This window comes from Pipistrellus kuhlii, unplaced genomic scaffold (assembly GCF_014108245.1).
Source record: "Pipistrellus kuhlii isolate mPipKuh1 unplaced genomic scaffold, mPipKuh1.p scaffold_m20_p_3, whole genome shotgun sequence".
Lineage (NCBI taxonomy): Eukaryota > Metazoa > Chordata > Mammalia > Chiroptera > Vespertilionidae > Pipistrellus > Pipistrellus kuhlii.
The window spans coordinates 76,204,804-76,258,497 of record NW_023425529.1 but is presented as its reverse complement, the minus strand read 5'-3'; the positions used below and the strand labels follow the sequence as shown (position 1 = coordinate 76,258,497).

General features: G+C 36.8%; 1 protein-coding gene across 2 annotated transcripts; it reads left to right on the top strand.

Moving 5' to 3' along the window:
- The first annotated feature begins 22,276 nt into the window (after positions 1-22,276).
- KERA (keratocan) lies at positions 22,277-31,004 on the top strand. Of its 2 annotated transcripts, XR_004991521.1 has the most exons (4): positions 22,277-22,508; positions 23,776-24,669; positions 28,751-29,085; positions 30,993-31,004. XR_004991521.1 is itself a non-coding variant. In XM_036458627.1 (3 exons), exons 2-3 carry the CDS (start codon positions 23,784-23,786, stop codon positions 28,921-28,923), a joined length of 1,059 nt encoding a protein of 352 aa, XP_036314520.1. In that variant the 5' UTR covers positions 22,277-22,508; positions 23,776-23,783; the 3' UTR covers positions 28,924-29,520. The 2 variants fall into 2 exon arrangements, 1 of the variants encoding a protein (XP_036314520.1); XM_036458627.1 differs by lacking the exon at positions 30,993-31,004 and having other exon boundaries at positions 28,751-29,520.
- The last annotated feature ends 22,690 nt before the right edge of the window (positions 31,005-53,694 follow it).

The following is a 53,694-nucleotide window of genomic DNA, read 5'->3' as shown; positions in this document are numbered from 1 at the left end:
ACACAGGTAACCCAGGCAGTTGCAAAAGCATGGCTAAACATATGCCACCCTACAAAGAAAGAAAAGTTGGTCTTTGACTCATTCTGGGTTGTTGTTCCTTTCACCATCTCTACAGTCATGGTTTTGAGATGGTCTACTCCATCTAAAGCAGTCTTACCCCTCATGAAAGCTGCCCAGGGAGTCACCTCAGGAAGAAAATAACCTCCTAGAATCTTCTCTGTTCTTATTGTTTTAAGATTAAAAAAAAAAAAAAAAGGTTACTCAGTTTTATAGATAAAAGTTGGTTCCTCTCTTTACTTAAATCAAAAGCCTAGTCCATACTACCATTTCCTTTCAAACGACCTCACCCCTCCAGAGCTTCTTCACCCCCATAATACATTTCCTCTATTTTCCCTGGTCAGTTGGTTTTATTGTGACTTGACATACGTCAATAATATTATCTCCCCTAGGAATATAAAATCTCTGAAGGGGACACAGAGATAAATATGGTCCTCCCAATGCAGCAATCTAAAGTCCATCAACTCCTGGAGTGAAGCCCATTGGTATTTCTTTGGTAGTCTCTCTCTAAAATTATAAAGTATTTATTCTTATTTGTTTATGACATATTTACTTGTTTGTTTTCTCTTTCTTATTTATGCAAATCAACTTGGAATATTTCTAATGATCTCACTCTGTATAAATGACAGTAGTCCCAGTTGATCTTGGTTATAACTCAGAAAAACTAAATTGACCCAAGATGGATTGCCTCCTTTAGATTCTTATAAAATGTCACCTTGCTCATATTCCCTTAACTGATTCTTGAAGTCTCTTCACAAAGCCAACTCACTTCTGTACTTGTCATCAATTAACATGTATATTTTATTTATTTACATTCTCCTTTTCTTGTTTTATCTCTAATAGAGTATATGTTCTATGGAGGCAGATATTTTAGTCTTTGATTTCCAATACTCTTTCGCCAGGGCCTAGAAAAATTTGGGGTGTGTGTGTGTGTGTGTGTGTGTGTGTGTTACCTAGTGAATATTTGTTATTGGGTTCATGAACATTATGGGACTAAAGTGTTAGGGTATAGTTTATCTCTCTTACTCAGGAGTTTGAGTGTCCTAATAAATCCTTCCCTCCCCTCCTTCTCTCTCATTATCTGTCTGTTTCTGTTTCTCTCTTTTCCACAGGCCACTGTTGCTTGTTAGTTTGCCTTTATGCTAGTTGACAGATTTATTGAATGATAAAATTTTATCTGACAGACATATGACTAGGGATCACCATTTTCACCTTTCTAATAATATAAAATAAGCAAATTAAGATTTGGGTGTGGGTTTGGAGAAGGCTCAGGCTGCCTTTAGTGTTGCTGACCTCTTAGATTTGACTCTAATCTAGGAAAAAGGGTGGGCCAGAATTGTTATGGAGTAACATTGGGGAGACAGTGTCTCAGAGAAATTTGTATTTGTATGACCTTGACTTCTGTGCATTTATTCTCCAGATAACTAGGATAGAAAAGCAGAATGGAAGTCAGGAAAGGATAGACATAGTGAGCTCTTGGCCAACAATCAATTTTTCCCCCTTAAAAATGGAAAATTGAAAAGTCAGGAGAAAAAAAATGTCAGGAAACTAAAATAAACAGATATAACTTGATATAATTTGATGGAGGCTATATTCCTTATTCCAGATGGAATCCATTAGGTTTTCTGACTTTTTTTTTTTTAATGCTAGGACAATATATCCGAAATAATAAAGTAAGTTCATTATTAGTATAAGTTAAATATGCACAAAATTCTGATGACACAATTTTTCCCTTTATTTTGGATAATCCTCCATAATATTTTCCTTCTCTTTCTACAAGAACCACAGTAGGATCAGTAAATTGTGACATTTATGCCAATTTTATCAAGATATGTATCCCTTTCCTGAAAGCTAAACAATAATCAAGGAGGAGAAAAATGTAACACTTAAAATCTTTAAAAAAAACAAAACACCTTGCTTTTCAGAGATTAGCCTGTTTTTGCTTTTTGTTTTTACTAGAAAGTAAACTTTGTGATTAGATAAAAAACATATGAGAAATATGTTTAGATGCTAACAAAGACCCATGGTTTCTTACACAGTCTTTCTGATCGGAGGGGTATTTATTATCATTAGTTTATTCCTTCTGAAGTGAAATCTTTGCTTTTTTAGCACTACCTCCCCCTTTTCCACCAAGCTCTCTCCCTACTCTCCATGGAGCTGATCCTTGTAGAATCTCCTTAGAAGGGAAAAATATCACTTAAAGAAATGTGATAATTTCTATTAACACCATGTGAAACCGTGCACTTAAGTTGTAAAACATGATGTAATCTTAATTGTTATCAGGTATTATAAATATTACAGATTTTTAATCAAGATGAACATTATTGACAAGGATAAATATTGAGCATTGTCTTATGAAAAAGCCTACCACAGACAAGAAATTTGAAGCCTTATCATCACACAGCACAAAATGTTAAAGAAGAATAATTTGTCTTTTATAACAAATTCTGATATGTTCAATGCACGCTGTTTTGTATAGTGATCTCTAGCTCCCTCCAACCCTTATTTCATGTCCCAAGAGCTGTTACTTGGCTAAATACAGATTAACCAAATACAGTATCTGGTAAATTGTTGTTTATCACCATAATTCTAATTATGTTCCTTTTAGACCCAGCTTGACCACTCACTACACTTAATTCATCATACTTTCCCACACCTATGTCCAAATGCCTTAGGGGAGATTTAAATGCTACTTTTTCAGTAAAGTCATCATTATCTCCTACCATGAGATCAAATCACCCCCTTTCACTGAACTTCTTCTTTCCCTGTCTTCCTCTTTTCTCTCTCTCTCTACTCCTTCCTTCCTGCTTTCCTTTTTTTTCTTTATCTGATCCCTATGACATTTACCACTGTCACATGCGATATACTCTTTTGCATCTTGTGTTAAGCTTATTCACATACTTCTTATCCTGCCTATTAGAATATTATTTGTATAAAATAAATGTTTTATCTCCATTTATTCAAATAATTACTTAGGAAAATCGTTTCCAAAAAGTGTAAGAAGCTTGAGGGACACCAAGTGGCTTCTCACCTGAAATTGAAGTCTGATAAATGTGTCAAAACATCAGTTGGGAAAAGGTTCAAGTTTGTTTTCTCTACTCCTAGGAAGCAAACTCATGATAACAAAGGAAAACAAAATGAATTATCAGTACAATTAATGCTTTTTCAAATGATGTTTATAGGTTCTAAAGAAATAGATACAATGCCTAGCAACAGGGATCCTGCCAACACTGGAGCTGACCTGTTATCTGAAGTACACCCCACTCATTCCTGAGGGCTTTTACACTAAGTGACCAGATTATTATGATCTCTGAAAACATAATCATCTGACCACTCAGTGTATGTCCTGTATAATAAAAGGCTAATATTCAAATAGTCCCCTTGACCAGGAGTTCCACCAGCAGGCAGGCTAGACAACCACCCATGTCCCCTCCCCCTAGCCAGGCTGGCCAGACCCCAACCATGCACGAATTCATGCAGTAGACCTCTAATATACATATACATATACATATACATATACATATACATATACATATACATATACATATACATATATATATATATGCACTAAGTGGCCCAATTATTATGCATTCATAGATCATAATAATCTGGTCACTCAGTGTACACTGGATTATAATTTGTTCTATCTGCTAAAAAATGGAAAGAAAATGATGCTGTTGTTTTTTTGTTGTTTTTTTATTTGTTTGATTGTTTTCTTATTTGTTTGATTTATTTTGTTTTGTTTTGTTTTGCAACAGTCCCTGCAATAGCATGGCAACCAATTGGCAGAATGCAAATTCAAGGTTTCTATATATATTTTTCTCCCTTCTCATAGGCTATGGAAAGTTCAAAATTCTAAAGGACCATAAGGTTATATTTCAGAGGTGACAGAATGAAATTCTTGAAATTCTATTTGGTTTTCTTCACATTAAGCTTAAATAACTTCTTAACAGCAGATTATAATATAATATAAAAAAAAATGCCAGCTTTGAATATTTGTGCTCTCCCAAGGGAGCACATAGAATAAATAAATTTGAGATTGAGAATATCACAATTTAATTACAAAATACATAGCAAACTTTCCCAGAGTGTTTTATGCTTGAGTAATCTGAATCAGCATTATTCTGGGCCATAATAAAAATGCAGAATCCTGGGCTCCATCTCCAATGTAGTAAGTTAGACTCTCTTAGCAACATGAAATTTTGACAACCTTCCTGGTTGATTCTAAATTTTAAGGACCCCTTAGGTAAGGTTATTGAAAGGAAGAAAGATTCTAGAAGAGATCTTCATTTAAAAATGGACTGGACTATCAAATCTCAGAGGGAAGGTGGGGAGGTGATGGGAGGTGGAAAGAGATCAACCAAAGAACTTGTATGCATATATACATAACCCATGGACACAGACAATAAAATAGTGTGGTGAAGGTCTGCAGGGGGGAGGGAGATCAGAGGGTAAAAGGGGATCAATGGGGGGAAAAGAGAATATATGTAATACTTTCAATAATAAAGATTTATACTGCTCAGGGTAGATAAATAATGAGATATTTTACATTTAAAAGTAAATAATTATGTGCTTTTATTGTTGTTAATCCTCACCCAAGGATATTTTTTCCATTAATTTCCAGGGAGTGGAAGGGAGGGGGAGGAAAGACAGCGAGACAGAGAAATAGAGATATAGAGAGACAGAGAGAGAAACATTGATGTGAGAAAGATACTTAGATTGGTTGCTTCCTGCACCCACCTGTGGAATGGGGGTGGGGGAGATCGAACCTACAACCTAGGTTCCTGCCTTGACTGGGAATGAACCAGTGTCCCTTTGGTGCTAGAGCTGGGGCTGACACTCTAACCACTGAGCTACAATGGCCAGGGCTAAAGATGAGCTTTTTAAAAAAAATTTTTGGATTATTTAGCAAAACATTATTTCTGAAATCTGAATTTAAATCATAAGTTTTATAAGAATGTAAAAGAGTATGGTGTACATTTAAAATTACTTTGGGACACTTTCCTTAATATTCATAGAGAAATTACAGGGTGAGGTTTGGGCAAAGTAAGTTTACAGTTGTGAATTCACAAAAGCAGTCCTTCTTGTATTGTTCTTTATTAATTATCACATTATTTTCTTTTAAAAAAAATATTTTATTGATTTTGTACAGAGAGGAAGGGAGAGAGATAGAGAGTTAGAAACATCAATGAGAGAGAGTCATCGGTCAGCTGCCTCTTGCACACCCCCTACTGGGGATATGCCCGCAACCAAGGTACATGCCCTTGACCGGAATCGAACCCAGGACCCTTCAGTTCCCAAGCCAACACTCTATCCATTGAGCCAAACCGGTCTCAGCGAATTATCACATTATTTTCTATTGGAGCAACTGTAAACCTACTTTTGTCCCATCTTGTATGTTAAAAGGAATGTAATTAGTTGGCCATTAAAGGAATTCAAAAGCCAAAGGATTCACATATTCTTGCATAAAGTTTATGGATCTGAGCTAAAGCCTTAGAAATGAGTGTAGGGAGTGAGTTGTTAGCATAGATGGAGGTTTTGGAGCAGTTGAAAATGAATTCAGCAGTGAAAATATTTATTGTCCTTTGGCTGAAAATATTTGGAATTAAGTTGTTTGGCTTGGAAGAAATATGTGAAATGTATAGTGGGATATGGGGCCAAATGTTTTTAGATTTCTAATATTTCAAATAAAATCTTTAATTCTCTACCAAAAGGGAGAAAAACACTTAGTGGCAGGTATGCCTGGCCAAGCCACCTTAGGTTCCAATAGCTTTGCTTTACTTTATAAGAATTCTTTTCTATAAAATGTGTATGCTTGTTCAATTTTCCCCTCATTTTTCTCTCTCTCTAACAATTCTCTTTAGCCTAATTCCAAGCAGATGTAAGAATAACTTTGACTGTTATGGAAAATATGCAAAGGTGAAAATGATAATGTTGTCATTTTGGATACAGAAAGCGCTTGATCAGACTTCAAAATTTCAGCTAAATATTTGTACAGAAACTATTTTGTAGCTGGGGAGACAAGGAAAAAGCTATTTTGAAAACACAATTTCTATTAGTCCTTTTGTTAAGGTGTTAAGTTTGATTGCAGGGTGTTGGGACCATTTCAAAGGGCTTCAGTTGGTCATTGGATACTGTGCTATCTCACCTGGTCCAGTGGATCCTGTTTCTTCAGGCAGAACTGGAAAGTGTAAGCACTTATAAACTTTTAATTTGATATCGGTCTTTTCCTTCTAGTTCAGTGGGGCAATCCCATTCTTTAGCAACAACAACAACAACAACACACACACACACACATACACACACACACACATACGGATTGAAATATTAAGGTTTCTACTAGTAAAATTTCTAGATTCAATAGCCATAGTTAAAATACTGGTATATAGAAGATATGATTCAATAAAACAATGATATTTTCATTATAAAATAAAACAATGTGGTAGATACCATTTTATGGATCTTCAAAGTATAAAAGTCAAGTATGAAAGAAAACACAACTATTAGAATTGGATTGGAAACAGTTTTGATTGCATAGTGTTTCAGAGAGTATTTAGCCCAAGCTCCTCTGTTTTGTGCTATGCACATACTATTTCATAATAGCCTTAATCACAGATTATAGCACAGCATTTTTGAGAGTTATTTTTAATTCTTTAAAAAATATATTCTTATTGATTTCAGAGAGGAATGGTGGTGGAGAAAGCTATAGAAACATTAATGTTGAGAGAGAATCATTGATTGGCTTCCTCCTGCATGCCCACACTAGGCCACAACATACGCATGTGCCCTGACAGGAATCAAACCGTGACCTGAGGGTTGATAGGTCAATGCTCAACCACTGAGCCATTCTGGCTTGGCTTGAGAGGGTTTTTTTTTTCTTCTCCTAAAAACAAACAAAAAAACTCTTTGGGAGACTGAATAACTGGCAAATAGACAGGGAAGTTGACTTCTTAGACTCTTTTCTATATCACTAGTATCTTTTATAACACTGGGCAAGCTCCATCATACCTATTTGTAAATGATTATTAACTTGAGTTGATATTGATTTTGACTAAAATTTTGTGACATTTCTCTGCTTAAAAACATGTTCCAGAGGCTACATAATCCTCAAAAACTTTCCCCCAAATTGCTTTCTATTCAAATTTTTTACATTGTTTTTCTTCACAAAATACCAGCTTATGTTAAGGCCAACAGTTATTGACTCCAAATTCTGTACTAATTATAAGCAAAGTAAGTTACCAAAAACAATGACCATGTCAAAATCTTTGTCCTCCCTGAACTTTCTGGGGCATTAAATATTGATAGGTAATTGGTACTAACATTAGAATAAGTTAAAAAATTTTTTTTTTACTTGACTCTGAATCACATTGGTTGTTTATTTCTGTTTTCTTTTTTCTTTTATACATTTAACTACTACTTGTTATATTTTTTCATTAGCAGAAAAATATTAAATTATAATATATAAAATTATGAAAACTAGTTTAATCCTAAAAGCTAAAAACTAATAAGATTTTAAGTGCAGAATAAAGTTGATAACTTTTCCTTCATACTACTAGCAAGTGTCTTTTAAAAAAAGTTGGATGAAGAACAAAAGGCTCCAGACTGGGGCTTTTCTAATGCATTCACAATCATTGTACTTCTGCTTCCGTAATTTAGCAGGTAGAAAGGTTAACCATCTTACCATCAGTGCAATTTATTTCTTCATATTCAGTAAATGAAATTCACAGTGGTTTCTGGAATCTCCATTACTGTATACTGGCACCAAACATAAAATAACAAACATATTTTATTTAAGATTTACACACAGAAATGTAGGTTTGTGTTACACTTCTTCAGCACTTTAGCTTTTGGGACATACAATAGCATTGAGCATTTATTTTTTCTTTATAGCTTCTTAGATGACTACTTTCTTGATGCCTCAATTATAAATGAGGCATTTTAATAGGAAAAAAATAGCATCTTATTCAAAATTATGAATATGGAAACTATGGATGTGGTCTCTAGCCAGGAACATGAATGACTATTCCAACAAGAAAAATGGAAAGAACATTATTATAAAACAGCTTAGTTCTTTTTCAAACAATATCTCCTAAAGAAAAATCAGGTTGTCAATTAGAAATGGTAGACAAGATGTGCACATTGCAAGGTTGAATCATAAAAATAAATAGCTGGTTAAAAAATAAAACAATGGGCCTGGCCGGGATGGCTCAGTGTTGAGCATTGACCTAAGAACCAGGAGGTCACAGTTCGATTCCCAGTCAGGGCATATGTCCGGTTGCTGGCTCCATTCCCAGTAGGATATGACCAATAACATTTATATAAATCAGAAATGCATTTATACAAAAATGCAATTTTACAGGAGCAAATTCAAATGTGTACATTAATTACATTGAAAGTATTGCACATGAAGAGATACCTAAAAAAAGATGAATGGTAAAAAAGTGCAAAATATTAATAAAGCATGAGAGAGGTCTTTACAGAAAATGGAGACAAAAATGTGCACTTGAAGTCTTTCTAAATAAGCAAACAGGATGCTGGTTCCTGCTGCCATTAATATCAGAAGGAAGGCAGTGGTGGATTGGCGTGGGGGATGGAGAGAGATTAGCAGGGGAATTTATATGCATATATGGATAGCCAATAGACACAGATAATAGTGTGGTAAAGGCCTGAGGTGGGTAAGTGGTAGATTGGGGTCAATAGGGGAAAAAATTGGGGGGGACGGGGATATGCAATACTTTCAACACTAAAGATAAAATAAAAAAAACACATATTTTACATTGAATGAACCAACTTTTCCCTCCAGTCCAGTTAGACTTTTTTTTTTCTCCTAGCATTCTGACTCTCCTATTCCTTTTCTTTTAAAGATATTTTCATTGACTTCAGAAAGGAAGGGAGAGGAAGAGAGAGAAACATCAATCATGAGAAAGAGTCATTGATCAGCTACCTCCTGTATACCCCCTTCAGGAGATCAAGCCCCCAACCCAGGCATGTGCCCTGACCAGGAATTAAACCATGACCTCTTGGTCAATGCTCAGCCACTGAGCACACCAGTTGGGCTCTCTTATAGCTTTTGATAGTAATGATATTAAAGCTAAATTTTGATGGTTAGCTTTGTTCTACATGTTTTATATATTGAATTATACTTAATTACCAAAACAAGCAATAAGTTGTCATCATTGCTTCTGTTTTCCCAATGAAGATTAGGTGAATCATCCAAAGTCCCAGCTAGTTAGGCTTTTAACTCTAGATCTCTACCTAACCATGGTAATTCAGAGCCCACTGAAACCCTGTGGATAGTTGTTTTTTTGGTGGTAAGCTTTTAATTGCATATTATCTTTAGCCATCCTTAAAAACAAACAAACAAAAAACAACACAATTTTACCTTCTAGTGAGAAAACAACTACAGCAATATTTTTATTTAAAACTCTTTTGCTTTAATGCATTTTAAATTCTGAGGAAAATACAAAAAAGAAAAAAAAAAGTCCCTATTCAGAAGTGATTTTTATCCTAAAAGTTTAAGTAGTAGAAAAATTTAACAAGATAAGGAAAATCCTATTTGTACTGGAGTAATTAATTGAACATCCAATCCCAGAGAATAGTTATGATCAGTGGTACTGAACATTTCTATTGAAATGAAGGATATGAAGAATAAATATGGTACTTATTAATAATATTAAATTATTTCTTATAACCAATTCTCACAGTGGAGGAAAAGTTAATAATTGTATGCTTAAAATTAAAAAAAAAAACATGGGTAGCTTAAAATTATAGTGTTATGGAGTTAAAGGTTGACTAAAAGAGAGCTATGGACCAAATTTAATTCCTCTTGCTCATCACATAAGCATCTATTAAGCACTTAGGATTGGCTAATATCAGGACATGACAGCCTACAACACAGCTATAGAAACAATCACAAATTGTTTGAGTTGGACTCATTTGCTTCGACACAGGGTACAATAATTTTTAATAGCATATACTTATTCCTGTAGGTGGGAGACGGAAAATACTGAAAAACATCATGGAGAAAAAAAGTGCTTTATTTGAGTGTGTGGTCTATGGACAGGTAGGTGGTGAGAGGACCTCTGATAGAGGAAGAATTATGAGCAAGATTTGGAGTAAAGTTTTAACAGTAAGTTTAAAAAACTGCAAAAATCTAGGTAAAGAAAGCTACAGCCTCTCCTATGGAAGCAGGGTGAGGGTCCCAGCCAGAGAATCCTGGCCCTGCCATAAGCAAAAGACAAATTCTAAAGAAAACTCCTGTGAAAAAAAATAAAATTTAATCTTTTAATTAACCAATTAAACGTTCCTGCCCCAAAATCAGTTTGTCCTACCTCCGTTTTCCTCTCGGTAGTGATCTTACTGGGACCTAAGTATCTATTCCCTCCCAACCTTCCAAAAGCCTGCTGGAGTGTGTGGCAGTCTTAGCCAAGAAGATTCTTATTCTAGTTTAGAACGTTTCTGTCATGGCCCCCAGTGAAGGCCTCACTGAGGGCTTTCAGTAATGGTCGTGGCTGCCTGGCCAGATTATTTTCCAAAGACCTCCTTATTTTCTGCTTGCTTTCCCAGTCCAATCTCCGTGCCTTTTCTCTTTTATATGACTCTGCCTATTACCTTAAAAGGAACTTCATTTATTTTATTTTTTATTTTTGGTTCAAACACTTAGAAGTAATATATGGTGTTTATAGCTCAGGGACCTGGTTGACAAAGATATCAATACCAGAAATTCATTACGACATCAGATTGTTGGGAAATATGAGGAAATACAAGATTGGTTATGGCATAGTTTAGGTAAAAGCAGTCAAAATCCTGAAATTACACAGGGATGGAAGTCTGGAAGACAGTGACCCACAAAAATGGGACATGACTATGGCTACCTGAAATAACATGTCTTCTAGAGGCAAGGCTTTGAGAGTCTATGAAGGTATTATCACAGAAAAGTGTGAAGGTCATCAAACAGGATTGAAAGGCAGCGTGGCTATAACCAAAGGTCTATGGGACAGCTAGAAATGAAAGAATACCAAGCCCAACTCCCTAAATTCTCAGCTCATATTTAGGGCTTGAAATATGAGGACTTCATAAAATTATTTTTGAAAGGTAAAGTTTTCATTTCTTTCCATTGCAAAAACAAAACCAAAAAACCCACATCCTCAATTGTAATTAATGCACTATCAAGCCTATCTATTTATAAAATGTTAGAGGGTTGATCTGAAGACAGAGGGCCCCCACAATTGGACTAGGGATTACACAGTAAAGTCCAGATTAGTGCCAGTGCCCGTGATCCCAACCCCACTGAACCTAGGTTGCTTGTTAAGAGAGCTCCACTATCCTTCACTTTTTAACCAATTCCTACTCCTTTGAAGGTGTTGCTATTCCTTCAACTCAAGGCATAGCCTTTATAATATACCAGGAGCTTTATTTACCTGATGGGCCCCAACAAGAGTGGGACCACAGTGGGATGGTGGAGCAGGTGAGCAGGTGGTGCCAGGCCAAGGCGAGTGTAAGTGAGGGCCCAGTCTCCTGCTGTGGGAGCCAGATGGGGGCACCCATCCCTGACTGATTGCCCAGCAGATGGTGACCAGAGGTCGGCAGGCCCTGATTGCTCCATCGAGGCCAGGCCCCAGGCTGGAATGGGGAGCTGGGGGTGGGTGGCACCTGGTCTGGGGTCTGTGGCCTCTCACCTTGGCTAACTAGAGCCAAGGGTGATGGGACAGAGGTGCGATGAGAATGCTGGTTGTCTCCCTCCCTGCTACCCTTCCCTGGAATGCCAGGACTCACGCACCAGGGAAGGCCCTGTGCTCAGGTCTGGGTGTCTGAGTGGAGCCTGCCCTGCACCCATGTGGTCACTTCCTGGTGAGCCAGGCCACAGCAGCTGGGACCACAGGGGCCAGTCAAGCTCCCTGTGGGTTCGTGCAGGAGCCAGTCTACAAGAGAGCACGCTGCCTGCCCGGCTTCTATGCAGTGCCATTGGGGGACTGATAGGTCCATGCTGCACCCTGGCCTGTGGCTTCTGACGGTGCTCACTGCATCTCCATGTGGGACTCATCTGCTGTGACTCAAGCAGAGGGGCACATGAGGACTCCGGGACCCAGGTGCTGCCTAGGTCCCAGAGGTCAGCTAGGACCTGCCCTTTCATGCTAGAATCTCAGGCTTTGATCGCCGACCAGGCCTAAGGACTGCATCTATGCTCGAATTTTGTGCACCAGGCCTCTAGTCAATTAGAAAGTCAAATCTAGAAATGGAAATATACTCTAAAAGAGCTACAGGCATTTGTTAATTTATATGGGCTAAGTATTCAGAAAGATAAATCATGAAAGTACTTGAAAAGGAGGGAGAATGATAGTATTAGGTCAGGCTGAATTTAGTTTTTTTAATATACTTATAGAAATTCTGGAATCATTAAATTAGTTTAAGCCACTGGGAGTCTGTCTGAGAGTTTGCTGAAACACATCACATAATGGAATTCAGTGGAAGTGGACATTAAGTTACTAGTAAATAAAACCCCTGGTATATTATAAAGGCACAACATAAAAACATTCACAGTGAAATTCTTTATCATGTATAAGTGGATTTATCATATATAAGCCATCCATCTACACTCACCAAGAATTGAGATATATATTGGGGATGTGGGTACAGTATATTATAAAAAAAATTGAGTAATGTTTGTGCGTTGCTGGTGAAAGGCCTATAAATGAACATTGAACCCCTGATTTCAATGGAGAAGGACAAATCTGGACAACATTTGTTTTGTTTCAAAATGTGGTTTTGAAACAAAACAAAAAATTAAGTAGTATCTTTTAATTACCAATGAGTAAAATAGATAACATTTCCCATTAATAGGTAAAGGGATCAGCATAAAGTCAGAATTGGTCAATTGTCAAGTAGATTTCTGAGCATGGAAGAGATGCAACATTCTCTACGGAGCTCCCTGATTTGTAAAATGAAAAACTCTTATATCCCTGTCCCCTCCTCTCTGTAAAAACTCAATAAAATATATTTTAAAAAAAATAAATAAATAAAAGTATTATATGCAAATCTACCAAACTACCAAACAGCAAAAGGACCAACTGGACAACCTTCCAGAGGACCACACTATGACACCCACAGGTGCCAGGCCAGCCAACGAGGGTGCAATGCCCATCCAGCCATTGCCCCAGGATTGCTCTGCAGACAGAGGCCCAGGCCACTGTCAGATGGTGTGATCAATCAATCAGAGGGCTCCAAGATCGCCCCAAAGAGGAAGTCCCAGGCAACTAAAAGGCAGGCTGTGGAGAGTGGGTGGAACTTCCGTCTGTGGGGTGATCCGTCACAGAGCCCTGGCTGGATGGGCAGGGCCTACCTCTTTGGGCAATCAATCGTGGAGCTCCTGAACTGTGAAAGGGCACAGGCTGGACTGAGGGACACCCCCCTTATAGTGCACAAAGTTCATGCATTGGGCCTCTAGTAATACACACACACACACACACACACACACACACTTGGGATATCATATATACTTTAACCTAGTTTTCCTAAAGAACAAGAAGTCATTACTAGAGTAAGTGTGCCTGAGGAAGAATATGTAGTTTTCTTCAAAACAAATAAATAATTCCTGGGAACACAGGGCATTTCTGCAGTCCACTACTGAGGGTATTTTTGTGTTAATATGACAAATGGAGAATGTATCTTTATTCAGCTCATATCCTTCCCATATTTATTTCCCAGTTTTGGTGTGTATAGATGACCTCTGAAAGTGATACATTTATCACACTGGTTCTGTTACCCATGAAAGAAAGACCATTCTGATTAAAAAGATCAAGTAGACTATTTCAGAGTTCTCTATCTCTACAAAAAGTAATAAATTGATAGCAATATAGCTTCAATAAAACAGAGATATTAGCAGCACAACCTTAAAAACTAGAAATGTAGGGTTAGTAATTCTCAGAAGATTTACATTTTAATATAGTGTATGGTGATAAAAGAATAGTTTTAAAGAATAAAAATGGATTTTTCCAAAGTTTAATTAGATGGCAACTGCTGTTCCATATGTGGTCCAAATCACCATAGCTCTTAGTGCCTTGTATGAAGCAACTGGCATGAATAATGTCTTTTCCATTATTCCAATAAACAAAATTGCTAGAAGCAGTCTGCTTTCTTTCACCAGACAGGAACAGCAGTAGAATGCTGCTGTGCTGTTTCTGGATTGTGTTAACTCTCTGGCTTTGTACCACATTTTAGTCTGCAGAGATGACTATCTTACAGGACAATTGTGATACAATTGGAGGGTAAACTTGATTAGCTAGATACACTGCTTAGATGCTTGAATGCCAGTGCATTGGAGACAGATTTAATGGAGGACCATAATGCAGCCAAGTCATTGATTTTATTATAAAGGTTTAGGGTTCCAAAGAAAGTTAGGCTACCTCTCCAAAGCAAAGACATATCGCTGAGGCAAATACCCATTCCCACTAAGGACATGGAGAGCCCCTGAATGTTGGTGGTGACAGATTTCTACATGTGAGTCCAATGTTGAGAAGCTCTAAGATTTGAGTTTGTTCTGTAACAATAGGCTCTCCAGATAGTTGAGATCACAGTGATCCCACTACTTATTACTCATCAGATTAAGTGATGTTTAAACAGTGTAAAGCAGATCAGGTTACTGAAAGTGGTATGTGGTAAGCCACAATAAGAGTATGAAACTCCTAGCTTTCCAAATATATTGAGAAGTCAGACAAAGTGGGAGGTTAAACAATAATTTCATGTTTACTACCACATACTTAATGTTTTTATTGATTTTTTTTTAAGAGAGAGAGGAATGGAGAGGGAGATAGAAACATCGACCACCTCTAACACGCCTCCACCTATGAGGAATTAAACCTGCAACCCAGGCATGTGCCTTGACCAGGAATTGAACATGTGACCTCTTGGTGCATAGGATGATGTTTAATCCACTGAGTCACACCAGCCAGGCCCCATATGCTGCTTATATTATTTGATCTATTTAGCCCAATAATCTGAATTGCCCAGCAGTGCTGATTCAGCAAGCACATGATATAAATGGGAATGGGGTAAAAAAGGCTGCCCTACTGCCTTCCTTCAGTCACAGTCATGGCCTCATAAAAACATAAATAGATTAGAAATGACAGGATTTACTATTAGTTTCAGATCAATTTGGGAATCAGTACAGTTTCAGGATGCTTCAGACACAGGCTAAACTATAAATAAAGATTACCTGCTATTTATGCACAATTACAGGAAAGGAAAAAAAAAAACCTCATGTTAGCAGTATTAATAAAAAATTATAGTTATGAAAAGTACACTAAGAAGAGCAAGCATTTAATTTTTGGTCAGTTTACACACATACACACACACACACACACACACACACACACACACACACGAGGGAGAAAAAGAGAGAACACAAACCCAATCATTTAGAATAAAGCTGAGTGGTATAATTTCTCAAAGATCTCCAGATAAGATTATTAGTGCTTTCATCTTAAGTCTCAAAGTTCATCAAAGAAAGCACCATCAGATATGTAAGGAAAGCCTTTAATATGAAATACCTTTATAGGTCATGTCAAACCACGTTGTTGTTTTTTTTTAATCAAAGGAAAAAATTATTCCAGGGAGCAGAAAAAACTCATAATACTACCAAATCTTATAGATTTTCCTCTCATTTATAATGAGATAAGAAAAGTTTGTAATTACAGGAAACTAAAGAATGCTTTCAGATTGAAACAACTGAGAACAAGGTCCCAACTTGTATATAAGTGCCCACCCCCACCACAATTAAGAAAATCTGTTAGAAAGCATCAACATTTTTTAGAAGAAAAGTAAAAGAGATAAGAGAATTAAACAATCTCCCAAGGAAGACACTAGCTAAGACTTACAAAAAGAGAAAATATTTAAAAAAAGTAGATGGATCATATGGATCTGATCTGCCAGACTGAAAGGACACCTTGAGCACCCGGTGGGTGAGAGACATACACCCTCTCGGGGAAGATTGTTGTCAAAGTTCAGAAACTGAAGATGAAAATAAAATTATAATTCTTTTCAGAGGGCCAAAGAAGGTGACTTTGAAAACTAAAAATCACAATTTTTCAACTTTTTAAATTTCAACTCCAGATGTAACAAAACAATCACTTTTTTAAAAAAATAGATTAAAAAAATTAACATAGAGAGACACACAAAACTATCTCATGTCCACAGAAAGTGATTAGAGGCTATGTTCTGCCAACCCTGTGGAGTTAACTGAGAAGCCCTAGGAAGTAACAAGGAATCTAACAGGGTTAATGGATGAAGAAAGCCCAGGACCTCAGCAATCCCATAGGCTCAGTGAGCAAGGTTTGTATCCATGAATGTATTGCAAATGACAGCAGCTTAGCAGAGGCAGTGTGATTTTTGTGTATAGTGTTGATCTACACCGTAGGTGTGCTTAGTTAATGTTTAAAGAATTCTTGTAATAAAGACTCACTATGTAAATTTTTAAATGCCTGTTGCAAATAAATACCTGTTATGTAGGATACAATTGCACTGCACCTACTTTCATCAAGCATACTACCTCTGTATGGGTAGTAAGGGAAGATTCCTATGTGCCTCATTAACTATGATACAATGGAAATGTGCCATGAAAACTAACAACTATCATCTTCCAAATGTGCTTAAGTTGGTTTGCAGAAGCAAACAAACTCTATTGAAGGAGGAAGATTAAAAAAATTCCAGAGGAAATATCTTTCAGGAGAACCCAGATATGTATGATTTTATTTATCAAAACTTTTCTGTTTTAAGTGCTTTAAAAATAATAGCTTAATTATTATTTACAACAACCCTATGAGGTGGGTTTTTTGCTATTATTATTATTATTATTATTATTATTTTTAAATTATAGATTTGGAGACAAAGGCAAAGACAATTAATTGTTCAAAGTCTTACAGCTAGTAAAAAGCAAAGAATCAGTCAAATCCAAGCATATGTGGCTTTTAACCAATACACTTTTCTACCCTACTTGCTGAGTGCCATTTTTTTTTTTCAAAATGGTTTTACAATTTTGTTTAAGATTTTGGAAAATATTAGTGAAATATTGTGTTTGTTTAGAGAACATATCTTACATAATAGCTAAAAATATGGCACAATAAACATAATTTTCACTATTTTAGAAGTAAAGAGTGTTTGTACTGCATGGTAATGTATGCAAAAAATATTTAATCAACATTAAAACTGACTGAAGAGAATCATGGTGAAGGTAGGGAAGGTGTGCTAAATCCTTATCTAGTGAAAAAAATTAATGTTTATAATTTATGTTAAAGAAAGAGAATACAAGCAAGAATATTAAAGTATATCCTAACAAAAATTCCATATAGAATTGAAAATATGTTTTCTTAGGAGGTATGGTGGAGATTGACCTTTTAAATGTATCCTTACATTAAAAATGCATTATTTTGACAAAAAATAAATAATATATTAATGTATGCATTCAACTGGATGTTTTAGGGAGTTCCTTTTATAATTTTTTAAAATATATTTTTATTTATTTCAGAGAGGAAAGAGGGATAGAAACATCAATGATGAGAGGGAATCATTGATCCACTGCCTTTTCATGCCCCACACTGGGGATCAAGCCCACAACTTAGGCATGTGCCCTGACCTGGGATCAAACTATAACCTTCTGGTTCATAGGTTGATGCTCAACCACTGAGCCATGCCAGTTGGGCTATTTTTTAAATCATTTCACAGAATTTAGTTAAACAAGGCTAGAGTTGATATCTTAAGAGAAAATTATTTCTCTTAGCAAAAGTCTAGCCAATTATACCTAAGCAAAGTTCCTGGAAGCACTTAAATAGTCCATCTGTCACTAAAATGCCAACAAATATGAAATTCTACTAGGGTTTCATGTTGTTTATACTCCCCTCATGCATGACCTTCTCTTTTAAAATGTTAACAATTTTCAGCAATGTATCAAGATAAATTCCTCATTCTAAGACGATTTCACAAAATATCCCCTTTTAATAGGAAGAATTGGAAGCAAGATAAGCAAAAAGGAAAACATTATAAAGTGCTAAGAGGAGAAAAAGAGGTTAAAACAATAACAATACAACATCACTTTAATTTCTTCTTAAATTTCTAGAAGGACCTTATGTATATATCACCCTCTTTATCACTCATTATTTCTGGGCCTCATTTTTCTGATATGTAAAAGGAGAGAGTTTGAAAAACTGATTTATAAGTTCTTATTGAGCTTTAACTTTTTTCACTGAAATTTTCCTACACTTTTGCATCATTTCACTTCCATTTTCTTCTTTGATTTTCAAACAACTCTTCCTAGCAGTTAGCAGGGCAGGTGCATTATGACATTATGGGTAGACTCTGGCTCATTCGGGTTAAATATCCTGTGCAAGGCCAAACAACTGGTAAGCTGGAAAAGGGAAACTCTCAGGCATTTTTTTTTTTTTACCATATTTCTAAGGTTCTCCACTATGTTTCTATTTGCCTAAGTATGCTGATGAAAAACTGATGGCTATTAAAGTGATATTTATGCCTTATGCATTTATTTGCTCATTCTTATTCAGTTCATATTTATTGAATAATTGCTGTGTCCAACCTCCATCAACTTCTAAAATATTAATCTGTCACTAGAGAGACAATGGTAAAGCCACATCATTGCACCTTAGGCTTCCTTTCTCCCTTTTAGCAGAGTCAGATAAGACTGGGAAATCTTTCATTAATTCTTAAAAGACAAGATTCACATATGCTCACCATCATCTTAACTTAATTTATTGAACTTTCATTAAAGCAGTTAAAAAAAAATTTGTCTCAATTCTTCATGAGTAAATAACCAAAGAGAGGTAGATAAGATTGGTGTAGGAAAAGTCAAGATATAGATATAGATTCTACTAACTGTGGAAAACATTTTGTGTTTTCAGTCTGGAAACAATGATAACAAATCTGGGAAGCATTGTTGATGGTCATTTTTATTTATATCTTGTCTCTCAGGATCTTTAAAATGTGATTGTTATCACATGCTCACAAAATGAAAGGGAAAAGTTAATAATGATTTCCAGATTTCTGGTTTAGGAGCCTGAATAAGATAATGGTGCCACTCAAGAGTACAAAATAACAAGAGCGCATAAAGGGAGATAGTAAATTTCATTTTAGTTATGTGCCTTTGAGATATGCAACAGGGGATTTCTAGAAAGTAACAATATTACCCACATTGGAGTGCAGAAGTCTCAGATGCTGGTTTGGAGTGAGGTACTCAGGAATAATCATAATAGAGGTAATAGTTAAAACCATAGAATAACACAGGAGATGTGTATAGAGCAAAAAGAGCACAGAACAGAGGACAGAATCTCAAAATGCTCTAAATGATGGAAACACTTTTTAAAAATGTTAGAGGATCCACGCATCTGCTGGTGAGAACATGAGTTCTTTCCAAATCTTAACTATTGTAAATTGCACTGCTATGAACATAGAGGTGCATACATTCTTTCTAATGAGTGTTTCTAATTTCTTAGGATATATTCCTAGAAGAGGGATCACTAGGTCAAATAGAAGATCCATTTTTAATTTTTTGAGGAAAATCCCAACTGTCTTCCACAGTGACTGCACCAGTCTGCATTCCACCAGCAGTGTATGAAGATTCCCTTTTCTCCACATCCTCATCAACATTTGTAATTTGTTATTTGTTGATGATAGCCATTCTGACATGAGTAAGATGATACCTCATTGTCGTTTTGATTTGCATCATTTGAATGATTAGTGACTTTGAGCATTTTTTCATATATATCTCAGCATTTTTCATATATCTTTTGCATATCCACTTTGGAGAACTGTCTACTCAGGTCCTTTGCTCATTTTTTAATTGGATTGTTTATCTTCTTTTGTTAAGTTGTATGAGTTTCCTATAAACTTTGATGGTTAACCCCTTATGTTATGTGTCATTGGCAAATTTGTTCCCCCATGCAGTGGGCTCTCTTGTTATTGTGTTGATGGTTTCTTTCACTATGCAGAAGCTTTTTATTTTGATGTAGTTCCATTTGTGTATTTTATACATCTATTATATATAGTGGAAAAATACAAAGCTATTAAAGAGAAAGAACTCTTACCATTTGTAACAGCATGAGTGGACCTGGAGAGCATTGTGCTAAGTGAAATAAGCCAGTCAGAGAAGGTAAGTTTCACATGATCTCATTCATATGTGGAATCTAATGAACAACATAAACTGATGAACAAAAATATGCCCAGAGACATGGTAGCATCCAACAGACTGTCAAACCTCAGAGGGAAGGCAGGGGAGGGGAGTGGAGGGCAGAGATCAACCAATGAACTCATATGCACATATGTATAACTCATGGACATAGACATTAGGGTAGTGAAGGCCTAGGGTGAGGAGTGGGGCAGGATGGGAGAGGTCAATGGGGGGGGGGAGGAATGGGACATATGTAATACTTTCAACAGTAAAGATTTTTTAAAGATGTTAGAGGAAAAGATAATTTGGGACATAGACAAAGAGAGGTCCACAGAAAAGGGAACTAAAAACTAATAAAATGATGTAAGAGGAGCTAAAATAAAATAAAAGGGAAGGGCCATTCTAAAAGCATTCTAAAATCCACAATGCAAGTAAGGTAAACACTAACAGACTTCAATAGGTTAGTAAATAGAGTATTGCTGATTTTTGTCACAAAGGTTTTAGGGAACTTCAGAGATGAGATGCTATATTTTTGGTGTATAGATCACGAATAGAATGGTGAAGGAAATAAAGATGAAGGCAGCCAGCCAGTATACTACTCTATTTTTCCTACAATGAACATGTAGCAATATTTGTGCAATAATATTTCACAATGATTGAAGTCAGTTTCCCTAAAAATAAAATAAATACGAGTGTAGCTGAGGGGTCTGTGCGGATTCGAAGGCCGTCTGTTGTGTCTATCCCTGGGGTTTAGAAAACAATCAAAGGGAAAGAAAAAACTGCTGTGGAGAGATATAACTGTGAGAGAGCAAATAACATTTGATTTTTTTGTCTTAAAATATGACATGAGTGTTCTTGTAAGTCTAAGAAGATATCATGTTTCAATCAGAACTTTGTCTCTAGAAGCACTTAAACTTGGATGCATTTTCCAGGTGAAACAGTAAGGCTAACACTAAATAAAGAAAGGCTTACATGTCCACACTCATTGGGCCACCCCGTGAGGTAGTCCATTTCCATCTTACAGATGCCGAAGGGAGCTCTAATTGACCTGTGGTGGTTAGGAGGGAGCCCGGAGGAAGCTCAGAAATGGTCCTTTGAACCTAATGCTCTCCACTCTTCCCTGTGTTCTGTCTTTCATAATACGATGTGAACAGTGTTGAATGAGTCGTATAAATTAAGCTTCTTGATTCCAGAAAAAGATAGATTTTGAAAAACAAAATTACTATCAATCAATAAAACAATATCTGAAAGTGAGATTTGAAAAATCTGCATCTTTCCTCAAAAGGCATAGCATTTCCCCCCCTCAAATATAAAAACTGGAAGACGTTACTTAGACATATGTGTTAAAGAAAAAAAGAACACAGTGAAACAATGACTTGTAATAAACTCAAAGTAAAATGTGTTAGGGTGATTAAAATATGCATTTAAAAAGTATTTGGAATAAAGCTCCCAATAGGAATTAGGGACACAAAAATTATTTCTGTAAAACAGAGCCTAACACCACATTTAGTGCCAACATTAGGTATAGTTTCCTGGATTTCATGTTTAAAATTTTTAATATATTTTTATCTCTTTTTTCTTAAACATAATATATCTAAATAGGATCACAGAATCTGTTTTATATGAAAACAAACAGACAAATGAAAACATAATTCCATATAAACAGAGAATATTGGTCTTTATTTTTGTAATCATTTTTTAAAAAAGTTTTTCCAGAAAACAATTGCTTTAAGGTCTCCTTTGCTACACTTGAAACCACAACCGCTGTAACTTGCCTGCTGATAAGTCAGGTCTAGATATTAGTACATTACACTATCACTACAACTGTGACTCAGGGTGAAAATTTCCCTAAATCACTGTTGTAATCTTTGGAGATTAAAATCATAATTTTCTGTGCTGGGCTGGGTAGGTACTGAGGTGCTGTGGTTGTTGGAGGGGTTAAACTGAAGCTACTGGTGCATTTATATTAGGGAGGATTCCTAAAACACCACAGTGGAGTCTGGGTCAATCCCTTACTGTGAATGAGCAGTGGCCAATAGAAAGGGGAGAAGAAGATCCAAGACAGCTGAGGTAAGCGGGTTCTGAAGCCCTGTCAAAGGGGAATCAATAGATCAAAAGGTTCATGGTGACCGGTCAGAGTAAGCTTTATTTTTTATTACAGGAGGCTTGTCAGCATGAAATAAAAACAAATTACTCAAGGCAAAGATTTTTTTTTTCCTTAACTGAGTTTCAGCAAACTTCAAACCCAGACCAGGACTCAACGGTATATTGCCTGGACAGCAAGGTAAACTATTTTACACTTTTAAAACCTTAAAGTTAAGACTTTGAAGTTCTGATCCATCAGAGGCATGGGTACACTTTCAATAAATAAAACAAACCCCTATTCTGAAGGAAAAAGACAATTTCAGTGTCTCTGCTGGAAGATGACCAGGGCAGCATTCTGTAACTGTAAGAACTTTGACAGCTTGTGGAAGTAGCTCTGCACTTGTCATTTTCCTCAATTTAGCTGCAAGATAGAAAGCTTAGCATTTCACAAGAGATGCTGGGTTGATTTATCTTTTTTTTTTTTTAAGGGATCAGTAAAATTTATTCAATCCTTATTATCAAGCAGTTGAACTAAATGTATATTGGTTGAATGTTACTGGTACATATATGTATTTTTTTCCTGTTAAAATATTTTATTGTGCCTATAATTTGTTTATGTACTATGGGAAGGGTTCGTGTTTTTTAGATGATTCATATATCAGTAAGTGTTAACCTATTCTTTGTTAGAAGCCATACTGAAAATTAGGAGCCCTCCCTACATCCTAAACATGTTTTTGGTTTGGTTTTGTTTCTTATCAACATAAAAATGCCATAATTAAGTACATTATTTACCTAATTATGATATAAAGTTCATGATTCAAATTTCTTGGCTGAACGATTTAATTCTGTACTTATAATAGAAGTCTCTCCCCAAAACGCCAAAATAAAACTTACCTGGGAAGTTGAGCAACAGAGTAAAAGATTAATCACACACTTTTCTTCAGACCTTAAAACGTTCCTCAAAACAAACTGCTAAAACGTTCTCTGATTGCTCTTACTTTGGTTCAAGGCCCAGAGCCTGGGAAATCTCAACCAGATGTTCTGCTCATTTAGAAATAAAAGTAAAAGCATATGCCTACTTACTAGGAATAACACAGACTCTCAATGTGAATTATTCAAAGGTCACTTTTTTGTACTATTCTATTCAACTCCAGATTTCAGTTAACTTCCTTGCATTAAGTAGCTTGAAGTGGAAAAGCACTTATAGTTCCTAAAATTTGCTTTTCAGTTTTCATTGTGATTTGGTTAAGACCAGAAAGGTACAAGTTGGTGAATCAGTTTCAGTGTCTGCAAAATGCTTTGCATATAGTGCCTCCTAACTAAGTGGGTATAAATTACTGTATATATCTAAAATGTTGGCACGTGTTTACTTTCTGCTAAAAGAAATAATGCTTTTGATCATTTTAGTGCATGCAGTTCTCTCTGTAGAGATGTCCAGTATCTAACAGTTGTATCCTTTACTATAGGAACTATAATGGCAACCGCAGTCTGTCTCCTCATCTCGGTGGTATTCCTTACAGATTCTGTCTGGACTCGAACTGTGAGACAGGTCTATGAGGTCCATGATCCAGAGGATTTTAATGAGCAAGACTTTGATTGTCCCAGGGAATGTTTCTGTCCCCCCAGTTTTCCTACTGCTTTATACTGCGAAAATCGTGGTCTCAAAGAAATCCCTGCTATTCCTTCAAGGATCTGGTATCTGTATCTTGAAAACAACCTTATAGAAACCATTCCTGAGAAGCCATTTGAGAACGCCACCCAGCTGAGATGGATCAATCTAAACAAGAACAAAATCACCAACGATGGCATTGAAAGAGGAGCCCTAAGCCAACTAAAGAAGCTGCTCTTCTTATTTCTGGAAGATAATGAGCTAGAGGAGGTTCCTTCTCCATTGCCCAGAAGTTTAGAGCAATTACAATTAGCTAGAAACAAGGTGTCCAGAATTCCTCAAGGGACCTTTAGCAATCTGGAGAACCTGACCCTTCTTGACTTGCAACACAACAAACTCTTAGACAACGCCTTTCAGAGAGACACCTTTAAGGGACTTAAGAACCTCATGCAGCTAAACATGGCCAAGAATGCCCTGAGGAATATGCCACCAAGATTGCCAGCCAACACAATGCAGCTGTTTTTAGACAACAATTCCATTGAGGGAATACCAGAAAATTATTTTAATGTGATTCCTAAAGTGGCCTTCTTGAGACTAAACCACAACAAGTTATCAGATTCAGGTCTCCCTTCCGGTGGTTTTGATGTGTCATCCATTCTAGATCTCCAGCTCTCTCACAATAGGCTCACAACTGTCCCCCGAATCAACGCTCACCTACAGCACCTGCACCTGGACCATAACAAAATCACAAGTAAGTAGCCATCAGGGTGCGTCTCTGACTGAAATGTTCATAGTCATTAAATGTATTCGATATATTTTTTAAGAATAGCGACTTGTTCGTTGGTTTTTTTTTCCAACCAATCTGCCCTTAGATTTTTCAAAGTGTATTTTTTAATTTTTAAAGTGTATTTACTTTTATCTCTTAATAGATAGTTTCGATGCACCAAAACGTTTCAATCTTCAAATTGCAGATTGAAAAGTGGACTTCAGTGATCCACAGGGGACTGGTATCTGTTGGAGAAAGTAAATGCCTCCATCTTCTTTACTCCAAAGGAGATTCTGAGGATTTTTTCTTTTCTTTTTTGTCTCACTGAATAGACTTATTTAAGAAAGTGTCCCAGGCACAAACAACCTCATGAACAGTAACAGAAGGAACATGATTTATAGGTTATCAGGAAGGTGCCTTTTCCCTAAAAACTCCAGGGCAGCTGATGCCTGCTGCCCTCATTAGAGTCTCTGCTTTAGATCAGTGGGTTTCTCAAACTTTAGTGCACAGGCCTGTACCTCCACCTAATTGAGTACTTCTAGATGGGACCGGAGACTTTTCATATCTAATAAGTTCCCAGGTGATGCTGAGAATGCTGCATCCCCTGGGAACCATGTCTTGGGGACCAATACTCTAGTTTAAGGCTGTGCTCAATGTAAACGAAAGCAAATGTCCCTGGACTTTGGCAACTCCTCAGAACTAATGGCAATCTCCAAGGTACAATACCTCTCCTTTCCTGAAAATAGTTTTGGATAAGAGAGTGTGAGGTGAGTGCCAAGTGTCCTGGAGGCAGAGGCGCCGTCAAGGAAAGAAGTGGTTGTAGAAAGAAGAGGCTAGAGGCATTGAAGGCAAACTTGGCACTTGCACAGTTATGCCCAAGACCAGGCTGACTGTGGTGCAGAAGCAGATAGTGTCTTCCTGCAGCCACAGGGGCATTGGTATCAGCCAGGCACCTACCCATGCATCCTCAGTCCCAGCACACGCCCGCTGGGAAGGCAATCTTGAGGAGACTTCTGAACAACCTTAGAGACACATGCCTAAAGTGAGAATTGGTTTGTAGAAAAATGACACAGATAATTGTCAGAAAGTTATGCTGTCTGGTTATTACAATCTAAGATTTTCTACATGTATATAATCATATAAACATCCCATTTGTAAGAATAAAAATATTTCTGCTCAGTACTCCTCAGTAATTCAAGATCTGTCTGGTTTTTCTAATAGAATATGTGAGCTGAAAAATCCAGGAAGTAATAAGCAGGTTGCTGCCACAACAGTTATTTTTCCATGGTGATGAGACATGTTGTTTAATCCTGTAGTCAAAAGCAAAAGATGTAACAAAAATGTTAATTGGATCTGTTTCACTGAACCTGATAGTGCAACAGCCAATATGGACCTAAATATGTGCAATTTTTTCCTGATGAAAATTCTGTACTTCTACAAGAGCATTCCTCATCTGACAACAGAGGTCTCATAAATATTGGCTGTAGGAAGATGCTTTAAAGTGATTTCATGTAAGTCCCTTTTTGTGAATTAGGAATTCCCCTGAGAATTTGAGGTTGAGGGTGTTTAGTAGTGAGGCAGCAAAGTTCAACACACAGTTGGGCACATATGCCAGCACTTACATTATTATACAAAGCGGCACAGAGAAGAAAAGGACTCTGTAGTTCCTTCATTAACGTTTTAGAGAGCTTTTACAAAGTGTTCCCTCATGTTTTCCTTCTTATACCTTAGCAGGCCTCAGAGTCACCCGAGGGCTAGTATCTGACTCAAGAAGTCTGGGTTGGGGCCTGATCATTTAGTTCTCAGGCAAGTACTGGTACTGCAGGTCCAGGGACTCCACTTTAAGAACAACAAATTATCCTTAAAAGAGCCTTGTATGCTATAATTAGAAACTTATAACAAAAGAGAAACTGAGGCGCTCAACTAGGAGAAGATAGTTGCTAAAAACAAAGAGTAAATATAATAGCAGGAACCTGAGCCCAGGACTTCTCATTTTAAATATTTCTTTTCCTGCACTCATACAGTATAATCACAGCATATTTTTTAATTTTATTTTATTGATTTTGTAGAGAGAGGAAGGGAGAGAGATAGAGAGTTAGAAACATTGATGAGAGAATCATCGATCAGCTGCCTCTTGCACACCCCCTACTGGGGATGTGCCCGCAACCAAGGTACATGCCCTTGACCGGAATCGAACCCGGGACCCTTCAGTCCCCAAGCCGATGCTCTATCCATTGAGCCAAACCGGTTTCGGCGGACAGCACATTTTTCTTAAATTCTGAAAATATAAAACTTTAGAAAAAATTTCAATAGTTTCATAGCAACAACATCAACAAAGATCAAGTGCTTTATTTGTTTCTTAATGTAGATATAAAGCATGGCCATTTTAATTCTCCAAGAAAATAAATTTAAAATGAGTTTTTCCTGGATATAATTATTGGCTCACCATTATATTACACTGTGTTATAACAATTATTAAAGTACTTAGTTCTTCTGACCATATAATCTACTATAGTTGCTAATAAAATTATTTCCAAGAAATGCACCTTTTATATGAAGATTTCTCAGAATTTACAAGGCAGTGAACTTTTCTTATGCAAAATAATGGCAACACTTATTTCTTCTGAACTCTTTAGGGACTTTAAATTTGGCATAATGTTATGTTAGGTACTTCTAGATGGCCTCTCAGAAACACCATAATTAATTTAATTAACATATTGATTAAATAAAATACAACTAAACTTAGAACACATGTTTCTTATGTTCCATTTGTTTGCACAGGCATTGGTTATGAGCACAGGGTGATAAAGATGAGGAGATAGTACATAGAAGAACCAATCTCTCCAGTAGACAAGGGATGCTGTGCAGTAGGAAAAGGACTAGGTGGGGTCCAGCTCGGACCTCACTTGCTGAAATACCTGGTGTGCATTACCTGACCTGTCTCAACCACTATTCCCACAAGACCCAGGTGGGGAGAATTTTAAATTATCTGATAAAGGCTGTGTGGTATTAGCATGATAATTATGTGGGGGGGAAAATAACTTTATAAACATAAGACTGTCATACAAATGAGTCATTTTTAGTTCAATTCACAAAATAGCATAAGATCATAGCAGAGCAACCTTAGTGTAAGCATAAAATTCTTCAATACAATATAAAAGCCTAGGTGCCAACAGGACAAAAGGAAGGGGCCATTGCCAAGCTAGGTGGGTCTCATCTTCTAAGGAAGAATTTTTGTTCCAACTCATTTCAAAATGGGATTTAAATGCAACATAGGGATTCATGGTTGAGATCGTTTATTATACTTCTCCAAATTCTGCTAGTTTAACAGGGCTTCTCTCCTAAATCTCCTATATCTCAGTATAATCATTGATGCCAGGGGCTCTGACCCAAGGCAGGGGCACAGTTTCTCACATCCTAACCATCTGAAAAGGCTGTTGGGATATTTTCTATCTTGAATTATTTGTTATTTAATTCTTGGCAAATGTTTCCATTCCAATTAAATACACTTAAATATAAAGATTCAAGTTATTTTTATGCGTTATGTATATACACGTACATTAATTGTACTTAAAAAGCTTGTCGTTATATAGTTTTGCTTTGAAATTTGGCATTTTTAAGGTAACTTTCAAGCACTTTAATAGACTGATTTTTCACCTATGCATACATCTATCCATCTACCCATGCACCTACCTATTCTTCCGGTACCAACTCTGAATTGTCTCTAATAACCTAAACTTTACCTGTCTCAGCCTGTAGTAATCTAAGCTTGCCTTATCTCACCTTGTTTTCATTTTAGCTTTTAACAATGTGTCCTTTCTAGTGCTCCGTATAACATATAGCAGAATATGGAGTCATATGACTATAGATATGCTGCCCATTTTTTCAGGAACAACTTTATAAAACAGATATGCATAACCCCCAACTTACCAAAAATCGTTTGTACCTCTGTCACTTTCTAGATCATAAGACTGGCCTTAAAGTCTGTGGTAATAGTTTCTTTGTACTCCTTCCCCCAGTCTTTTGTGTTCTAATTCATTTATTCATGCTCTCTCTGTCTGTCTAGATGTGAACGTCTCTGTAATATGTCCTACCACTTCCACACTGCCTGCAGACCAAGATTCCTTCAGTTATGGACCTCATCTGAGCTACCTTCGTCTGGATGGAAATGAAATCAAACCACCAGTCCCAATGGATTTAATGAATTGTTTTAGGCTCCTGCAGACTCTCATTATTTAAACACATGTTCAACAATCTAAAATTGTTTAATACACTAATATTTCTGACAAGATATTTGGATAACATTCATAGGTGTAAAACAAAAATTCATTTCCAAATGCTCTAGGCCACCATTTTTATCTGTGCAGTTTAGTTTTTCTATTCAAAGAGGCTTCTTTCACAGTAAAATAGACTACCTTTTTTTTTTTTAAAGAGAGAGAGGGAGAGAGAAAAAGAGGAAGAGGGAGAGAGAGAAACATCCCAGAGAAAAACATGCATCAGTTGCCTCCTGTACATGCCCCAACCAAGAATTAAATCTGCAACTTGGGTATATGCCCTGATTGGGAATCTAACCCACAACCTTTAGGTATATGGGACGATCTCCAGCCAATTGAGCCATCTGGCAAATTTTAGTAAATAAAACAGACACAGAGTTAAGTAATTAACTCAAAGATAATTTTTGTCTCTTTCACAATTTATTAATACCATATGCAATTGTATTGTTTTGCCATAAAAAGAACATATTTCTTTGCATATGTTCAAAATTGCTTATTCAGATACTATATTTACAGTAGAAGTATAACAACCTAATAGGAGGTAGGACGATCTGTAGAAAATTTTAAAAATGAGACTTTTCTTTAATCATAATTATAAATAAATAATTAAATCCAGTTAGCTAAGTAGCTTTTATAGGTTGAAGCTTAGTATTTAGCCCAGAAATAGGTATGGAATACATCAAGTACTTCATGAGGGAGTTTTAGTCATTGAATACCAAATATCAGAGCAACAGCCATTTTTAGTTTACTATTATTTTCTATAGCTGCTGTTTCTATAGTACAATATACTTCAGCATTTAAACTCCTACATTTTTTACACTTACTATAACACATTTCTGACAGAATCTTATTTTAACATTTGAAATCCACTTGAATTCCTGTGTTTAGCTCATATATTTGTCAGTATTTTCTTGGATTTTTAAAATAAAAAAGAGCGATTGCTTTCTAACAAAATGGAACTATTTATTTCAGATTTATTTCAGGCACATTACTCACAAGTTTTATTAAAAACACATTTTAATAGAAAGTGTTAGGGTGACAACTGTTTCCATTTTTCTAGCATGAGTGTATGCACATATATCTTCCCACTTTGTTTTTTTCTTTCTTCTAATAAACATAAGAAAAAAATTCATACTTTAAGTACCTGATGTAATACAGCTGTTTTTCATGAGTTAAACAATTAATCCAGGATTTTGTTAAGTAACAAAGTACAGTTCTTTTAGACTTCTGATTTATTGATAGTAAGACATGTGCTATAAACAATAAATATTACATAAAGATTAATATGTGCCTATATACAATAGTATTCTGAAAAATCCTATAAATTTTATATATATCCCTAGATGAAGGAATATATATATAATATATATAATAGATAAATTATATATCTATTATATATATATATATATATATATATATATTGTATATATATAGTGTGTACGTGTGTGTGTGTGAAACACAACATTTAAGAAAGCTCAACATATTGCTTTATTCCAAAGCTTCTCAGAAGCATAATAAGTTATTCTGTTATGTGACTTTCCAAGAGAGAATATAAATTGCAATATTTCCTTCTTTTTTTCACAACTGAACTTATTTGGGGATGGGAGGGAAGAACCACCTAACACACTTTGAACATTGTTTTTAAAATATAAGAAATATAATTAATTGACATAAAATATTACTGTTTTTAAAAACTTAAAAGCACATAAATAAAATTATATATACAATTATGACATAAAATATAGGTAATCAGGTATCATTAGGCTGGGAAAGAAGAATATGTTGAGAGAAACATAATAACTTTAAAAAAACATGGTATGTGAAAAGAGGATAGAATATATTTTAAGAAGTCCAAAATGAAGAGGAGAGCATATAGGTAAAATTTAGTATGAGCCATATATTAGCTCTTACCAAGAAATAATTTCCTAATAGTTGTTAGGAGTCACTCAGCAAAGAAAGCAACTTGAGGTAGAATTTTCTCGAGGTAGAATTACCCACAAGGAATGGAACAAGGAATGAGTGATGACTCAAGAGAAAGAATATAGAAATGATTCTTGACCTGTAAGCAAAATTGTAAAATAGTCCTCTTAGGACTTTTAAATTAAGAATTCTATCTCTTCCTTCCTTCCTTGTTTCCTCCCTCCCTTCCTTTCCTCTTACCTTTTTTTCCTTTATTTCAGAAAATATATTTTTTAGCACCACATATGTACCAGGCTACATTATATCCAGGAAATTTAGTAGTGCATGAGGTTTATGCTATACTATAGTGGATAAGACACAAATTAACTGAATAATCACAAATTGTGATAACAGAGATGCATGGTGCTAAATAATTAATAATAGTGATTCGATATTTGAATAATGGTTATATGGCAAAGGCCTTCTATGGAGAATATACAATGGCCTCAAAATTCTACAGTAAGACAATCCACTTAGAAAATGAGCAAAGAATGTGAACAGACATTTCACTGAGCAGATACAGACACAGCAAGATATTCCACATTGTCAGACATTAGAGAACATGCAGATTATAATCACAATGATATGTCACTACATACCTATAAGAATGGCTAAAATAAAACACAGGCGCACCATTAAGTGCTGGTCAGGATGTGGAAGAAACACACTTATTCATTGCTGGTGGGAATGTAAAATGGTTCAGCCACTTTGGAAAACCACTTAGCACTTTCTTCTAAAACTAAAGACAACCTCCATGTGACCTGGCAATTTTATTCTTGAACATTTGTCCCAAAGGAAAAAGAAAGTATGTTCGGACAAAAAATTGTACAGGAAGTGTTCAGATCAGCTTTATCTATAAACACACAGAAAACGGAGAACAACCAAAATGTGCTCCTATAGGTGACTGGTTGAACACTCAGGCACATCCATACATGGAGGACTTCACAGCAGGGAAAAGGAATGAAGGATGGATAAATACAAGGCTTCATTCAGGGCATCATAAGGGAACAATGTTGTGTGGAAAAGCCCACTGTGATTCTATTTGCACAATGTCCTTGAAATAAAATTACAGACATCAGGGGCAGCTTCATGGTTGCCACAGGTTAAAAATGGGCCTGGTGGTGTAGATGGCTATAAAGGCAGAGCCTGTGGAGATGGAGCAATTGTGTCTTGATTATGGTGATCACATAGATCTGCACAAAAGTGAACAGAAGTGTACACACATGTACATGTAAGCACATGTGAATCTGGTGAAAAAGGTCTAGCTCAGTGAATTGTTCCAAAGTCAATCGCTCAGTTGTGACACTATAATTTAATCTACACTAATAAAAGAGTAATATGCAAATTGACCTTGCCTTTGTGACACCTACTAGCTAATAAGGGGTGAGTATGTAAATTAGCTCAACAAAGATGGTGGGTTAATTTGCATAGGCAGGCCCCGAAATGGCTGTGGGCGGGACAGGACACTTGAGTTGCCACCATGTCGATAATGCAGGGGTTCTGCTTAGTCCCCTTTTGCTCTGGGCCTCTGGGCAGCATGGGAAGGCAGAAAGGCAGCTCTGATGCCCGAGCAAAAAGGCAGCTTCTGTTGGAGTGAAGGCAGTGCAGGCAACCAGGGTAAGGAAGGCCCATTCTTGCATGAATCTTCATGCATCAGGCCTCTAGTTTAAAATAAAAGCTAAAAACACTGAGAAGCTTGAACAATAGATATCAGATGTAGGATTGCGAGGCAGGTGGTCTGGAATGGAGTGGGAAAATCCAGTTGTGATTCTACTAATATAGGGAGAGATATCAACAATAGTTTCAAGGTGTTTTTCTTTTTTTCCCCCCAACAGTTTAATGAAGCAAAGCCAAGATATACTTTGAATGGTTAATATGTCTCATTGTAGCCTTGTCTGTCTTATAATTAGTGACAGAGACCTAAATCCAGACTCAGAAAAAAATTGTCTTATGTAAAGAATATATAACTGGAAAATTAGTACAAGGGAAAAGCAGAGTGACAAAGAATATTATTAAGCTAAAAAGAAAATAAGAAAAAGTCATAAAAAAAAGACAAGTAAAAAGAATAAAATGAAATAGTGCATTTGGAGCCACATATATTGATAATTACTTGGTACAAAGGCTAGGATCTTGTACGTTAGAGAGAAAAGACTGAGTTTCCAATCCAGCGTGTGAATTTCCTAACTCTTTGGTCTTAATATTTCTGAGCATGGAATCCTTGTCTCCAAAAGAGGGACAACCCAACTCTCTTACACAGTTGCTATGAGGATAAGAGAAAAAACAGGTGGATCCTGGTCAGGTAGCTCAGTTGTTTAGATCATCACCTGGATAGCCGAGGTTGTGGGTTCAATCTTTGGTTAAGGCACATACAAGTAGCAACCAATGAATGCCTACATAAGTGAAACAACAAATCCCTCTCTCTCTCTCTCTCTCTCTCTCTCTCTCTCTCTCTCTCTCTCTCTCTCTCTCTCTCTTCCTCTCAATTAATAATAAAAAAGAACAGATTTGTAGTTCATAGTTCACATCACTTGACAGATAGAAAGTACCCAATAATTGGTAGGTAAGAATTTTATTATTAGGAGGGATTCCAATACACAAAATTTCTCTATACCAGACCATATTTTAAATAAGGAACTGAGAAAAATGTTTTGGTGCAAGAGAAGAGTAAATAGGCAAGTGGATTTGAGAGTGACAGAAAGGGGCCAGTAAACCATGACTCAAAATTGGATAATGAATAAAAAGAAAAGAAAATCAGGAGGGCACAGATGAACTGGGGGGAAAAAGACTGAAGACTCCATAAGATGAAGTACCCAGGTTTGAGGGCAAACCTGGGAGGAAAAGAGTGAACTCGGTCAGGGAGACTACAGTTTAAAATGGCTTACATAGCCCATGTTGAGAAATGAAAAAGATTCCGGGTGTGGCCAGAGGAAATAACTGTCAAAATAAAGAGGAAATGAATGTCACCGAGGTCAAACAAGCCAAGGAATTATGATTTCATAAGAATCTCAGATGCACATGCTTACAGTTTATTTTAGCACTCTGGAGAGAAGAGTCAACACAAAATGATAAAATTTTTGAACATTACAAATAATTTAAGGAGCTTGTTCAATGTCGTGTAGCTGTTTATTGATAAACACAGGATTTAAACCTAAGTGGATAGTCTGCCTTAAGAACTTTTGATCATTATGTTATACCACCTCTTATGGTAACACATTCGATGATAGTTGAATAATTTAACAAAATTATTCTAGGAAATTATATATATATATATATATATATATATATATATATATATATATATTCTTTGCAAATGATTTTTAAGTGATTATTAAAATATCAGTTTAAAATACAATGAAATGTAGAAAATTATGAAATATGCAGAAAATTTTTGTGTTTTTTGCATGATGTGAATCTCAGAAAGTCCTTGCTCAAAATATTTTTGTACCAAGAAAAGATGGAAAATGTATATAAGCACATTGTAAAATTCAAAACTGTTAAGCAAATAGAACATATAATTTGCAAAATCACAGAGTATTATCTTGAAGTTTTAGATTATTGTTGTACCAGTTGGAAAACTCTCACTTTCTTTGTGACATTCAGCTGAGTAAACAAAGGGCAAGGGTAGAGTCACATTGTCAGTTCTTAAAGGTTTCTGAAGACAAGTTAAAATGGTCCTGGAATAAGATCACAAGAGTTAAATGACTAACAGAAATGGCTTTTGCAAAACCCATCTGAAAAACTATCCATAGTATATGTAATGGTGCCAGGATTTGTTTCCAACAGGGCAAGAGCCCTGCCATATATTTCACTTTCTGCCTTTCTGCTTGAATTAAAATTGACATAACAAAGCTGTTTGTTACTGGAAATATAGACTGGGAACACTGTCTAGATTGGCAAGTACAAACATTGCATCAGAAAAATGAAAGAGAGATGGAACAAACACATTTCTACACAATATTGGCAAAACTGGATCATAAACAGTCTTAATATAGTTAGGAGGAAAGGGACAAAGATGATTTAGGTGACTTAGTAGTTATGGATATATTAAAATTGAGGATGGTAAGATATAGTATTAAAAGCATTGAAGTTGTAGAATTAGATACAAATGAATTTGGATGCCAGGTTTGACTTTTGACAATTGATTCTTTAATTATTTATAGTAGACATAAAATAATATGCACTTTACATGATAGTTATCTGAGGGTAAGAAGTATATTTAAGATGCCTAGAATAGAGTAAGTGTTCAACAAATAAAATAATTATCATTAATATAATTGATAAAATTATTATTTGAGGTTCTTAGACAAAAATTTGCTAAAAAGTTTTAGACTGTAATGGATCTGGAAGAAATATATCTATTCTAATAAAAAGGTAATATGATAATTATACCAGATAGACTAGATGTCTTCCTGACGTGTGACAAAGCTGAGGCAGCTGCAAGGGTTGAGGAGGAGGGCCAGCAGCCTCAAGCGGCCAGTAATGGCAGCAGCAGCGGGGTGATGGAGGCAGTGCCTTCCCCTGATCACCTGGTTGCCTTCCACAGAGGGAGGCCCGACTTCAGCTTAGGCCTGTCCCCAACCCGCCAGTGCATGAATTTTTGTGCACCAGGCCTCTAGTGATAAAATAAGAATAGTAATATGTTAATGACAGAGTCTAGAATCTTGGTATACAGGTATTCATTGTAAGATTTTGTTGTTTGAAAATTTTCATATAAAAATTTTAGGAAACTATCTAGAGGCAGAAAAAGAACTAGAAATTTTATTAGGTTAATATTTTTTCTCATAATATCCCATTGGTTTGTAGAAAATGAAATAGTATCTAATAAAAAGTAATATGCAAATTGACCATCCTTCACTATACCCACAAGCCACACCCACCAGCCAATCAGGAGCGAGTATGCAAATTAACCCAACCAGGATGGTTGCCGCTACAAAAGGGCAGGAGGCTTGGGTTTCCTCAGCAATGGAGGAAGCCAAGCTTTCCGCTTACCCTGACCTGCCTTGGCCTCCACTATAGGCTACAGTTTCAATTATAGAAGATAAATCCCAAATACCAGGGCCTCTGCTTGGGTCACAAGGGGGTATGGCCAGCCAGCAAACAACCATAGGCCCCTTGCCTAGACCACCCCATGCCCCAAGGGAACCCCCACCCTCATCCAGTACACCTTCAGGGCAAACCAGACAGCCCTCACCTGTGCACCAGGCCTCTATCCTATCTAATAAAATAATAATATGCAAATTGACCATCACTCCAACACATAAGATGGCTGCCCCCATGAGGTCAAAGATGAGTGCTCCCATATGGACTCAAGATGGCTGCCACAAGATGGCCATTAGGGAGAGCAAGTTGAGAGGGACCAGATCTGCAAGGGATGGTAGTTGGGGGTGATCAAGCCTGCAGAAGATGGCAGTTAGGTGTGACCAGGCTGGCAAAAGAGGGAATTTTGGGGTGACTGGGCCTGCAGGGAAGAGCAGTTGGGGGGGTGGGGGGGGACAGCTCTGCAGAGGAGGGCAGTTAGCAGCAATCAGGCTGGCAGGGGAGTGGTTATGGGTTGATAAGGCTGGAAGGCAGAAGCAGTTAGGGGCAATCAGGAAGGCAGGCAGGCAAGCAGTTGGGAGCCAGCAGTCTTGGATTGTGAGAGGGATGTCCAAATTCAGTAGGATTGGGCCTAAATGGGCAGTTGGATATCCCTCAAGGGGTCGCAGATTGGAGAGGGCAGATTGGAGAGGGTGCAGGCTGGGCTGAGGGACACACACACACACACACGCACAGGCACACGCACATGCACACATGCATGAATTTCATGCACCAGGCCTCTAGTAATAATCATAATACTAAACCCATCTAAATTTTTAAATGCAAATTTCTTTATTAGGATGGAGAGTCTACTGTTCACCCATACCATTTTCCTTTCTTTTTGTGTACACTGACGGATTAAATTTTCCTGTTCTATTGAAAGAAAACAGAGAAACCAAGATACAATTTCTGACTTCAATGAGTGGAAACGACAGGTGTCACTTCCAGGCCAAAGGATTGCATTGTTGAGGTGCAGCAGCCTTCTTTTACCACTGCACTATTGTAAAGAGAGGAAAGTCCACATGCCCTAGGTTCTGAATGATAGCAGGTCTGCCCCCTCTGTCAGTTATATGGTGTAGAGCTGCCCTACTAACTGGTATATGAACAGATAGCATTTGAAAGAAAGTAACTTTATTTTTTATACTAAGCAATGGAATCTCTGGTATTTGCTAGTATAGCATAACTGTCTCTCCTTAATAACTTATTTTCATTTGGCATATTTTCAGTGATGTGAAATGATAAATGATAGAAAATTAGTACTATATAAAATCAATATCATATTTGCAATTTAATTTTTTTTATTTTGATCTAAATGATACATGACTTGGTAAAAATAAAACAGCTAAGAAAAATTTTCATTGAAAACAAATATTCTCTGTGGCATCCTTTCCATCCCATTTCAGTTCTCTAGAAACAACACTTAAAATATTTACTGGTATTATTTTTCTAGTACACATTATATTTCATATTTATAATAATGTTCTTTTCTCAATTTATTGATTTTGAGCAACCTATTGTATATTAACTCTGCTATAGATCATTTACTCACACTTATCTACACCATTTTTTCTATATTTTGATAACTATCATATTATTTGTATTTCTTAGCTTAGGTAATAATAATAAATTAAAAAAACTTATACTTACACTTAGAAATGTTTGAAATCTGCCATCCACAGTTGACCTCCTCTTCCATTCTCTTTGCTGAAATAGATTTCATCCTTTTAAAAATTCTGCACAATCAAGCCTATGTGGAAGGAATGTGAGACAAATTTATGTTTAGATGACATCTTCTCTATCCATTGCTAACCCATTAAAAATTTACTGTTAAATAGCTATTTGACATATTCTACTTGGAGTATGTACATGAGTCCTGGGAAGCAAGTGTTAGGAGCAGGAAGGACAAGTGTGTGGTACAGTATCAAGAAGTGGGGACTTATATCAGTAAATATATTGCTATGAGATATGTCTGATATTTTGCTGCCCACAAATTCTTCTAAGATTTTTATGGTTTCCCATCTTACACTTAAGCCTTTTATCCATTTTGAGTTTATTTTTTGTGTATGTGTAAGTTTAATGTTTTGAATGTATATGCCCAATTTTCCCAACAATTTATTGAAGAGACTGTCTTGACTCCATTCTATGCTCTTGCCTCCTTTGTCAAATATTAATTGTGCATAATGGCTTGTGTACATTTCTGGGGTCTTTGTTCTGTTCCATTGGTCTATAATATGTATGTTCGTGTGCCAGTACCAGGCAGTTTTGAAGACAGTGGCTTTGTAGTATAACTTGATATAACTTGTAGTATTGTGATTCCTCCAACTTTGTTCCTCTTTCTCAGGATTTCTGCAGCTATTTAGGCTCTTTTTTTTTTTTTTTTTTTATTCCATATGAATTTTTGGAGAGTTTGGTCAAGGCCTGTGAAATATGTCATTGGTCTTTTCATAGTGTTCTTTATAAATATATTTTTATTGATTTCAGAGAGATGTGGAAAGGGAGAGATAATGATTAGAGAGAATTATTGACTGGCTGCCTCCTGCACACCCTAATGAAGATTGGGTACAAAACCCAGGCATGTACTCTTGGCTAGAATAAAACCTGAGACCCATCAGTCCACTGGCAGACACTCTATCCACTGAGACAAATCAGCTAGAGTGTCATTGATATTTTAATGGGGATTGCATTGAATCTATAGATTGCTATAGTAGTAGAACAATGGAAACTAAGGACAAAATAAACAAATGGGACTACATCAAAATAAAATGTTTCTGCACAACAAAAGAAACCATCAACAAAACAACAAGAGAGCCCATTGCTTGAGAGAACAGATTTGCCGATATTACATCTGATAAGGGTTTAATCTTCAAAATTTATAGGGAACTTATACAACTTAACAAAAGGAAGATAAACAATCCAATAAAAAAATGGGTAAAGGACTTAAATAGACACTTTTCAAAAGACCAAGAGACATATGAAAACATGCTCAAAGCCACTAAGCATACCAGAGATGCAGATCAAAATGACAATGAGGTACCATCTTATACCTGTCAGAATGGCTATTATCAACAAGACAATAAACATTAAGTGCTGGCAAGGATGTGGGGGAAAAAGGAACCCTCTTGCACTGCTGGTGGGAATACAGACCCGTGCAGCCACTGTGGAAGATAGTATGGAGTTTCCTCAAATAATTAAAATTAGAACTTCCATTTGACCCAGAAATCCCACTTCTAGGACTATATCCCAAAAAATCAGAAATACCAATCATAAAGGACATATGCACCCCTATGTTCATAGCAGCACAATTTACCATAGCTAAGATTTGGAAACAGCCTAAGTGCCCATCAGCAGATGAGTGGATTAGAAAACTGTGGTATATCTACACAATGTAATACTATGCTGCTGTATAAAAAGAAGGAAATATTACCATTTGTAACAGCATGGATAGACCTGGGGAGCATTATGCTAAGCAAAATAAGGAGAAATATAAATATCACATGATCTCACTCATACATGGAATCTAATAAACAATATAAACTGATTAACAAAAATAGATCCAGAGACATAGAAGCATCCAACAGACTATCAAACCACAGAGGGATGGCAGGGGAGGGCTGGAGGTGGGGGCTAAGAGATCAACCAAAGGACTTCTATGCAGGCATATAAGCATAACCAATGGACACAAACAGTAGGAGGGTGAGGGCCTGTGCTGGGGAAAGGAAGTGGGTTGGGAGAGACCAGTGAAGGAAAAAGAGACACATGTAATACTTTCAACAATAAAGAATAATTTTAAAAAATATTTAAATAAATAAATAAACAAGTGAATGTTCTTTGAAAAGAAAAAAAAAGGAGTCAGGAGTTATTAGTAAAGGTGTAGGTGCACAGAGTAAAATTGAGAAGGAGCTGCAGCAGAAGGGAAGGGAATTATACATGGACCCCTGGGGCACTTGACTGAGGTGACTAAGTCTATGTGACTTGACTGCATTTCAGCTTGCAAGTGTAGAAATAGATACTGATTCCACTTTGGGTGTCCTGCAGTGAATGTTATTATTTATGCATTTAGTAAAATCACTTTGCTCCATTCGGCCTATGTAAACAACTTTGCTCACTGATTGTAATACATTTTCCCTTGGTGGGATTCCACTTCCCTCAATCACAAGATTTTGTTCTTTAACTAAATATTAAAGTTATTGTGTAATTTTTTTCCTCTTTTTCCTTCAAATGTATGGAACTCCAAACAACTTACATTTGATCATCACTCTTTCAAAATGTATTGTTAAATGTGCTTCTTTTTAAAAAAATATTAGCACCTATATAGTTCTACTAAGGCCCAGTCAACAAAATTCATGCATGTGATGGAGGGGGGACTCTCTGCCTGCTTCTGATTTCCCTAACTGCCTCTGCCTGCCTGATAACACCTAACCCTTCTGCCTGTCTGCCTGCCTGATCATCCTAATCACTTCTGCCTGCCTGATTGCCTCTAACACTTTGCCTGCCTAATTGTCCCTAATGCCTCTGCATGCCTGATCACCCCTAACCACTCTGCCTGACTCCTTGATGGCCCCTAACAGCTCTCCTGCCTACCTGATCGTCCCTAACCACTCGCTGGGGGGTTGCTGGCCAGAGTGAGGGGCCATGGTTGTTCTAGTCTCTGGTAGTTCTGGTCACCATTTTGGTCACTGGGCTTTTATTATATCGGATGATTGTCAGGTGTACTTGGTTTGTCAGGGTTGCCATAACAGAACACCACAGACTAGGTAGCTCGGACAACAAAAGTTTATTTTCTCACAGCTCTGGAGGCTAGAAGTCTAAGACAAGGATGATGGCAGGTTTGATTTCTCCTGAGCCCCTTCTCTTTGGCTTGTAGATGGCTGCCTGCTCTCTGGGTTCTCATGTGGCCCTTCTTCTGTGCACACAAAACCCTGGTGTCTCTCAGTGAGTTCAATTTTCTTCTTCTGATACACACCAATCAGATTATTAGATAAAAATTTATCCTTTTAAAAGCCTAATTTTAATTTAATCATCCCTTGGAAGATTCTGAGGTACTGGGGATATTGGGTTATCTATATATATAAAGAAGTAATATGCTAATTGGTGCTAATGGTGTCTTAGTCACGACCAGTCAACAGGCATGAGCTGCTGGGCAGGGACGAGGGTAGAAACTTCAGCCCACAGTGCAGGCATGTACAGGCCTGCCCAGTGCTCAAATCATTCTGCCTGTGTGTGTCCTCGCCCAGCGCTGAGGTGATGCTGCCTGCCTGTGTCCCTGACTTGGGTCATGGCGCTGCCTGCATGCATGCCCGCCCAGCACTGAGGTGAAGCTGCCTGCATGCATCCCAACCCAGTGCTGACATGACTCTGCTTGGGAGCCAGGCTTGGCAGGTGTGTGACCAGCAGGGTCTGGATCTTGCCCAGTGGGCTGAAGGCCAGCGGGTCTGGGTCTCAAGTGATTTTGAGGCCTGCACAAGTAAGCAGGGATTTGACTCTGGGTCCCATGGCACGCCCCAGAGTCTGACAGGAGGGAGAAGGGAGCCTAATACCCGCACCCAGGACTCATACAACAGGGCAGCAGGAGCCGCATCCTTCACAGAATCGGCCATTGGTCAGCTTACTGTCAGCAGCCTGATAGACAGAAATCCCGTTCACCTGCACCCTAGACCCTGACAGCAGGGAGGTGGGGATATGCCTAAAGGCCAACTATTGGCACAAAGTACCTCTGAAGCTGAAAGAAGCCATTGTTGGTGATACAATGGATCTAACGGCCAACTATTGGCACAAGGTATCTCTGCAGAAAAAAAAAAAAAAATGTTATTGTCAACAGAATATGTCTGAAGACCAATAATGTGCACAGCGTACCTCTGAAGCCAAAAGCCGACATCAGGGACAGAATGTATCTGAAGAGCAACTATTGGTACAACGTAGGTCTGCAGCCAAAAGTAGCCAGCGTCATCTACAGAAAACGTCTAAAGACCAACGGCCCCTGAAGCTGAAAGAAGGCTGTGGCATTGACAAAATATGTCTAGAGAACAGTCATCAACAAGTACTCCCAATACTGGTAGGAACTGCCTTCACAGATAAAATAGAGTAAATGAGGATGCAATTATCAAACATAGTCTTGATGGAATGACTGTTACATGTCAATTTTGCCTATCACTAAATTTCTCCAATAAAAAACTATCATATGGAAAATTTGTTGGATGTTGTAGCAAAGGTAAAGTTTGTTAGAACGATATACATTTTCCAGAATGCCCAGCATATTTAAAAAAATTAATGATAAATGAAGATTCTGACAGTAAAAAATTCATGGAAAATATTTGTTCAATAAATAGTTCTTTTCCTTTTGCTTTTGCTTCCATGGGTGCAAATATTTCATCACGATCAGGATATGGGCCATACTGTTTTAGAATACATGGACAAGTATATCACCACACTGGAACTTTACATCCTTTGGATGGTGTTTCTCAGAAGTTTGCTCAACTCTACATTTTAGATATGGCCAAAGCAACAAGTATTATAAAAGATTAGCAATGCCAGAAAATGAAGGTTGCTCGGAAAGACTCACGATCAACATCAACAACATCATGCATGAAATAAATGAATTAACAAAATTGGACAAGATGCTACATGAGGTAGAAAAGGAAGCCCAATCTGAAGCAGGAGCAAAAGGTATTGCTCCCATGGAAGTAATAATGGTGATTAAATATGATCATAATAGTGATCCAAGTAGATATAATTATCTCTGTGTAAATGAAGTCGCCATCATATTCAGAAATGAAGATGAAGAACCTTCTTTTGAAAGGGACTTGCTCATTCATTCTAAACCAGATCCCAATAATCTGATTGCCATTAAAATGAAACAAATCAGTATTCTGTTTCCTACATTAGATGCAATGATGTATCCTATTCTTTTTTCACTTGGTGAAGAAGCCTGGAGAACGGATATTGCATTAAGACTCAGAGACAACAGTGTAATCAACAATAATACTAGACAACATGTAAGAACACGAGCCATACAAATGCAGTATTATGGATTTCATCTCTCCATCTGGGACACGTTCAAACCTATTCTAAATGCAGAAAAATTAAATCAACAGTATATTGTCAACTCATATTAAAAAACGGAGGCCAATCAGATAAATTTCATTAAAGCAAACCAATCTACGTTGAGAGTTGAAAAATATAGAGGTTTGATGGATGACCTCACATCTAGATCTGAAAATGACAATGTGCCAAAATGATAATACTTCCGTCGTCTTTTGAGGGTAGCCCCAGAAATATGCAGCAGCAATATCAGGATGCTATGGCAATTGTAACGAAGTATGACAAACTCGATTTATTCATAACCATGACATGCAACCCCAAATGAACAGATATTACAAACAATTTACTATGCTGGCAAAAAGTTGAAAACAGATCTGAATTGGTAGCCAGAGTTTTTAATATTAAGCTGAATGCTCTTTTAAATATATATATGAAAATTCAATTTATTTGGCAAAATAATATCTAAAATTCATATAATTGAATTTCAGAAATGTAGACTGCTTCACGCTCACATATTATTGGTATTAGGGAAACTAAACTATGAACAGAAGATGATATTGACCATATAGTTAAGGCATAAATTCTTGATGAAGGCCAGTGTCTGTGACTTTTTCAAATTGTAAAATCAAATATGGACCATGTGGAATAAGAAATCTACATAATACATGTATGGAAAATGTTCAAAAGGATATCCAAAAGAACTTCAAAATGTGACCATTGGAAATATCAATGGATATAAAAAAAAATAAGCAAAGATCTGGTAACACCATGTCTATTGGAGATAAAGTTGTCGATAACACTTGAATTATCCCTTATAATCCATATTTGTGCCTTAAATATAACTGTCATATAACGTTGATGTTTGGGCATCAATTAAAAGTGTCAAATATTTATTTAAATACATCTATAAAAGGTACAATTCTGCAAATATTCAAATTTCTGAAAAAATATTATCAATCATGATAAAGTACAGGACTTCATTGACTCCAGGTATGTTAGCACTCCTGAAGCTGTTTAGAGACTTTTTTGCAATGTGAATGCATGCCCAATCTTATGTAATCAAAAGATTAACTATTCATTTGCCAAATTTACAAAATTTGTATTTTCATACTGATGATTTTGCTGAAATTTTATATAGGGCTGAAAGGCATAACTCAACTTTGATGGCTAGATTCTTATTGAATAGAGAAGATTCTGACACACATAATTATTATTATTGAGAGATTACACAGCATTATGTGTTTAATAATACTTTGTGGACAAAATGCTGAAGGGATGGGAATAATTAGGTAGACTGTTCACTGTGAGCTTTAGAGAACCAGAACAATATTACCTTAGACTTTTGCTTCTGCTTGTAAAAAGTGCAATACATTTTGATGATCTGTGAAATGTAGGAGGTATAACTTATGATACATTTCATGAAGCTGCAAAACATTGAGGATTATTAATCAACAACACTATCTGGAAAGATACGATTGACAATGCAATAATCCTTAATAATGCCCAAACAACTATGGCAAGTTTTTGCATACATATGTGTTTGGATGTCCTTTGCTGCAGACAAATTATGGGATGAGAATAAATTTAATTTTATTGATGATTTTTGTTGGAAATTACATCAAAGACAAGGTGTCTGTGTAAACTGTGAAATGCATGCCCTTAACAAAATTCAAGAGGTATGCACATTGCATGGAATGAAATGTTCAAATTTCAAACTTCAAGACTATTCTTTATTAAGGACTACAAATACATGTGATGAATCGTACGAGCAACAACAGGTAGAGGTTTTGATAAATTCTCTGAACGATGAACAGTTGACGGCTTTTCAGACTATAACTTCAGGCATAAAAGATCGAACTTTATACCCCAAATGCTTTTTTTTGGATGGTCCAGGTAGTAGTGGAAAAACATATCTTTATAAAGTTTTAATGCATTATATTAGAGATTTGGTACTGTTTTACCCACAGCGTCTTCAGGAATTGCTGCAAATTTACTTCTTGATGAAAGAACCTCTCATTCCCAATATAAATTATCAATTGCATTAAATTAAACTTTAATTTCTAGACTCGATATAAACAGTGAAGCTAAAACCATTAAAAAGGCCAAATTTCTGATCACTGATGAATGCACCCATGGCATCCAGTCATGCTATAAATACCATAAATGGATTACTTAGAGAAATTATGAATTTGAATGTTGCTTTTGGTGGGAAAGTTCTCCTTCTCAGAGGGGTTTTTCAACAATGTCTCAGTATTGTACCACATACTATATGATCGGCCATAGTACAAACAAGTTTAAAGTACTATAATGTTTTGAGTTGTTTCAGAAAGTTATCTCTTAAAACAAATATGAGATCAGAGGATTCTGCTTATAGAGAATGGTTAGTAAAACTTGAAGATGGCAAACTTGATAACAGTTTTCATTTAATCCCCTGTGAAACAATTTCTACTGGATATATTATTAAAACTACCTTTGGAAATAGTATATCTATAGATAATATTAAAAATATATCTAGACGTGCAATTCTTTGTCCAAAAAATGTGCACGTTCAAAAATTAAATGAAGAAATTTTGGATATACTCGATGGAGATTTTCACACCTATTTGAATGATGATTCTATTGACTCAACAGATGATGCTAAAAAGGAAAATTTCCACATAGTAATACAATTCTTTTAAAAAATATATATTTTATTGATTTTTTTTTTTTAACAGAGAAGAGGAGAGAGGGATAGAGAGTTAGAAACATGGATGAGAGAGAATCATTGATCAGCTGCCTCCTGCACGCCCCCTACTGGGGATGTGCCCACAACCAAGGTACATGCCCTTGACTGAAATCGAACTAGGACCCTTCAGTCCACAGGCCAAAGCTCTATCCACGGAGCCAAACCGGTTTTGGCAAATTCTTAATACGGTAGTATTACTCCTTTAGAAATGCCGTGTCATAAATTAAAATTGAAAGTGGTTGCATTATCATGCTACTTATAAATCTTAATAGTAAATGGGGTCATTGTAATGGTACTAGATTTATTATCAAAAGATTATAACCTAACATTATCAAAGCTGAAGTATTAACAGGATCTGCAGAGGGAGAGGTTGTTCTGATTCCAAGAATTGATTTGTCCCCATCTGACACTGGCCTCACATTTAAATTAATTCGAAGACAGTTTCCCATAATGCCAGCATTTGCGATGACTGTTAATAAATCACAAGGACAAACTCTAGACAGAGTAGGAATATTCCTACTTGAACCCGTTTTTGGACATGGTCACTTATATGTTGCTTTCTCTCGAGTTCGGAGAGCGTGTGAGGGTATAGTTATAGTTGTAAATACTTCATCACAAGGGAAGTTAGTCAAGCACTCTGAAAGTGTTTTTATTCTTAATGTGGTATACAGGGAGATATTAGAATAAGTTTAATCACTTTATCAGTCATTGTTTGCTTCACTGTTGTTTTTATATCATGTTTTTTTTGTTTTTATATCATGTCTTTGTTGTTGTATCATTTTGTTATTGTTTATTTATTAATAACTTTATATATTATTTTCATATACATTTTACTAATTTATTTTCATCTCTAACACTTCTATTATAGAGAAAGGATAAATAGCAATATTAAAATATTTCCTCTAATTAATTCCCTTTTAATGTGCATGAATTTTGTGCACCAGGCCACTAATACAATCCAAACAGTACTCATCTGAAAACTTGGTGTTTCCTTTTCTTAACTTTTGAGGTACTTTATGTAGTAACTAGTAAGAGTAAACAATAATAGATTATGTGAGTATTTCCTCCACATTTTACCATTAATATCTAATAATATACACAGACATTCACTGAGTGGCCAGATTATTATGATCTCTGAATACATAATAATCTGGACATTCAGTCTGTGTGTGTGCGTGTGTGCGTGTGTGTGTGTGTGTGTGTGTGTGTGTGTGTGTGTGTTAGAGGCCCAATGCATTAATCTATGCATGGGTGGGGTCCTGCTGGTCGAACTCCTGGTTGAGGGGACAATTTGCATATTAGCCTTTTATTATATAGGATATATACTGAGAGGCCAGATTATTATGTGTTCAAAGATCATAATAATCTGGCCACTCAGGGTTTACACTAGATGCTTTTATTGTGTAGATGCAAATACGCTGGCAGTGTTGTATTATAGCTATAAGGTTGATTCAATTGATTCATAAAAAGTTTAAATGCAAGACAGCCCAGAAAAAGCAAAACACACCAATCACTACTAAATTCAATCCTTTGTTATCAGCCCTTCAAAATAATTCATCTTTAAATAAACATAGATGGTTTGTGACAGAAATAAAACTAGTGAAGCACTGTCTAACCCTGTTCATTGCCTGGAAAATGAGAGTTTTTACTCTCAGAATCTAAGCAAATAAACTTTGCAAAGACTGAATGCTTGAAGTAAATTATCAGCAATACTAAATGACCAAATAGTTCAAGAATTTCTAAGCTCTCTGACAGAATTATTTGGTCCTCAGTAATAATTCCAAATGTTTGTGGAAAGATCTCAACAGAAGAAAATAAGGATTGCCACATCAAAGCTTCTGTGTTTATAAAAGAAACAGCTGTGACTAAAGAGGCTAAAGGCAATGAATTAATATTCCAAGTTATCTTTCTGAAATTGAGTTATAAATTTAAACATTTCATAAGAAAATAATCCCACACCCAATTGAAATGATCTTTAAGATGCCATAAATTATATACCATTCCACTCTGCAATTAAATCCCACATAATTAGTTCAGAAACTTAATGCCAAAAGTATGTTATAATCCTACTAAACTTAAATTGCGTACAGTGGTAAATGAGAATAAATGTTCCAAAATGACCATTCATTTAGCATGTACACACACACACACACACACACACACACACAAAGAATCAAGCTCATGCAAAATCTGGAAACAATTATGTCATCTTTTTATTGGCAAACCCAAAGGAAAAGTTCATAAGAAAACTAGTTTTACATTTAATTTCTCATGTTTCATGCACACATACACACACAAAATTAATGCAAAAATGGTTTATATGTATCTTGTGTTGCAATCAAAAGATTACTTAGTCTATGAAAACATATTGTAAAAATGGCCAAATATTCTTCCTTTATATACTTTACTAAATTATAAGTATTTTAACTCCATATAGTACATATTACTAGTACACAATATCATTTATCAAAAGCTCTGTAATTCTAAGCATATAAAACTTTTTTGCAAAAAAGTAACTACTCTGTAATTCCTTTCTTTTTTCTTCTTTTTCACCCTCGCCAACCCCCCTCTCCTTTTTTTAGGAGGGGTGATGGTGTAAATTTCTCTTAATGTAGCATCTAATAGTATCATTGAAAAGCAGCAAAGATGCAGAAACTGCTAATATTCTTTTCTAAGTGAAAATTAGCCTTTACTAATGCTGTATACTTGGTCTAGGGAATTCTAAAGTCTATACAATAGAGGAGTAGCTGTGCATATTAAGCAGTATATAATGTTAGAAATTTCAACTACACAAATAAGTCAGAGACGTTGTTTCCCAGTCTGGAGAGCAGAGAAAGGAGATTATAGACCCCACTAAGGCAAAGTTCAGACCCACTTCTATTTCTGGTTTTCTCCAGCCACAGGGAATATGCTCTCACATACTGGACTTGAGGGCAAGTAAAAAACAGATTCTATTTGTCATTAACACCACTGACTTCTTGTATGAGTTCAGCAATAACAACAAGTCTATAATTTCTTTTTCATTTTGTTAAATGAGATTAATAAAAGTTACTATAGCAGAAATGGTTGGCTTGATATGCCAAAAGCCATTGCCAAGACCCCTTTCCTATTTCCCACCTCTCTGTAGACTGGAAAGGATAAACACTTCCCAGTTCTCCCTTTGTCCTCATTTACTGTATCCATAAACAGATTTTGAGAGAAGGATTTGGCTGGAACTAGGAAAGAAAAGGAAATAATAAAGTGAGGTAGGACAGCCAATAAAGGGTGTGTTAATGAGCAATTACCAAGGTGGGAAACCTGGGATCAAGCACTCCGGGGACTCCAAGACCTTGGAGAAGACATCTTGAAATTACCAATGAGGGGTAAGAAAACGGTGTTTTTTTAAAAAAAAAAAATTGTTCCCCTTCTTACCAATTCAATTTTTATCACAGTGAAATGGGCACTTAAGCCTGATTGCATCATGAGTAACTAGATATGTAGGGTAGTTTTAAAAAGTCATGTTAAAAATATGTCCTTGTATAAGTGTTGCAAATTTGCCTGAACATAAAATTTGATCAGAAAATCTGGGTTTTAGCTCACCCCAGCTTTGCTGTTGGCTGATAACAAAATAAAATAGTCTCTCATCCTGGGCCTGGGAGTTTTGTCACTTGGGAGATGATGAACTTGATATTGATGAAACTGCTTTTCCAGCTCTATTTCTTTTCTTTTTTTTTAAATATATTTTATTGATTTTTTACAGAGAGGAAGAGAGAGGGATAAAGTTAAAAAACTTCGATGAGAGAGAAACATCGATCAGCTGCCTCCTGCACCCCCCTACCAGGAATGTGCCCACAACCACGGTACATGCCCTTGACCGGAATCAAACCCGGGACCTTTCAGTCCAAGGCCGACGCTCTATCCACTGAGCCAAACTGGTTTCGGCCCAGCTCTATTTCTAAGAAACTTTGATTAAGTACACTTTATTACACTTATAATAACTTTGTCCCTTTTTTTGTGAAGAACTAAAAATGTTCAATGATACATTTATGGTTTTTCATTACGGTAAGTAGAAAATAGAATGCTTTTCTAATGTTGAAAGTCACCTGTAAAGTGAGTAAATTCACATGGATGAAACAAAACCTTTCCACAGGAGAAGTCAAATTATCTCTTAACATAATTGGGCAGAGCTCACACAAATTTTTATGATAGTTCATGTAGTGTAAGCAATATTACTTCAAGACTTGAAAAAAAGTTAGTCAATGTTCAATTTTGAATTTTAAAGAGAATCACACCTTGTGTAAATAATAAAGCTAGAATCCCAAACAAACCAAACCCTCAAAAAAAAATCCTTATGATTTAAACTGTTCTCCAAATTACCATATTATTAATGCCAGACGTTAATCATGGAAAACAAGATAAAGAACTTATGCAGCAAGAAATTTCCATTTTAAACAGTAGGACATTAACTTAGGAAAATAAGAAGTCAGTGTGAGTCTGGTTAGCCAATAAGCCTTCTGTAATATATTAAAACATTTTTCCATGAACCACAGTTTATATAGTCAAAATCTTTTCTACAGATGAATGCATACTTTTTGGAAAGAAGTCTTAGCAACCATGTGACAAATGTACAAAAACTTACATATTAAGAGATTTCTGTGAACTTTTTCTATTTTTGCATTTTATTTTTCTACATTGAGATTACTGTCTCATCTATGATTTGTAGCTGTATCCTGCTTTTTTACTAATATAATCCAAGTGCACATTTTATAGCTATTTCACATCCTTACCTGGTTTCTGGTTTATCAGCACAAACTTAGTATGCCCACACTTTCCATACAAGTATTTCTCTTGCTAACAACACATTCCTTTATTCAGTCATTTCTTCATTCATCATTTCTTCACTCAACAAACATCTAAATGCTTAATGGGAGGTAGATAAATTAGTAGAACCTAAGGCAGATACAAAGAACAATATAGTGCCTGCTCTTCAGGGGCTGGCAGAAGATTATCATATACTAGAGGCTCAGTGCACAAAATTCATGCACAGGGAGGGGGGTGTCCCTCAGCCCAGCTTGCACCCTTCTCTCCAATCTGGGACACCTCAAGGGATGTACGACTGCCCGTTTAGGCTGATCCCACTGGGCAGTCGGATATCCCTCTCACAATCCAGGACTGCTAGCTTCCAAATGCTCGCCTCTCTGCCTATCTGATTGCCCCTAACCACTTCTGCCTGCCAGCCTGATCACCCCCTAATCATACCACTGCCAGCCTGATGGACACCTAACTGCTCCCCTGCTGGCCCAATTGCCCCCAACTGCCATCTCCTGCCAGCCTGGTCACCCCTAACTGCCCTCCCTCCCCTGCAGACCTGGTCCTCCCCACACCAACGGCCCAGGGAGGAGTGGTCAGGCCTTCTTAGCCACTCCTGTGGGGCTCCAGGAACATCGCAGGCATGGGGTTGCTGAGACCCAGACAGGGCCTCTCGCCACAGATTCACAACTTCACAGAGACCTACTCTACCAGGCCACCTGATTGCCATGTGGCTGGGCTATAAGGTGCCTGTTCAAGATGTGACACAAAGAGGAGGTGCGGGAGGAAATCCAGAGAATGGGATGTGGGGGTTCAAGACTCACTTCCTTTGGGCTTTGTCCTTCTTGGTCTTGGTTGTTTGCTTTGCGGCCTGGAGCCCAAGCACTGCTGGAGAGAGGGATGGATGAAGGCCGGATGTGGAAGAAGAGACTAGAGGCTGCTTGAGGGGCGGCTCCAGGGCAAGTGCCACAGTTTTGGCAAAATGACCATCCAGGAAGCAGGTGTTCCAAGAGGCGCCCAGCAGCACCTCACCATCCCTCTATGAGGACACCCCACATGGGCGCTGCCTTCTCCAGCAGGCTCTAGGCGACTGCTGCAAATGCTACTGCAACCTCCAACATCCTGGGCAAAAAACTGACTCTGAGCCCCTCTGAGTACCAGGTTTGCTAGGAGTATGCTGTCACCAATGCCACAGATCAAAGGCAAAATCCTAGCAAGGCGGGATGCACCAGAGGGGACTGGGGCTGGGGCAGGGGGCCGGTGGGCAGGGATCTGCTTCTCCTGCAGAGAGAGGTTCTGCAGTCGCCCCAAGATACGGGTGGGCCCAGCCAGGGATCAAGGGACATGGAAGGACACCAGGGCTGAGGGACAAGGACCCGCAGCCCTGAGGCGGGGGTTGAGGGTGGTGCCACCTCAGTGAAGGGGTACCACACTGGAGGGTACCTGACTGACTGACGAGATTTAGAGAAGCTCCCAGTGCTAACCAGCTTCACCCAGGCAGCCTTCACACTTCAGAGGAGGCAACTCCTGCTCCTCCCTTGACCCAAAAGCAAGTTCACGCCTGTGCGGTGAGTGGGAAGCCTTCCACCTGCTCTGGAGAAGGGTGGGGGGGGCAGTAAAGAATGGGGCAAGGGGTGGGGGAGAGGAAAGAAATTATAGAGTCCGCGATGAAGAGGTGCTTGAGAAAGAGGCTCAGGAGCCTATCAGAAAGGTTTGTTCTGTTTGCCCAGCAGCTGCCCTGTAGGAAGGGCAGAGAGCATGGCTCTGAGGGCTCCCTGTTCACTAAGACAAATTCCTCAGCCAACTGGAATTTGTCACCATTCAGATCAGTATCCACTAGGCCACATGTGTCAAACACAAGGCCAGCGGGCCAAATCCGTCCCGCCAGGCCTTGCAATGTGGCCCGCACCGCGCTGTCATCACTGCACTCCGCTGCGTTTCCATCACAATGACAGTTTATGACTGTTCAGTAAACCATTCGGCCCGCGATTTAGGCTGGATTTTAGATTTTGGCCCCTTCTCTGATTGAGTTCAACAACCCTACACTAGGCGCTCTCATACTGCGTCATGGATACTTTTCTCGGGAGCAGTATTCAGGTGTACTCTAGTCATAGGAGCTTCTAAAGTGATAGTAGCACACTGTACAAACCTAGGTGTATATGAAAAGAGCTCAGAGTAGAATTTTTTTCCTATTAGAAGTGTTTGTGGGATTGGTAGATATCATAATTATCATATTTAGTTAAATAACTATTCTTTCATATGAAAATCAGTTGGTTACATTTCATTTATAAATTCTCAAATTTATCATATTTCTCTTTTAATTTCCATCTCATATGACATAAATGTATGCCTTCACTATTACTACAATGACAAATATAAAATAGTGGCATTTTTGTAAATACGCTGTCATAGGCTGTGTTCAATAAGTTTGATGTTTAGGTGAATTAGACAGGCAAAAGGGAGTTGTAACTACAAATTGTCTCTTTAGAAGGAACTATTAGACACCTTACATTGACTATGATTCATTCCATAAAATTAAACAATTAAAGAGGTTAAAGTATTTTTAGAGAGAGAGGAAAGGAGAGAGAAGCACTTATGTGTTGTTCCACTTAATTACGCATTCTTTGGTGGATTCTTGTATGTGGCCTGACCAGGGATCAAACCTATGACCTTTGCTCATCCAGGCAATGCTCCAACCAACTGAGCTACCTGGCCAGGGCTGGTTAAAATTTTTATTGAAGCCAAAGATAATGTTTATGAAAAAATGGACATTTAGCCATAGAAAAGGATAAAACAAATTTCATCAAGAATAGTGTCTATATTATTATTTGTACTAAATCCTAGTGTGTACATAAATTCTGAATGTCCTTATAATAATATTTTAGTGTTCCAAGCAAAATGTTTCAAGAAAAAAGTGCATAGAAAAATTAAATAAAGTGAAAACACCATATATAATTGTCTGATTTTAATATAAAATAGGATACCAATGGGCACAATTATGTTCCATATCTTTAGGTATTTTTAGTAAAAGAAGTGAGGCATATACAATTTAAATACCAAGTTTATAAAAAGACATATTTTGTTTTAAAAATAAAGCACAAAACAGGATGAATATTCTTTCCTGTCTCTCAATCTATGAAGAAATTTAAC

What these genes read in the sequence shown, in the direction of transcription:
- KERA (XM_036458627.1), top strand. Translation starts at nt 23,784, where the DNA reads ATGGCAACCGCAGTCTGTCTCCTCATCTCGGTGGTATTCCTTACAGAT. An exon ending in GGACCATAACAAAATCACAA is followed by an intron (nt 24,670 to 28,750) that starts GTAAGTAGCCAT and finishes CTGTCTGTCTAG; the next exon opens with ATGTGAACGTCTCTGTAATA.